Consider the following 72,089-nt stretch of genomic DNA (forward strand, 5'->3'; position numbering starts at 1 on the left):
TTCGAACCAAGTATCATAAATTTCCCAAGGGAGCTAACTACGTACAGGTACCTATACCGAGGGTGGACGCATACAGACATTTCTTCTGGTCTAAGTCGTCCTATACTTCCTCCACTACCAATACATAGGATAAAACAGAAATTCTATTTAAATGAAATCCGTCCATTCAATCTTATTTTGAAATGATATTTTCAGGATTTCAGGAACCTTTAGATTCGCTGACACAGTTTTAAAAAAAAGAGACCTCACAACAACACTTTGGGTCAGTGGGTAGTCTAATGGTTAAAGTGTAAACCTGGCACCTGTACACCCGGATTCGACCCCACACGGTGACAGTAAGTGCGGCATGAACTCGGCCTCCCCCTAGAGTACTGGTAACATAGGAACAGCCACTCACTCATTCACTGATGACAATGCACAATAGCCTACAGGTTGCCAATATAGGAACAGTTTCTGCGAGGTGTTTAATATTTATTGAAAAAAGCCTTAAACAGCAATGAAATATTTCACTTCATCAAAGTAACACGACTGTTTAATGAAGGTGACAAGGGAACACAGAAATTTACTTCATCTGAAAACACATTAAATCGCTTCAATGCAATCTGAAACGATAAAAGTTGAAATTCGTAGAACATATGAGTGTAGTGAATTTGAAAAAAACACTTTCCTTTGATCTTTCCTCCTTGGATTAGCTACCCCGTCAACAAATGATTATGAATGATTTGGCTCATCCTGTCTGGCGTTTAATGTTGATTCTGTCATGTACTGCATGAATTTCGTGTTTTGAAGCTGAGAGTTACTATCTAGATCCTGTATCCTGCTCCTACAGTAGCGTCCAGCGCAATGTTTGAAATGAACCAGCACTCAAACGTCCAGGAAACCAAACTATCAAATCAAATGAAATTCAACAATAACTAACAGCATTTATCACAGAACTAAGTTTGTAATATAAAACAAGCATCAGTTATTGTAAAGCTGATTCTGTTGTTAACATCTCAGTTCTGCCCCGAGCTGTTATTCTATAATAAATAATCTTAACTTAACAAGTAAACGTTCAAAGACTCACAGTTTGTCTAAATGTCCCAGAGATTCTCATTCACCCTGGCACACGAACTACATCAGTCGAACATTGTTCTTAACACAAATATCCGATTTAATCTTGACCAACCCACACAAGTATTCTATTTGGAACATATTTACAACTCTCAAATGAGTATTTTAAGATGGAGCTCACAGAGAGTTCCGGAGATATAGTTACATCCATTGAACAACAGGAGGTCATCCATAGACTGTAGTCATCCAGTAACCGTTTCTGAGAAAATATATCCTGGCACTGTTCTAGGCTTGTGTTTTCTCGTAACATTCAAATTTGGTCATAAATATTTGATACAGTTCAAAATATTCTCCAAACTGCAATCAGAAACACTGTCAACAGTTCTAGACTCTGGTAACAAGGTTATTACACGAAGACATGTATATAAATCACAGAATAGAATATATCGAAGAGATACATGTATCTCATAACTTCTGATCCAACTCCAGTGCTGAAATATTCGAGAGGGCATCTCCGTCTCGAGCCAGAACCTTCTCCACTTTCGTAAGTCGTTGTTTAAGTCTTTGCTGAGTGCTGTTGAAGTCTGCTAGCAAGCGGGCAAACCGCGTCTGGAGAGTATCCAGCCCAGAGTCTATTCTCTCCATCTTCTGTTCTGCAGTTTCCTGTTTCTCTTCTTCCTTTCTCATGGCATCCTCATCCAGAAGGTTGTCCTTCTTTAGGATCTGTCGTCCACATTCTATTAACTTCCTCTTAGCTTCCGGGTACTCACCTAGAGCATCCCACAAGTCGTCCTTAGAGAGACAGAAGAGGTCACTGTAGCCTAGACTACGTACATTGGCTGTCCTTCTGTTGCCTGTTTTGTTGCCAGCAATGTTCAATATACTGACTTCACCGAAGACACTTCCTTCGCTTAACGTTGCAAACACCGTGTGGCCATCGTCTCCCACAACGCTTAGCTTACCCCTTTTGACAATGTACATTTCCCGGCCAATGTCACCCTTCCGACAGATGTAATCCCCGGGGCTAAACACCTGAAGTTTGAGCTTCAACACAAGCTCCACAAGAAGTCCGGGTTCACAGTCCTGAAAAATGCTGACACGCTTTAGTGTTTCCAAATGCACATGAATTGCCATCTCGGCTTTCAGTTTGTCTGGCAATGCTGCTAGTACCTCCTCCTCATTCAGTGATTGCTTGTTTGTCCATAGATAATCAAACCACTTAATGACTCTCTCCTCGAGTTCCTTGCTGACTTTTCGGAACTCCATGTACTGTTTGACTCCGTCCATTTTTTGCTGGAACTCTGAACGAGCGGCGTTCATGTTTGTGATCATACTACCAACATTTCCCACAATGGTGGCGAAGATTAACACACCGATCAAGAAATCCACCACCACAAACAGATACTCTCCATCTCTCTCTGGTTGAGGAGTTTCTCCTATTGTTGTCAAGGTCAAGGTTGACCAGTAAAAACTGTATATATACTTCCGACTGAGCGGCTTGTACTTTGGGTCACTTACGTTTCCGTACACCCAGCCGTCTGAACCGTAACCAATAAGCCCACTTATTGCAAAATATATACATGCATTCCAATGGATAATTATCAATATATACAACACAAGATGGAATATTCGGAACATATTGGTAAAGCTCGTTCTTGTCTCAGTTCGGTCGAAGAATTCCAGAAGCCGTTTCACTCTGAGGAGGCGATTAAATCGGATCTCCGGTGTATTCAGTCCTGTGAGGAAATAAAACAGGTCTGTGGGTAGGACACTCACAACGTCTAGGATAAATGTCCGCGTTTTCATGTAGTTTTTCCTGAGTTTGACAGGGTCGGTTACCATTAGGCCTTGTTCCAAGTAACCTGAAATGACACAATACAATTACAAATATATTCCAAGTAAAAGATCGGGGCACTGGTGTGTTTACCCGGAGTCCACTAGTTACCTCGGATGTTAGATTCGGCCTTAGTTTGAACCTTGGTTTTTCTGCACCATGCTTCCCCTTACTAAGGTTACCAGAGTGCTAATCGTCTATAAGGGATATCATTACTCACCCGCTGAAGATACTGCAGTGTAATATTTTTACGGCATTATATTTTTACGGCAATATTGCACTAGTGTAATACCGCTTGACGTATGACGTCAAAATGGTTCAAAGTTGTGACGTCACAATGCTAATGCCGATGTCGCAGTTTTACTAGACCTTGCTTGACTCGCGGAGAGCTGAGAGTCCTCACACTGTAGGGAATTTCGCGGCTTTCGCTCGTTTGATACCAAATCATTAACTCGTTTATTAAAAACGGTATTACACGGAAGGTCGCTTTGTATCCTCTATATATTTACCATTTCACTTCGTCAACATAGCTCACCTGTTCTGAATTGCACCCACATGTCCAGGAGATAAAAGAAGTCACTGAGATAGTCCAACGTGAGCCACAGAGACTGGAACCGCTCCTGGAGCTCCCAGAACACCGCCCGGGCGATGATGAAGACGAGGTTGTATGTGACTGCCACGGAGATGAAGAACAGCCAGCGGTAGTAGAACCCCTCGGACGGGTCCACGTAGAAGTGTTTCCAGTACCTGCACCAGCAAAAAAACAGTGAATGAGTGAGTGGGTGACTTCGTGACTGGGTGAGTGGGTGCCTGGGTGAGTGAGTGTGTGAGTGTGTGAGTGAGTGCGTGGATGGGTGAGTGAGTGAGTGAGTGGGTGAGTGAGTGTGTGAGTGAGTGCGTGGATAAGTGAGTGAGTGAGTAGGTGAGTGAGTGTGTGAGTGAGTGGATGGGTAAGTGAGTGAGTGGATGAGTGAGTGAGCGGGTGACTATGTGAGTGAGTGTGTGAGTGAGTGGATGGGTAAGTGAGTGAGTGAGTGGGTGAGGGGATGAGTGAGTGAGTGGATGGGTGAGTGAGTGGGTGAGTGAGTCAGTGGATGGGTAAGTGAGTGAGTGACAGGGTGAGGGGATAAGTGAGAGGTGGAATGGGTGAGTGGGTGGGTGAGTGGGTGAGTGGGTGGGTGAGTGAGTCAGTGGATGGGTTAGTGACTGAATGGGTGAGGGGATGGGTGAGTGAGTGACTGACTGGGTGAGTGAGTGTGTAAGTGAGTCAGTGGATGGGTAAGTGAGTGTGTGACTGGGTGAGGGGATGAGTGACTGAATGGGTGTGTGAGTGGATGGGTGAGTGGGTGACTGGATGAGTGAGTCATTCTTACTGGACCACCTTCATATTACTGAAGTTCATTCATAGCATTTTCACCACATATTTGCCTTTAATTCCCCCAGGAATATATTTCGGCAGATATTCGAGATCGTTCATTCTCTGTTGTTGACATTTTGAATTCCGTTTGTGCAACTTCATACAGACGCTTGTCATTTCCTAAGATTGCACAATAATACAGTCATCTGTTGTGGACAAAATTGTGTTGAATAAAGGAAATATACATGGCGACCTTCCTCTGATTCACCCTGGTGTGTGCACAAGGAAGAAACTCTACCGCTCCATCCAACACCACTGTAATTTGTTTCTTTGTAGGGGGGTTATAAATATTCATATTCATACAATAGGGTTGTCACCAAAACTAATTCCACCGCCATGTATAGAATATAAAATGTTATTTGATACATCTCCAATGTGTAGATAACGCTTCCCTCTGAATAACCGATTAATGACTTTCTAATTTTACAATATGGCGGGACGGACTTCTGTGCATGTTTGACAACTGTCATGTGTGTTGATAATTTTGATCACACAAATGTCTGTGGTTATATATCGATAACGGTCGTGGTGTGGTAATTATCTGCATACATGGCTAAAGGCATATAGTTACACTTCTCATTCAATTTGGAATATGAATGAACGCCTCATTCGACAATGTTCCAGCTATATAGCGACATTCTGTAAATAATCGATTCTGGACTAGACAATTCAGTGATCAACATAGCATCTATAGAACTGGGATACGATGACATGTGTCATGCATGTCTGCGAGCCTGACCACCAGATCCCATTTCTTGCCTATTACTACAGGCATAGATTACTGATAGCCAAATAATATACACTCATGTTTGACGTGTGCTATTTGATGCATTGAGACAGGCACATAGTGGTGCTTTGGACCTTACAAGCACAACAGGAGAGGGTCCGGGATTTGGGAGAAGGATAGGGGATACACATAATACCTGAAATGGCACACATTTCGGACAGTATTCTGGCTTGCATCATATAGCTTAAGGCGCATGAATACACTACAGCTTCCTATTGATGCAATAAAAATCTTATTATCCCTTAAGACTTTCCTTAAATTGATAATTGAAACTTGGAGGCGAACAGCTTCCAAACGGAAAACATTTGCCATACATGGAATGTAAACAATTGCTCAGTAGATCGAAAACAGTTGTCTGCGTTTGCCGAACTGGTTTGAAGGTGAGCGTCATTCAACAGCGCTCTGCAAGGGACATAACAATATGGGGTTAATTTGAAAAAAATGTTCAACGTTTCATTAATTCATTTGAACGTTTTAATTTCATATTGTAGCCTAATTCATACCTACTTTGAAAATAAATTATAAGGTAGCTTCCCAATTAATAGTCTTATGAGAAAAACATTATTTATTTTAAGAGAAGTGTGGTGTTACATAGTGCCTTTACATTAGCACTGTTTCGGTGTTGTTTTTTTTTGTTTTAGATAACGTTGTGGTAATAATAATATCTTTAAAAATTATAACTTGAGTTATTACTTGAAGAGTTACGGGAGCCCTACGAGAGAGTAATGGGGTGTTACGGGAGTGTTACATGGGTGTAACGACAGTGTTATATGGGTGTTAAGAAAGTGTCACAGCGATGTTACGGGAGAGTTACATGGGTGTAACGACAGTGTTATATGGGTGTTAAGAAAGTGTCACAGCGATGTTACGGGAGTGTTACATGGGTGTAACGACAGTGTTATATGGGTGTTAAGAAAGCGATCACAGCGATGTTACGGGAGAGTTACATGACGTTATGGGATTGTTACGTGGGCGAAGATTCTGTTACACGGATGTTACAGGAATGTTAAATGGGTGTTACGGGAGTGTTACAGGGATGTTACGGGCGTGTTACATAGGTTTTAGGCAGCGTTATGGGGGTGACGTAGGCTGTTCGGGGACGATACTGGTGTTACGGGAGTATTTTGGGGATCATACGGGCGTTACGTGAGCGTCATGGGGATGTTACACGAATGTTACGGACAGTTACATGGGTATTACGGGAGTGTTACGGGACTGTTGAGAGGGTGTGTGGGGAGAGTTGTGGGGGTGTTAGAGGTCTGCTCCTAGCCTGTAAATAATCTAACCATGCAGAAAGCCAGAATTAAAAACCCATTGATCTTCCAACTGTTGATCCAGAAGCCCGGAATAATATTATGTTTGCTTCCTATGTAGTTATTCACATGGCCCGTGCCACATTCATCCAGCGAGTGTTTAACCTTCACTGACAATATTGTGGCAACAAGCCGCTGTTGAAAGCATGATGCACTGATAGATCGACGTTAGGACAATGTTATGCCAATAAATATTTGCACTGCAGGATCCTTTCCTCTTATTGACTCAAGCGACGAAGGAAACATCCCTCCTTAAAACAGACATATAGATGCATAGGGCCCCACATAACCTGAACAAAATTATTACAAATTATTTCAAGTGGAAAGGCACATCTGAGCAATGGCCGGCCATTGAACTTGTGGCTCTATTTAAGAGTAGGTCTGTCACTGAAAGGCCGTGTAGATTTAGAGGAATAACAAACAGAAAGTAATTTTCTCACTTGAGCAAGCGCACGTCAATAGTGAGGTTAGACCTTTCGCGCCGCCATGACACTATAGTTAGACGAAGGAAGACCAAGCGGAAGAGGTTCGTGACCATAGACCTAAGCGAAACACTATCCTTGCTATCCCATGCTTAGACAAACAGAGTCTGTGCTATGGTTAAACTGCGTCGATACTAGATGAAGGAAATGATAAGTAAACAATGCCAACCATAGGATTCAGCCCCCTAGAACGGCTGTGGCCATAGAGAACCATTTGGATGTGACGAGAGAAGGATTTTTCAACTGGGTTACGACTTGAGTAGCACCCTATTTTACTTGGCGTCCTGTTGGCTGGGCTTACATCAAGCTTAGTCCCGTCTGGGGAATAATTGGTCACTTATCATCTAACCAGAATAAGATTAGCGCAAGTGTTCGGGGTTTAGATCGGCTCCCTTCTAACTTCCGATGTGAGGCAATCAATGGACACGCAGGCTCGGCCAAACCAAGGCTTGATTAAAGCTTGAAGATGTAGCGGCGATGGTGTTCTTCATGTCCTGTAGAGCCCTTTGCTTTCTGTGCCGTAATTTACTTAAGTAGACTTGCATTCAATCTGTAGGTGAACCCCAGTCGAGTGGTTTTTGCTGGTTGAACTAAGCTGTTCTTGAGTCTACATGTCAGCTTGCAGCACTCAGTGTTTCCAGTTCGGCCAAGTTCAAGGATTGTTTCTGTTACAAACTCTGAAACGATCTGAATTCACATGAATAATTTTGCGTATAATGTCAAAGTTTGAAATACCTCATTTATTCTGTTTTTAACCCTTAATTCTGCTTATCTACGCATGTGCACTTAAGTTGTCTTAGCTGAAATTATTTCTTTGGCGTTTAAGAGTAACTAAAGAATTGTTATGGCAGCAACCGACGTTATGTATATTCTATGACAGTAGCAAATTGAAGGGGATTTTTACATACACTTTTATTACCACTTCAACAATAACGTATCCAGATACAAAAGTGAGTGAGTGAGTGGGTGAGTGTGAAAGAGTATGGGTTTACGTCGCTTTTAGCAACGTCGATCAGCAATATAACGGCGACACTAGAAATGGGCTTCACATAGTGTCCATGTGGGGAATCGAACCCGGGTCTTTGGCGTGACGAGTGAACGCTTTATCCACTAGGCTAACCCCATCGCCCCTCTATATGCAATAAACAAGGAACTGGTATCCATAAAATTGTATCCTTTCTTACAAATTCGAAAGGTCGTTTTGGGTAACCGAAACTGTGGTGTCACGCCGGGATACCAAACTCCATCTTCCTGGTAACTTGAAGAAAATGGCACTGTGCAAATACTTCAAGAGTTTGTGTTAAATCGGGTTTCAGGCGCTCTGATAATCTAGTTAGCAGTTCGCACAAGAAAATAATCAGGAAAATTTCAAAAACTATGTTAATCAGTGACTGGATGAACGTTGAAATCCTCACGTTTATAGAGTTTTTGGAAGCTATCGAATGCCATTCCGTATTCCTTTCTTGATAACCCATGCCATCTTTTAGACTTTCTGGCGCAATTGCAAACAAAAACGAATCATGACGTGCAGCCCCCGCAGAAGTTGGACAGTGAGATGGGCTCGAGGTTAGCGAAGTGAAGAACGCTACCGATAAAGGGGGCATAAAACTGGTGACCTTCCATGTTGGGTAGGCGGCATGCTTTAACCTTCAACTAGTCACTGTGGTCGTTCACCGGAAAAACGGTACAATTTGGCTTCCATGACTACATCACATAACTGAACTGATGGAATGAGTAGTCTTATGAACTGAAGCCTGAACAACAGTCTGCAAATGGACGAAGAAGAAAAGGGGTAATTTTGGCTAATTTTAATTCGGTGCATGATGATATGAAGTGGGCGCTACTATGCGTAAAACGCATGTCAGAGAACGGTTACAATCACGTCTTCGGTTTTGTTACAGTCAAGCTTTGGACACTGGTTACAGTGAAGCTTTGGTATTGTTACAGTCACGCTTTGGATATTGGGTACAGAAACACCTTGGGATTTGGTTACAGTCACGCTTTGGTACTGGTTACAGTCACGCCTTGGGTACTGGTTACAGTCACGCTTCGGATACTGGTTACAGTCACGCCTTGGGTACTGGTTACAGTCACGCCTTGGGTGCTGGTTACAGTCACGCTTTGGGTACTGGTTACAGTCACGCTTCGGATACTGATTACAGTCACGCTTCGGATAATGGTTACAGTCACGCCTTGGGTGCTGGTTACAGTCACGCTTTGGGTACTGGTTACAGTCAAGCTTCGGATACTGGTTACTTTCACGCCTTGGGTACTGGATACAGTCTTACTACTCACTACTATCACTAAGACTGCTATCGCTACTATTGCTAACGGTGCTTCTACTTACTGCTGTTTGTTACAACTGTTACTACACTACTACCACCATCACTACTACTACTACTACTACTACTACTACTACTACTATTACTACCAACTACACAATTACTACTACTTACGTCTACCACTACATACTACTACTGATACAACTGATACCACTACTATGTACTACTACCACTACAACGACTACTACTATTGCTACAACTAACACATACCACATCCTCTACTTACTACTTCTTGCAACAACTACGACTACTTCTACTACTGCTACTACCGCTAGGACCCACAAAACTAGCATTTACTCGTAGTCTGTATAATGCCTTCATGGTATCTGCAGACGAAGTCTGAAATAGGCCGGAGAGGTCCAACAATGTCTCCCCTCCACTTCCTACATACACGAGCATGCACGTGGCTATCTAAGCGCAATTAACTTGAACGTTGAACCTCTCACACATCACATCTAGTCTCAAGTCATTCGCAAACCATTATGTGCCACGGAAAGATATATCACCTCGTAAAAAATGTCTGGGGCTCTTCGGAGCCGGGAGGTAAATTCACATTGTAGTACTATTGCGAGACCACATAGCGTTTGGTATCGCCATTATAGTCCAAAAGTAAAATTCCCAAAAATTGGTTTCTATTTATTGCTACAGTAAAATTTCATCCATATACACAAGTAACTGCAGAAAATATGATTTATACATATTTTCATCACAGAAAACGTCCATATGAGATATAGTAAACACATATAGACACAATCGTTTCTCATGAGCGTGCGTCGAGTCAGGGCGCTGATAAACACATTATATTGATCACGACGGGGAATTGTATAAATGATTTCTGTCCCTGACTGTCGCAAGAATTGCTGGTGTGAAAAAACGATTTATTCGCCCGTATAATATGAATGGCATATGAATACTTATGAATTAAACATGTTAACCGTCCTTGGTATACGCAGACAGAAACCATACATGGAACAATCGTCTTGAAGGAAGGTTTTGGTTTGGTTATATCATCTGACAATGCATCTTATTGGATAAGAGTTTGTTTCGGTGAGAAAATACACACATATTGACTTGTCTCATATTTGAGAACTTATATTTTTGAAATAATACGAATTTGATTTCCAGTCATGACATTTATTTATTTATTTATTTATTTATTTATTTATTTATTTATTTATTTAGTGTTTGATTTCACAACTGAAGTATTTTCTGTAATGTTTTCAGAATATATTCTTACCTAAAGTTTTGATGAATTTCTAATTTATTTTCTTAAATAAAATAAAAGGTTTGATTACATGGGTGTCCTTATTTGTTTCCAAATTGACTGATCCAACAGTATTTCAACTATATGACGCTCATTTCTCGCACCACGTCTGTGCGACGTACAGTTTAAACTCACTCACTCACTCGACGGTGTTTCGTTAAGAAGGGCTTGTGTTTTGATTTGATTCACAACATACATTTGCCACTATTCCACGCGTGAATTCAGGTGCAACTCGAAGCTTCGTACCATGACGTTATATTAAAAGGGGATTCTCGTTATCATGTATTACAGGGGCTGTGGAGAAGTCCAGTGGTTGAGGCGTTCCCTCGCCACTCTGATCATTAAGTCCCGGGTTTGAATCCCCACATGGGTACAATGAGTGAGGCCCATTTCTGGTTTTCCCCCGGCGTGATGCAGGAGAAATACTAACGCAGGGTAAATCCCAACTCATTCACTCACTCGTGAGTTGCACTTGGCTTGAGGTTATATGACAAGAAATGGTAGGAATGAGATGATGTATGCTGGCAAGCATGATAAAACCGGCAACAATTTGTCAGGGCTAGTACACGCAGACACACACGCACGCACGCACCTGCTATATGAGTGCAACAATCTTGAAGTGAACCCCCATTTAGTGTCCCGTGTCCCGTGTCCCGTAGAGTGATGTTAAAGTTTCATTCTTTTCACCATGACACGCAGTTTGCGTTGTTGCCTACAGCAAATATAACATCGTGTATTGTAAACACAATAAAAATGTAATCAGCCACACAATTTGGCCGACATTTTGACATTTTAGAGTTTTATAAACTAGACAATTAACCTTTATTTTGCTGGCATTTTGAAAGCTTTCCTTCCCACAAATACCTAGTATCAAAGAATAACTTAATCATTAGAATCATTCTGTCAAGGCCATCCTGTGCTGCTCAAACAAACGCATGCAGTATTTCATGAACCGAGATATCTGATAAAGCCAGCGTTCATCTGTCGCCCAAAAGCCTCTTCCGTGACAGGCACTTGCACTTGAACCCCAGCTTACGTCATTGAAATAACCTCCAACCAAAATATTTGAACTTCACTCGACTTCTGTGGCCAAGGGTCCATGAGCCACTGGGGGAACTGAAGACAGTATGGAACGACTGTCTGTAATCGCGGCCCGGGCACATAGAGACATCTTGAAGGAATTTGGTGGCAATTCTTTTGAAGATTGATCCCGAATTTGTGGTAATGAAGCTTCTAAAGCAACAGGGCTCGAGAGTAATTCAATGTTGGCAGCGCAGACATCTCGTTTCTCGCGAGATCAGGTTCCCGTCATCGATCGCCCCAGCATTTGAGCATCTATCACAATTTAAGGTGTGTACAGGCATGAGGATAAGGGAAGATAAACCATGGCAATTAACTCTAATTTTATTTCACTGGACGCTAATACAGTTTCGTCTTCTTGTCCACGAGTTTTCAGTTTTGTTGCAGCAACTGGGCAAAGAAACACTTAATGCCGGGGTAATTATCTCATTGCTGGGAGCAGAGCCGCAATGGTTGATTGTATTTGAGCTAGGCAGGATTACATTATCACATACGGTGGTAGCACACGTAATATCTGCAACGAAACGCTGGAATTTTCGTAAGGTTCCTATAAACCGTCTTCATGCACCCTCATTCTTACAGGCGCCAATTATCGTCCCCTTCATCTTCGCAAGTCCATATTGCGTGTCCTTCATGAAATTGAGGGACTGTGTAAGCAATATATCAGATCTCAACAATTTCTTCGATCCGTGATAGTGCAGGCTGCTTTAAGAATTTATTTAAACCGTGAGAGACGATCAGTTGCGAAATACCATGGAGGTCACTGGAAGAAATTTACTCCGGTGTTTGGAAGCACTAGGCGATCCGATTTCAGCCAATCAAATGATGGCCCCTTGCTAGACGCCGCCATTTTGATCAAGAGATCTTGTGAGAAGCAGAGTCATGGATAGCAAGTAGACCTTGTTCGCTTTCATAGGCGATGAGAGATTTATTTAAAAGCCTCTACAAACCTGTCATTAGGTACCATGAAAGGTCACACGCTGCTAGTCTTTATAGCAACAGTTTTTGATCGATTTCTTCGGTGTCGATGTCTCGAGTTAAGGGCCACCGTTTCCTTTTGTAGGTATAATGTGTCGACAAGGGATTTCAAATGTCAACGATATATGCATATGTAGACTTTAACCACATTATCTCCTCGTGTGATGTGTACTCGTAATTTGTATGTTGAGTCCCTGTTGGGGGAGGCGTTTCTAACAGCTCCACGTATAGGTATCAGATTCCAGGCCATTTGATTCGGCCTGTGAACAGAGGCCACGCCACAGATGTGAGTAGTTGTTAGCCAAGTTTGATTGTTAACTCTAAAGTTGGGTGTACAAGCAAATCGTGTGCTAAATACTGAATCGGTACTATAAATCACAATACCGATGACAAAGTTACAAGGAATGAGTGAGTGTTGTGGGTTTGAATCCGTTTCGAGCATAATTCGATCGTGTGTGAGAAGAACTCAAAGTGATGTAGGTTATCGGACATATAGTGACCATGTATAAAGTTGTGAACATGTGTCTAGTGACCATGTGTAATGTAGTGACCATGTGTCTGTGAACATGTGGAAAATAGTGAACATGTGTAAAGTGATCGCTGAAAATATCAGCGATTGGCAAAACGGTTTCAAAAAACAGGCAGAGTTCTTGCAACACATGGTAAATTTTGGATAACACTTTGTCAGTAAAGCATGAATTCCAGTACTTTTGATAGGCTGAGTCCTATCAGGGGTGACATTGTTTTCGTAGGGAAAGGTCTGCATCATCAACATCCCTGCATCATCAACATGCATCTATAGTGGACTGACTTTGTTTATGTCTCGAACTTACCGTATATCTGAGATCTTCCTCTGTCGAACCCCAGGGTGGTGGTGCATGTCTTTGCCTCCCATGGCGAACCGCTCCAGGAACGAGTCGGGCCTCCGGGCAGGCCGGCGCCCCCCTTGTGCCCATGCTTTGATGACCTGCCAGAAACAAGATGATAGTTCAGACAGATGTCACATTGCAATAACGTGATGCCTTGGGACCCGGAAGTGTGCGCTCGTGTTAATATTTCGCTGACAAGGGGTTTCCAGTTTGAAAACACTGATATATTCGATCAATCGACTTTTGACTATCTGAAACGGATTTTAAACAAGGCAACCATTATTCGATGGATCACTAAGAAACAGCGACAACACCAGGTTTTTGCGAAAAAAAAAATATTATTGCGTGGACCGTCCTGAACGTAATCCTTTCTTTGCACTATATATAATTGTATTGTGTAACATTGTCTCCAGATAATCCTGCAGTTCAAAACTCATTTAGTTCTTATGCATTTTATATATCGTCAACTAATTATTGGAAAAATGGAATTCTTGAAATCACGCAATGTTTTGCGATCATGTGTTGCTTGTTTGGGAACGTTTCAACGGTAACGAGGTCCTCAACCGGGTACCTAACATAAGGGATTGGTACATGATGCATCATCTAGGTAACCACACATATTCCAGACAAAAGACGATCACTTTATTCAAAATGAAATACTTTAAAAACTGTTCCTGAGTCATATATTTTGAAAAATGCTTACGTACATGAACTTATACAACATCACTATCACTTTAAACGAACCACAACCTGAACTGATTCCTCAAAAGTTGTGTATGCTGCAACCCATCTCACCGACTATCTCAGTATTCTAGGTATTTCTCATCAACTATTCATATTCACTGACCATTGGTGACCCAGTCACAGTAAATATAAAGAAAGTGAAATCTAGAGAAAAACGAATTTGGATTGTCTGCCGAAACGTAATCCACGTGGAGAGAATAAGTATAGATCATATAAATCATATGGATCACCGAAGCCCAGATAACACCAGGTGTTCATGTGAAGGTAAACACGTGGTGCGTCAATTACTCACAACATGGATAATCTGCGTAACAAGGAACTAATGTTTTCCTCACAGGGCGTATCGGGATCAATTCAAGGAACATCTGTGTATGTTTAACATAAGCACTGCGGGTAAGAGTTAGATAAAGCTGAACCCCCCATACAAGCGTTCGGTTAAACTCTGATTATATATAATTATACAGTGAACTATATGTTTCTAATGAACCTGCACGAAAACAGCTCTGGAATATCGCAAACCATTAACTATGGAATCTAGGTTAATGAACACAATAGGCTAATATATCACACAAATATTGATGGGTTAAGGAAGGTACAGGCATTGTTAACAACTGAACTATATTCTGTGTGGGATCAGAGTTAATGCTTGTAAACCATGAAAATCAAGGCACCATTCTGCTTTGGAAAACCTAAACATACTCTCGCTGACAAAACGGTCAGCTCGACAGCTTGCATATCTCAGCCATTACAAGTGACCTCGGGCCAGTTGGTCCGTGTTTTTATTTCTTAATCAACTGGACTGGGAGACAAACCTTGCCCCTGGTGTTTTCCTCTTTAAACAGTTGTGAGCATGTCAATAATCAGTTGAATTGACGACAACCAGAACCAGCTAACCTAATTAGAGGAAGGAGAAACGTAGAAATGGTTGAGTCTGGCGCCTATCATCGCCTACCGCGTGATCGGGGACACCAATCGGAGTGTGTTACGACTGGAGGTGAAAGCTTGGACAAGAAAATCACCAGGGGTGGGGATGTTGCTGTGATAATTACTTCCTACAATTAGGTACTGAAGCTTACCTTCGCTCGTATTTAATTGTTGATTTGGAGAGGTGGGTTAGCATAGTGGTTAAAGCGTTCGCTCATCAAGTAGAAGACTCGGGTTCCCCCATAAAGGTACAATGTGTGAAGCCGTTTCTGGAATAATGCTAAAAGCGGCGTAAAACCAAACTGATTGTTGATTTGATTGATTGTGGTTTGGTTTGTGTTTGACACCGCACTCGTACCGCACTGTATAATCCTCTAATCTGATACTGTTTGTGTGTACGCTTGAAATACACCTGGTTTCTCATCTCATGGACACGTTAGCTAGGAAATGCACCCCAACATGCAGGTTCCTGTCGTTGGAGTGGACTAGATCAAGGGTCGGTTAACCATAATGTGGAAATAACTGTTTGCAATATTGTCTTATGATTTTCTTTGCCATTGGGTTTAAATGAGCGTGTTATTGACCTACATAACGCAGTGGCTGGACTTCGTGACTCTTCTATCTAAAGACGCTAAAAGGTGGTACTTGTTCTCCCGCCTGGCGATCGACAATAAGGTGGTAAAAGAAGTCGTTAGAACAATAAAGTGGTAAAAGAAGTCGGTTAGAACAATAAAGTGGTAAAAGAAGTCGGTTGGGACAATAAAGTGGTAAAAGTAGTCAGTTAGAACAATAAAGTGGTAAAAGTAGTCGGTTGGGACAATAAAGTGGTAAAAGTAGTCAGTTAGGACTATATGGTGGTTATTTAAATGGCAACAGGGTGTCTGAGGGTGTTAGTACGTCAAAACGATTAATAGTTGCTAAAACGGCTTAGTGAAAATCAGTGATGACTCCAGGTGTTCGAGAAAGAGTAAGAAAAGTAAGACTTTTTTGTACTGCAGTAAGTAACCTCAGTTGCTCGTTAACAAGTATGAATAAATACATATTACGTACCACAGCTATTAATTCTCACATAAATACGCAGATTAACATATGTGGTCGTTCCTATTTCGATTTTGTAGAATCATTAACCTGTGGGTCACACAGTTCTGCATTGAAAGTCGACTTGTGTTTGCCTATGAACTTTGTGGTCAGGTAAACAAGGACAATATTGATCACAAGATAACCCAGTCTACAATATGAACTAATATATCGTAAAGTTTGCAAAAGAAAATTCGATTTGACAGAGACTTTGTTGAGACGCTTATAGACTGAAGAAAGACGTATAAATGTCACAAACATAAGACACTAAAGAGATATTCTTAAAATATACACTCACCAAAATAACCGTTTTGTGTTAGTGTCAGTTAACGTATAATCAAACTTATATATTATATCATATATAATTACCACTGTCCATTTGTTTACTTAGCAGCGCAATATGAGCACCTTGTGTTACATGTGGGCTAAAACTGTAGCAATTAAGCAGATTGGGACTCGATGGGACTCAACCCAAAATGTCCTGCATATTACTGAGAAACTGGAATCCCAAATATAACATGATACATCTGACCACTTTCTAAAAGGTATTGTATATTGCCAGCTTCGGCCATGGGTGATCTAGACTACCACATGTCAGACTTCATTTTTTTGTGGAAACCGTGGTTGATGGTGCGTTAGATAGCTGAAGCTTTGTGCTACGATTAGGTGCGTTATTTTCCATCTGAGTGTGGATTCAAATCCCGGATGGGACTCAACCCCAAAAGAACTAGAATCTGTACTTTGTTAAGAGACTGTAAGCCCCAGTATAACATATGTTCTATCTAACCACTTTTAGTAACATGGGCGCCGTGTGTTCTAGAAAATAAAATCAATATCAAAGTACAGAACGATTTGTTTAACTCATTGTTTCCATCCATTTTGTAAGCATGCATTGCAATACAGAAGGTTGAGATAATTTGCACGAGCTGATCACGCGATGTACGTCATGCGCGTGTGAAACACGTGTCTCATTTCCCATTTTATGATCGATATTCTGTACGCCAGTTTTGGGTCTGTAATGTCAAATTGTCACGTATTCCCCAGCGGGAGTTTTAATCGGTTCTGCAGAATTCCTGCAATGTCAGTTTGTACAATAGAGACATACGCCTCCGTGTGACCTGCTGACCTGAAGAAGAAGAAGAAGAAGAAGAAGAAGAAGAGGTATTTCACAAGAACTTTACGCCGCACTCAGTAATATTCAAGCTCGGCGCTCCGTAAATAATGATGTCTGGAATAGACTGCGCAGTTGGGAACAAAGCCTGACCAGAGTCAGCGAGCCTGACCACCCGATGCCATCGGTCGCCTCTTACGACAAGCATAGAGGCCTTTTGTAGCAAGCATGGGTTGCTGAAGACCTATTCTACCCCGATCAGCGGTAATGGAGAAAGAACTTGTAATGATTGGTGAATAATGTGTCTATGCACTGAATTATGACCTGCAATGAGTTACGAGATACTTTCACGTTCAGAATACCACATCATTAAGTGTGCCAATAGCACGTCATGTTGATGGGTTGAATGGACTTATGATTAGTAGTAAAATGTACACAATGAAATCATCTATAAACGTTGTTAAGTGATTTAAGAAATCCATTGCGAGGTGACAGCACTTGCTGTATCATGATAGGCCAGATAACGGATTCGTCCCAACATCTCTATCCCCCGTGCCTCACATCCCAGGTCTAGATTCTCCAAGTACCTGATACACTATCCTATCAGGCAGACACCCGTCAACTCCGATAATGCTTTCTCTCATATAACAGTTTAATCACTGCCGATGCCGCTAAACCGGAAACGTGTCCGTGACCATTAAGATTTAGCCTCGATTTGAGTGATTTCTTCAGTTTGCGAGCCGAATCTCCATTTGTAGCCGGGGCAAAGCGTTGGGACTCTCGACATGTCACATTCGCGATGTTCGATTACTGTTAATATGAAAGTTGAACGGCAGAATCCCACCAGCGAGGCGGTCTAAATGCTGTTAACCGGAAGTACTCCCGCAGCCATTTTGTTTCTATGGTTTTGAAATGACTCTCCTTTGGTTGTCAATATTCAGCCAACCTAGCGGCAACGCCTGCATATCATATTTATGGAAAAGCGAAAGATGATATCTGCGGTATTAATCACGAATTGGGTTTGATTCGCGTAAATACACAGAGATATTGTTGCCTTGTTCCGTCCATTTTGTTGCAAACATAAACATACTGGATTGATATTCAGTTGCCCGGATACTGATAAACAGTCGGAAGTTAAGACATGACACCGCTACTCGGATAAAAGATAACTGATATTAGTTATTACCCATTAAGAGTAATCCCGATAATGACCACAGTGCCCAGAGAGATTTCACAGGTGGATGTCCACGTATTTCTAAACAGGTAGGTTAAGTAGTGACGTGAGCTACTGACGAGACGGCAGGCTGCTATCTACATCATGCCATTGACACCCTTGTCCTTCCACTTGAGGATATTATGCACCTAACATACATCACTGGGTGAAATCGACATCCAGTTAAGGAAACTATAATACGAGATTTAGGTTAGCAACCGTGTGAATGGCTGGGGCCTTAAGACATCCTGTTGTGACCAGGTCTAATGTGATTTAATTATCGTTCTCTGATACTATGACTTCCTTAGAGCAAACAGTTCAGGGGCGTTATTGCGAATTAGACAACAGTCAACTGATTTATTGATTTAATAGTGATATTTCTAATTGGTGAATATGAGAATATTTTCAATATAACATTTTATCTGTGACGTCTAGTCGGCCTGTATGTGGTAAAGTTATTACAGTAGTAATTTCATTTATTACTTCTTGGTTATAGTGTATACAGTGAATATTCCTGCTGTATGACCGCGGTCTGTAAATAAACGAGTCTCGAGTCTGGATAAGACAGTCCTGTGACTGACTTCATGAACATCGCACTACACAAATGAGATACGATGACATTCATCAAAGAAGTCAGCAAGTATGACCACCATCCTGTTAGTCGCCTCTTCGGCAAGCATGGGTTACTGAAGACCAATTCTTTATGTATGTGGAGGATTTAGATTTGGTCTCTTTTATTATCAGGAATGACAATACTATCTGTGAACAAACATATACAGTTTATCCATGATGCTGAACCATGCAGTTGGTAGAACCGTTATTACTCTTATGACCGGATATGTATTATATGCTGAACAGAAGTCTTGAGATCATGTGTTCTGACAATGATGCAGACACATGCTGACAATGACGCAGACACGTGCTAACAATGATGTCGACACGTGCTGGAGACAAAACCTCGGTGTGATTCCCCAAGGACTTATAATTCAGAGCAGGCATAATTCACACGGCTTCCGCTTTATCGGTTGTTGATCTGGGAATTTTGGAGTTGCCATTTGTATTGGAATTCCCACAAGGATAGAGTTTATCGAGCTCACAGATATGCACGATTCTGCTCTCGAAAATACGTAAAACTCGCGGGTTTTCAATCAGTTAATGTGCAGACTGGTTTCATAAACCGTTCAGGGAAATGGTTCGTGTGAAATGCATATTGTTTACTGACTTACAACACGGAAATCATCTGGCTCGGAGTGTGATGTTATGTGTAAGTTTCTGGCACCCACAGTCACCCTTCGGGGCGTGTGTAATTTGTGCAGCGTCTGTGACACCTACGGATTTGAAGTGTCCTTTAGCTTTCTGTCGCCAAATGCAGGCAGAATAATATACCAGGTTTAGATTGTTTGAGTGAATGACTTTAGCTCTACGTCGCCTACAGCAATATTTCAGCTATATATATATTCATCACCACAAGGGCAGGACAGATTTTCAGGGATGATCCATTCATTTTCACTGCAGCTTTGTTCCTTTTGCACCAGAAGGAATTTGTTTCTGAGGATAGACAAGACTGGGTGTTTTTTGCACTGACGTAGTTTATATTTTGCTTTTTACGTTATTATTTTCGCATACATTTAGAATCTATGTTCATCCACGTGAACATAGAACAGAAACATTATCTTCCCGTCAGTGGAATCGGTGGTGATTGGTAATAATTTCTTGTAGTATTTACATGGTTAATATAGTCAAGGTAAACCGTGCCAATATTTACAAACTGTTCCCTTGATATGTACAAAGAGATTTGTTGAGGTATCTCCCTTGTCGTTACACTGTGATCGGGTGAAATCACTATATCAGTATGGCTTGGCACTGAAATGGAGCTGCATTAGCCATCTGTAGGTCCAACACAGGACTCTATCACCAAATGGCTTCACGCAGTTTTGTAATTTTCTACAAGCTACCCTTCCCAGATCACCACCAACTAGATCACTGGCCACACGTGTAAGTGTCTCCAAAGTCAACATGGCAAAATGAATTAGCAGTCACAGATCTGAAACAGCCAGTACTGAAAACATATTTTTAAAATACGGAGCCTTGTTTACTCGTGAAACCTCGACTGTTGACCCACAGCTACCAACACAAGCACTTTCCTGTATCCAAACACCATTCCATTTCCAGTAGGTCACTGATAGCCCACGCCTGTCACTCAATCAGATCCACCATGGTTTCTCTTAAATAAACACCAATTGACTGACAGCTCTGATAGCCGCGCCAACATATGGTCCCTGGCTCGTTTCTGTGAGGAAGTCAGCTTCCTTTAGTACAGATCTGTTAGTTCGGATATGACCGCATGGCGTGTATGTGCGTCAATGTAATGGTATCAATCAAGCACTCAATGTAATAATTTGTAATATACGACAGAACAATTATGTAATAGCCATTAATTATTGGGGTAGTGGTGGTAGTCTAATTGCTGAAGTGCACTCATCACGCTAGGGAACTGGGTTTGAGTTCCCGCGTTGGTACGATATGTGAAGTCTATTTCTGGTGTCCCTCGCAGTGATACTGGCCGCGGCGGCATATAACCCACCCACCCACTATAACGTCAGGAACTGCATCATGTTATATGTGCGTCAAGGTTGTTGTGCCACTCTCTGCATCACCCACACCAACGCACCATTTGGATTCTTATGACAGAAAGTCTGTACTATACAGTTTTAGTTATGTTAATGTCCATTTTCATAAGTGTCCATGTAACAAAAATCAACAATGGCTGCTCAAGACGAGTTCTAGCCTGCAGCTTCAAGAGTGAATGCAAAAACAAAGGTGTGCTAAAGTAAATCCACTCATATCACTTCGCTATGCACTACGAAGTTAGTGAACCTGACCACCCGATTACGTCAGGTTCCTCTTTCAACACTGGCTGCTGAGGACCAGGGCCTTCTTTCACAGAGCACGAAGGTGATCGTAAGTCGCTAAGGTAACTTTAGTGCAGTGTTAAAGAATGAGAATTAAGGTTAACCTTAGTACAGGTGTCTTCGTGAAAGGACCGCCTGTTCTAACTTGCATCTAAAATGAATCTGTTTTGAATCTATTTCTGGTGTCCTCTCTCGCGTTGTTGCTGTTGGTATATTATTCCATTATTGCCAAAAGCGGCCTGACACCATACCCGCTTCCTCATTCACTCACTCAATGAATCTTCTAGATACAGAATATAAAAACAAGGTGCGCTATAGTTAATCTTCCCATACTGTTCGACTTTCCTCTATTACATAAACACGTAATTTGTATTTGGTAGAGAAATACTCTAAATGATTATTTTAAAGACATAAAACCGTAATTTCACTCCAGTAAGTAGTATAAGTCAACATTAGCGAACTGTCATTTTCAGCCTATGACTGCAAAGATCAGCGTGGTGAGATAAGAGGGGTTTAACGTCGACTTTGTGACTGTTGGAAGATCGATACTTTAATACGTGGCTCAGTGGGATTAGGAGAGCACACACTTATCCTCCATGTGTGTACCCATATATCACACTGACCACCTTTGTTGGTTAGTTAATGATGGACATTTCTCTCTGTCAGTCTCATTATATTTCAAAGACCGTATTAAGGTCAAGTAAGTTATCTCCAGCTGTTGGTGTTGGAACATATAACAATGCATCTTACACTGACAGGCTTTGTTTTATTGTAGCAAAATAGGAAACGTTGAAGACGAATTGCATGTTGCAAGTAATTCGTTCAAATGTCTATACGACTGATGTACAACCTAAGCAAGTGTGAGCGGCACTTACAGGTTTACAAGCACGACCTGCTTACCTATTTGGTGTAGAGTGAGTGAGTGAGTGTGTAGTTTTACGCTGCACTCAGCAGTACTCCAGCTATACGGCGGCGGTTTGTAAGTAATCGAATCTGGACCAGACACATGTCATCGGTTCCCAATTGAGCAGGTCGATGCTCATGCTGTTGGCCACTGGATTCTCTGGTCTAGACTCGTTTATTTACATTCCGCCGACATACAGCTGGTATATTGCTGAGTGCCACGTAAACAAAATTTACTCGCGCACACCATGTGCTCCACTTGCTGTTTCTGTAGGGCGTATTATTGAGTGAGTGAGTGAGTTGGGTTTATTGCCGCTATATTCCAGCTATATCACAGCTTGTGAGCGTAACGTGGGAAGAAGGTCCAAAGTGATTCATATCTGTATACCCCAGTGAAAAAAATACCGCGCGCTGGAATGACACACCAACAAAACATAAGAAAAACCAACCGGAATTTCAACAGACAATCATAGATTCCTAACCTGACCAAGGTACGCAACTCAACAAATCACGGCGCCTTGGGCGACTGGGTCATCATGTATTAGAAGAAATAAAGTGCTAAGGCGTCCACACATAACAGCAGCACGCCTGTCCATCATGACCAGATGACAGTATGTGTCATGAAAAGAAATGTCAGTGCATGGTATAAGTGATCATTGGTCAGTTCCACTGGGGTCGAGTAACATATTAACCCAGTCAATCCAGTCTACTGCCCCAGTGACCCACTTCGATGGAAATACAACCGACAGATATCATTAATATTACTTGGAGTTCTGAACGCCTTAAAGTCACAGTTAGAATCTCGCACTGATTGCGCCTAGCCGTTGTGTTATTATGGCAAGGAAGGAACCGTCGGGGCCAAGTTCGATATGTTTCTTTTGATTGTAATCAGTTCTCTGGTTTTAGTCCGTGGATGTGTAGGTAGTGAATTTGTGTTTGAGATCAACATTTTCAAACGAATGTTAGTTCAACATTTACAGTTTAATTACGTCTGTTAATGAATACAAATAACGAACTGCATTCTTTCGAGAATTTATATTTTTGTCTCCGATGAGAGGCATATGTAATTCTAATTTTTGAGTTCTAATTTAAAAAAATAATAAATAAGCATCTCAGCTGTTTAATCAGGCAATAAGTTTTCGTTTGAACTTGTAATAATATTGTCAGCATGATTATCACTACCACCATCCTTATCGTAAATGCGTCATCATCATCGTCATCATCGACATCATCACTATCACCATCATCATCATCATCATCATCATCACCATCATCATAAAACACATTTTCATTCTCATAATACGGTGATTGTCATAACCAACATAATCAGCTGTATCATAAGCTTGCGAGTGCCTTGACTCAGTAAACATGTTCACTTGTTTGGCTTGTTTCCTATCTATTCCCTAGGTAGAAGGTATGGTGGACGTTTGCCATGATCAATATGAGAGTGAACCTTCCCTCCTCTCAGGAACGTCTCGTTTAAGGCGTCTGTCCCCTCAAGCTAGGAGAACTAGTGTCAAAGAGGACAAAAAACCCTCCTGATTTTGGGATTGATTTGCTGGAAGAATAATGGCAGTGGAAATGTCAAAGGAATGATTATCCTCAATTGAAGCTCTTAGAAGTTTCATTCCGAGACGAGTTCGCTGTGACACAGGCGATCATGCTTAGCAATGCCTGCTGCGTCTCCCCCTACCCCTGTACACCCTGGTGCCAATGTCATTGACTTCCACTTGCATTATAGAACAGCTGTCCTTGTATAACGAAGCCAGTTACGACGAAGAAATATTACTCCACGTGGGCTTTCATGTTGATGATAGAGAAGGCGTGAAATTTAATTTATCTAAAAATCAATACCAATTTTTTAAAAATATGATGGCTGTTTGTGTCAAAGTTCGGCGCGGTGATAGTTTCTCAGAGATTTAAGGCATACGAGTGATGGCAACATGCTTAATTTAGCGTGGAAGGGGGACATAACTTTCGGATCAGGGAAATCAAAGACATTTTGTATGATTATTGAAAGAAATATTATTCTAATCAGCTTGTGGTTTGCATTGGTAGAATCATTATGGGATTTACACGTGGGACTATGTGCGTTTACGCTCTTTATGTACATTATACATTATACAAGATCTAGAAGGAAAGCTTTGATGTAGACATATACATATATTTCACGTGTCATTTGTTTCTCTGTGGAGTAACATCTAACCATTCATGTCCATTTGACAATCTCGTTGTTTTTAGAACTCGTGTTGCATTGTACAGAAATGAAATCATTGTACCACAATTTACGAGTCCAGTGAATATAATGAATACACACATACCTATTAATCATCTGGATGTAAAGAGTATATTTCAATGCAGAACGTCAATGCAAAAGAAACACACATCTTTGATTTGGTCCAAAGCACATTGTGGTCGTCGTTACAGCAAATTATAAACTGGTTCGGGGTAAGCAAAAATAAAATTAATTGAAATATATATATATCGAGCGCCATAACCACTAAGCTACCCTACCGCCTCAACATCAGACTTAGGCGCGCTCTTGTATCTCTAACAGGAAACATTTTCATGTACCCATGGGGGGAATCGAACCTCGGTCTTAGGCGTGACGAGAGAGCGCATTTACCACTGCACTATCCCATCGCCTCCCTCCTTGATTCACATGCGAATATATTAACCTGGATACTCCATACAAACTAGCTCCGAGTTCCTGCCTCCTTCGTTGTAGAGACACAAGCTATAGCCTACCTCGTCACTGCTGTATTAGACAAGCACAAACAGTAACGACCAGAAGCCCATCAACGCAACGACAAGCCAATATTCTGCTTCCTCTCCTATTTTACTGAAGCTTGCTCAGTCGTGGATTTGAGGGCGATCGCCGGGATCAGCACAGATCCTCTCATGATTAAGCTAGTTTCTATTAGAGGTGATCTAGCACAGCCGACCTGGAGTCTGCAAGTGGGTCACAAGCACCATGATGTGACGATGAAGAATAGTCACTGCAATAAACAGTGACGCAGCCAAATTGGATTTTTTGTTGGTAAGGTTTAAATGTAACCGAAGATGAAAGTTTGTTTTTTAGGTTCGGGTAATTATGCCCTGTGCCAAATTACAGTTTCTGAGAAGAAATTCCTGATTAGAATTTGAATGAAGGCAGCTGCATGTTAAAGGTCAGTGTTTGTGTGTATTTGAATGTGGTTTGGGTTTTTGTTTCTTTTTGTTCTTTGATATTTGAATTAATAATAAGTTATACAGAAAGTGGATTTGGCATCAGCTGCTTGCCAGAAGGATCAATCAGAAACGACACATTCCATTTCATTCTGATCAGTTGTTTGAAGTACGGTTTTTTTGAATGAATAAAACTATGCTCTTGACAATTTGACCATGACATTGAAGAATGCCTGCCTCTCTTTGGTTAGATGAAGTATCAAATTAGACATTAGATACCTCTAATTCAAGCCTGTTCAAATGACAGCCACGCGTATGGATACATAGCCTGCCCACGACTCAGAAACATGGCGTCCGATAACTCAGAACTACATGTTCCTAACCAGAACATTATCAGATAGTTTGGTGACGTCTTCGACGGCCAAGACCGTCATCATGACTAGTTTGGTTACGACACCGTGACTAGTTGGGTTACGGCACCGTGACAACTGCAATTCCGTGACAATCAACTGATACTTCATCGTTTATTCATTCTGTGGTTACTTCTGTAATCAGCTATAACACCTCAGGGCGTAACCACAAGTAACTAATCCAGTGTTGTCAAAAACAACGTATTCTCACAACTATGAACACTTCACATTATGACAACTGCTTCCACTGTGTACACGTCTACAGAAAGGCTTCTGGTGGTTTTCTGGTTAAACCGTTTGCTAAAACCGGCGTAAATTTAGACTCACTCACTCACTGTGACTACTGAGCGCACGGAGGTTGAATGAGTCGCTTTTAGCGGTATACCAGCAATATCATTGTGGGAAATGGGTTTCACGCATTGCACCCATGTGGGAATCAAACCCAGGGCTTTGGCGCGATGGGCGAACGCTTTTACCACTAGGCTACTTCACTTTCAGTTTGGCCATTATCGGCAATTTTTCAGTCACATAGCGACGATGTCTGTACGTATACATATGACTATTACTGAAAGATAAAAACCTTTCAAATTGGCTTACCCAAAACGTTTATATTGCACGCTATGTTAGTTCACCGACAAACGGCCTCAAAAAGACACTTTACATCTGTGTGGGGTAGAGTTTCTTCAGCCGAGGTTTGAGAGCGAACAATCGTCTATTATCTGTCCAGTGGATTCACACGATGGTTTTCATACCATGACTTATACGTAATAGAAACATATTTGCGCAAACATTCCCGATCGTGAGATAAACGGTTCCATGACATTACTTCGTTGTACAGAATAACTGATAAAACTTTCAGATACAAACGAAAACATTATCCTTGTTCAAATAGGGGAGAATAAATGGAAAACCTGAAATGTGAATTCAGTGTGGTTGTAATTGCAGAGATATTTCAACATATTCGATAAATATACATTAAAACATTGACGATATGGGTTAAGTGACAGTTTAGGACAGTTGATCCAGTTGCAGTCATGCTCGGCTTTTGGTGTGAGCGGTTGTTAGGGTTGGATGCAGGGTGGTGGGAGTTTTTTGTGAGGTTTGTCGGCGCTACCTGTGACGGAGGTCGGGGTTACCTGTGAGGGAGGTTGACCTGTGAGGAAGATCGGGGTTATCTGTGACGGAGGTCGGGGTTACCCGTGAGGGAGGTTTGGGTAACCTCTGAGGGAAGTCGGGGTTACCTGTGAGGGAGGTTTGGGTTACCTGTGAGGAAGATCGGGGTTACCTGTGAGGGAGGTCGGGGTTACCTGTGTAGGTTGTGTGGGATCACAACATTCCTTTGAGATATTCGAAGATTGCTGAGGGGATTTTGTAGTGAGTTTGCTTTCAGGATGCTGGGAACTTGCTGCGGGGTGTATAAGAGGATGAATTATAAGAAAAACTGTTTCTTCAACAATACTACCAGAGTGTTTTAACAGTTGAATCTATTTCCGTACCCATAACAGTGTGAACATAAGTTACTGACTCTCTTTAAAAAGTATGCTGTTTTCAAGATCTCCCAAAGCCTGACTTCATTACAATCCTGATCAGGCACATTTCAAAGGTATTATCACACTAATCTATACACAGAATTCCTGCATTGTGTGAGTTTCTATTAATTGTTTCTGTGAATTTTGTTCAAATACAGGTCGCACATTTTCACAGAGGGAAGTTTCTCAGGGTGAGTTGATCATTAATCTTACAGTGTATTAAAGTGCATGAAATCTCTATTAATGGTGAAACTACTTTTTTGAGCCCAATTTAAATAATACTCTGTATAATTCAAATAAGGCATGGAAGATTTAAAGTGATCCATTCCCAAAAATATTCTTTGCTTTTTTCCCTTGCGCCTGAATTTGTCTCAGGGGCTAATTGTTATCTGACAATGGTGCTTTGTTTCCAAAAAAGAGTTTGTTGTCAGAAGGTTCCTGGTATTCCCCTAATAGCTCCTGGTATTTTCTCAAATGGTCAATGCTATTATCCTAATGGTTCCTGGTATTTACCAAAATTATTCCTGGTATTACCTTAATGGTTCATGGTATTTAACAAAATGGTTCCTGGTTACTGGTACTACCTAATGGTTCCTGGTATTTAACAAAATGGTTCCTGGTATTCACCCAAATGATTCCTGGTATTACCCTAATGGGTCAGGGTATATATCAAAATGGTTCCTGGTTACTGGTATTACTCTAATGGTTCCGGGCTTTTAACAAAATGGTTCCTGGTATTTACCCAAATGGTTCCTGGTATTACCCTAATGATAAATGGTATTTACCCTAACGGGTCCTGGTTCCTAATTTTGCCTCAGATTACCATAATAAGTCCTGGCATTATCCCAGTGGCTCGTGGTTTTGCTCTAATGTGTTACCTAATGGCTCCTGATATTTACCCTAATTGTTCCAGGAATTCACTCTAGTGGTTCCTAGTATTACCCTCATGGAAATACGATAATATACCCCTGATGGTCGAGGATGAGATAGGTCAAGTGTTTGCATTGTAAATGACTGTTACACAGTGATGACTGAGTGTTAGGACGCGGAACAGTACAATAAAGAAGAAACAGTTTCAAATATAACTCTTCATGGAAAACCCATCAATAGCGAGGAACATGAAGTTAGAAACGGATTCGGGATTCGGGATTCGGCATTCGAATCCCGAATCTGAAAAAAATATCCCGAATCCCGAATCTGAAAAAAATATCCCGAATCCGTTTCTAACTTCATGTTCCTTCAATAGCGTACAGGGTTTGCGTCACGTCCAAGGCATCAGTGGTTAAAACATGCAAGAATTCAATGCAAATAAGTGTGAGGTGTTTCGAAACATTTTGGCTTAATGTGAAAATAACATCGTCAATAGGAAATCCATATACATTGTCTTTCGTTGGTTTTCCAAGAAAAAAATAAACGAGTCATGATTCTTCTTCCTTTTCTTTCACGAATCTCGTAATGCCGGATTGTTATAGCCGTTTAGCTACAACATTTGTGTAAGATTTATTTATTTTCTTCAGAATATTATATCATTTTGTCGATGATATCTAAATTCATGCCCCTATACATTAACTTTATCGATAGCCAGTCAGTTTCATGAAACGACTAGTGATGGAAAGTTGGGCCGCTAATGATGGGAAATTCATTAAATATTCATAAACATCCGTTCGAGCTAGGGTCTATGAAATGAAGAGGCACCGAATGAATACCTGTGAGCTTTTGAAATCGTTTCTGCAGAATAACAAATCTATGGAACACTTCACAAAATAATCGATGAAGAAAGAGATCACAGGCTGTTTCAGGAGCCATCTACAGGTGCTATAATAGCTTGCAGTGCAAATATGAAAATATAGAACATTGATAACGTCTTACTTTCCATCACAATAGCATGAGTGTATTGCATGATATGAAGACAGAACTGGGACATACAGCTTGGGAGTTCCTAAATCCAATGTTTCCGTTCTAAAGTACAAGTATTGATCTTCGGCATACAAGCATCCGACAACATACTCATTCAATTGAAAATTTGTACGTTTGGCCTGAACATTTGAATCGAGTATTATAACTGTTAATGAACTCTAAACAGTAATTGAAAATAATGAAAAAAGCCATTATGATTAAACGATTTCAGATAGACCTCGGCTCAATTCTTCATGCATGCATCATACTCGTTCCAGGGTGACGTGGATTGTGTGAACATAGCCTCAATGAGGGATCTGAATGGAACTTATCGAGGATTTACTTCACACAATCCGGGCCCTGGAGTCTATTCTACGGGAAGTGAAGTAAGGCAGCATTCCAACTTACGTTGTATCTCACCTGTAGCGTACGGACGATCCTCCCCATGGCGGAGTTACGGTATTTTTCCTCCGCCGCCGCTTTTTGCTCAATGCGGAGGATCTCCGAACATGCGTCGTCTTCAGTCCGGACGGAGGGCTGGGGACTGAGTCCGCCATTCTCTATCACCTCCAGTTCTTCCTCAAACGATCTCTTCCCTGTCAGCTTATCTTGGGAGCGGCTCGTGGACGCCATCTTGACGTGGCCTTCAGGCTACGATTGGTCATCTGCAAAGGGGACATAACTGTCAGAGACACATATACATACGTTTATACATATACATACATGTCTAATGGCTTCGCCTCACAACGCTGTATTAAATTTCACATCCGTGTCAAGGAAAATGATGTCAAATGGAAGACCGACATATTCACACAGCCTGTGGGACACCCTCTCCCCACATGCTATTTTGAAAGTAATTTACAAATTATGTGACCTTGACCCCTTTCTATTAAAGCTGGCACCAACAACGGCACCTTGTCGCGTTTATCAAGAACTGTATACCACATGTGTCCCTTGTACCCAACAGTGTAGGACATTGATAAAACACAATGGATCAAATGGAGGTGTTGGACTGCCTAACGGAACAATTATTTGCGTGTATGTTTAAACCCGGAGTTAGGTCACGCCACCTAACGGACGACAGTTTCCTGACGCTAATTCAGTGTGAACAAACTGACTTCGCACTGTTATCTACAGTTTTGTTGTGTGTTAATGATTAAGTGAGGCAAGTGCTAAGTTGTAATTGTTAAACATGTGTGGAGGTTTTGAAGTTAAAACTAACATAGTCATTACTAAACGTGAATCAGTAAATTGTGTATCTTTTTACGTTTAAACTCTCATACACGCAAAACATACCAATGTCAAAACTAAAATATAAATCAGAAATTTAATTATACGGAAAATGCGTCATTTAAAAACTCATAACCACACGTTGTGTATGCCGAGTGTGCGTACAGAGACTTAAATTCTGTTACATCCCTAAATCTGCCAATACATAATGTGAACGACATCCATGATAGCTCCCAGCTCTGTACCACCTACAGTAACTGAGGGACAGACCCACACTGAGATTCAGCTCGAAACTTCTCCACCCACATTCATCGTTTGGTATTTACCTCGGAAGTGAACTACTGTTTCAAGTTATTGTCTAAGTTCACATCAATAGAATTCAGATCGGAAATGAGCGAATTCGCATTGAATATGTGCATTAAAAACATGTCATTGTCCTTTTGACTAAGTTACACTTACAAGTGTTCTTCTAACCAAATGAGTAAAGAAAGTATGTAGACATGCTTTCATGGTGCCTGCATATCAGACAAGCAAGAAAAGATTAAACAATGCTGATGTGTTTAACACGAGTGTAACAAAGTTTTTTTTCGATCGTAATATTGAGAATGTGTCTTGTGCCCTATCAGTTTGAAAATATTTGAAAAAAAAATCAAATTTGCATTTTCTGACATCTTATTAAAGATCTTATTATCATATTATGTTTATATTTATATTTATATTTTGAACTTTGATATTTGAAGTTTTAGGTTAAGGAAAGCCTTATAGATAACGCCACTATTGTAGGTTGGTTTCATCTGTCTTTTAACTCTGCACTCAGTAATATTCATGCTATATGGCGGCGATCATTAAATATTCGAGTTTGGACCAGGCAATCCAGTGATAACAGCATGAGCATCGATCTATAATTGGGAACCCATGACATATATCAACCAAGTCAATGAGCCATACCACCTGGTCCCGTAAGGACGTCCGAAGGCCAGTATTCTAACCCGGAACTTGTCACAATCCTTACTAAAGATATTATATTATATTTATATTATATTAATATTTATATTTATACTTTGAAGTAATATGTCCAGGAAAGTCACTAGATATAGATATAGATATAGATAACGCCACTATTGTAGGTTGTTACAATTGTCTTTTAACCCCGCACTCAGTAACATTCAAGCTATATTGCGGCAGTCTGTAAATCGAATCTGAGGCAGACAATCACGTCATCAACATCACTAGCATCGATCTGCAATTGGGAACCGATGACATGCGTCGTCCAAGTCAGCGAGTCTGACTACCCGATCCCGCCAGCTACCTCTTGCCACAAGCATGGATTACTGAAGAATTATTCTAACCCAGATCTTCCCAAGTCCCATTTGATAACAATCTATAGTTTTCTAATGTACAATTATCACGCGATAAATCATAACAACTACAAATTCAAAGAAGCATAAAATCATCGATACCGTTCACACCGTTTTCTTGATCGAGCTTTTCGTTTCGATGTGTTCTCAAACCAAACCATCTTGACCTGGACCATCTTTTATTGAATCCCCCAAACAAACAATCATTCTTTTTACTTTGGAAATCTCCACAAATATAGGCTAACAGTGCTGGAGGCAAGCCATTCCGCCTGTTGTCAGGTTAATGTACACAGTGTGATCGACGTAGGAAGATGACATTACAGGGAGCATCAACTCTTTGCATTCTCAGACACTTGATTTGTACTTCCAGAATTATATCCCTTATACATGTAAGGATCTGCTGATGTCGTGTTCGAATTCCATATGCATCTATAATGAGTTTAGTTTGTGGGCTGTGGGGGTTTCATTAGGACGAAGAAAATTCCAGCAAAACTGAACAAAAACCCCTAAACAAACAACAATTAGAAAGTAGAAAAAAGAACGCCCATGGCAAATGGGACTCTCCCCACTTGCTATCTCTCAAGGGTCTCCTTTGTTACATTTTTCTCGTAACTGATTGTTGTGGGAAACCAGTCGTTCCTCACCGGTGCTGATTTGATCGGTGTTCATAGTAACTAGCACCGGATTGCCTCAATATTCAATTAATTACATTCCTCCATGATTCAGATTAAACGATGAAGCTGTTCAGTACTCCGGTTCGGGTTATTTACATCTGCGATATTTATACATCCGATCTAGTTCAAAGTGCAGTCTGAGACTCGTAACAATGGCAGGTGAAACTGACACATTGGTAGATGAAAATGACATATGTAGTTGTGATATGAACATAATATTAATCATTTCGGGATACTGAGATTTAATTCGTTGAGAAGAATCAGGCGAGTGTCACCGAGCTTTGGTTTCAGAGTATATTTTGTTGCTTCCAGGGATGCAACACAGGTATCTCGCGTGTCTTTCATGGTCACTCATAGTCTCACATAGTCTCGCATAGTCTCGTACACTCTCGAGTTGGGGTCACTTGGTCAGCCAGAAACTGAAGTCATCGTCATGGATACGATATACTTATCATTATATGTAAAAAAAACCCCGATATCATATTATATAACGAAGGTATTACTAATGAGGGGTTTGCTTGCTTGTTGTTTTACGTCACCTTAAGCCAAATTCCATGTATATGGCGGCGGTCTGTAAATAATCGAGTTTAGACCAGACAATCCAGTGATCAACATGAGCATCAATCTACGCGGTTGGGATACGATGACGTGTATCAACCAAGTCAACGAGCCTGATCCGATGCCAATAGTCGTCTCTCACGACAAGCATGGGTTACTAAATGTTAGTTCTAACCAGCGTCTTTACCCATGATAGGTAAATGATCTTTACATGGATGACACAATCACTTCATAAACGAGCACGTTTAACTATTTGTCAATGATTCATAAAATAAGAACAATTATTGTCAGAATGTATTGTGCTCGTTCGACCTTGGCGTCTATATCATAAACTTGTGTCTAATAGACATATTTTTCACAATCATGACAATTTCAAAATTTCATAGTTTTCCGTTGAAGGTTTATGGTTCAGAATCGCACTATACATTTAGTTATTATATATATATATATAAGATATGTTTGAAATCGATCAATACCGAGCCATATCCTCTTTGAAAGTAGTTTGGAGCCATACTTACGACAAGAGCCGACTGATGTATGGAAAACTGAAACATGCTTCACATTAACCCTAGCCTTGACGTCACAGAGTGTGTTGGCGGGTGGCTTCAATTTACAGCATACACGCACCTGTACTACTAAAATGTCACCATAAAACCCACAACTATGAAAGCAAACGGTGGGCAGTGTAAGCTAAAAGTACTCCACGAATGAAAGGTCGACTGTGTGCCCTGCCCTTATGAAAATAAACGTAGATTGAAATGCAAAGCGTTTATTCGTCGCCATGTTGTCAGGTAAGCCCCACACAACTCGTACATCAAAGTCAATGTAAATATACATTATGCGACGCAGTATTGCCGTAAGACGACGTCGGTGAAACGTCTGTTGTTGACGGGTTCGTCAGGAGATGTTATTTCCACTTGTACACAAGATATATTACGATGCAGCGACCAATATATGTAAGGTAAGATTACACACAAAGGAGGAAGACACGTGATGTCGAGACTATAATAATCCATACATAAGACATTTGTTACTGGAAATACGTTTTACCCATAGATTTTCTCGAATCTGTTTATATTTGGCATCGTCATTTAATAACTAGAAACTAAAACACTAGGTATTTAAGTGAACCAAGAGAATGGGTAAGCGGGAGAAATATTTAACTAGAGGTTGACATAATGAACATAAAGACCAGGTCACACGTTGTTATTATTAGTGTATGAAATAAGACCTGCCCGATCGCATGAGACATACTGAGCTTTTGACAAACGGCCTAACTTTAAAGCTGGCCAGCCTGGTGTAGTAAAATTATGGTCCATACGTCTGAGTAAATTCACCGTATCTTACAATTTGTTTTTTTCAAACTTGGCGTTACATTAAGACTTGACAATCGCTGCTTGAACACCGAAGGATCGTACGCAAGCTCTAAGTACTGCATTGATAATAATTATTAACTAAAACAGCGACGCCTATCGACACGGGGAGTTCTGAAGCACTGCGTTCATCACTGTGCATTGTAACTAAAATCTGAGTTTTTTCTTGGAATTTTCTGGTCTGGTTAAATACGTTTTAGGCTGGTATCGTTTTGAAGTTACCAGCCCTGATATATGTCTGTTTTCTTGGCTTATTTCACACATTGGTATTATGACAGACACATGTAAGATGAACCCTACTCTATCCTGGAATTACTGTGAGTCCCAGTTTGGCACTTGATCCTGGGAGTTTGCTGGTCTACAGTCCTGCCCTATAACCAACCACATGCAACCATTGGTCATACCATTGACATTTGACTTAGTTATTGCTTCTGTTTACCTAGCAGTGAATAGGTACCTGGTGGGATGAAATGACTGTTAATCTTCTACAACCTGAGGGGTGTAGTGTACACACATCGCTGTATAATGTTAGGGTTTGGAGTATGCACTTTGTGTAGGTTATGAACGTTACTGCAATTTATGTACACTTATTGTTATATTTTTCACGCTCGGCTCAAGCTGTAGTGAATGTTTGAATATTCTCATGACAGGCGTGCGGGCATCCACATTGTCTTGACGTTTAAATGGTATTTTAGTGACAGGTATCTTCGCAAACTCCAGGGCAAACGCCAGGAGGCAAAGCAACGTCCACACACATCTTATAATTCACATCTAGACGAATCGAAGAACTGTCAGTACGAATAACGTGTCAGGAGATATGTTAACTGGTCTAACATATTCATGATTCTATATCCAGATGAAGGAACCCAGCTTTACCGAAGAATGGAAGTATTAGCAACATAACTGATATCGAACCGTAAATCTGGATGTATTGATAGTCATAAGTAAAGCCGTCAGTTAAGGTCTGGATCAAGGTCGGTCTCCAGCCATCAACGCTTGCAGTTAGATACCAATGACTCATCTTTATGACGCATGTCATTGTGTTCTAACTGTGTAGATTCTTGACCATAATGCAAATCACCGGATTGTCTGGTCAAGACTCCATTATTCACACAGAGTGGTTGAGTCTTTACCAATATTCCAGATATGGGCTTAATATGTTGTATCCATATGGAGAAATTAACCCAGGTCTTCAGCGTGATGAGCGAACGCTGTAACCGCTAGGTTACCCACCCCACCGCCTGTGAACACCTCACATGCAAGGGATGATTCTGTTGTTTTTAGATCGATGTGCAGATTGTTTAACCACTAGTATACCACCACACTGAACCAGACGAGGTAGCAGTGACTGACCATACGGTTGTCGTTTACTCAAGGAGACTCCATAAATGATGCTTCATCTGTATCAGAGAATACCTACCGGTACTCTTCTTTCATGTTCCCTTCACCCACTTGATTCAGTACGTCGACCATACACGGACAGTTTGTGCCTTGAATAAATATCTGCTGCTAATAACTCCGATCTTCTGAACAGACATGTGCCATTAACAAGCTGGAGACTGTCCCAGCACTTCTTTCCATAGTGGCATACAAGAGTCCATTATGTCTGCCAGAATCTGACTGTTTTAAAAATAGAGCGCCCACGGTTAGTCTGTATCTGTGAAAAGCTTCGCAAATATTCGTGTAGTTTCACTGTAGATTTTCTACATGTAACTGACGAAACGTACTGTTTCAGTGTCAGTTAAAGAAATCCAAGAAACGAAAAACGTGTAAATAGCCTTTGCAAAAAGCCGTGTCCATTGTAGGATTTCGACCAAATCATTAGTTTGCATAAATATATCAGAGGTGGTACAAGGTTCGCAAGGCTAAACATATGCAAAGGCGAGTCATATTTGCATCTGCCTGAAAACACAGTGAATGAGTGAGTGACAATTTAAGCCTCTTTTAGCAACATTCCAGCAATCTCACTACGGCGGACACAAGAAAGGGGCTTCATACATTGTACCCATGCAACACGCCAAATGAAGAATTACATCGGATATTATACACATCATATCATTGTAAATAAGTTGACAGTAGCAATGACACACTGCCTCCTAAATTCATCATGCGGAAGTCTCGATTCTACAACGATTTGCGCTACACTTGATGTGATTAGTCTTTACAATAGACATGCTAAATGTATTCTAAGAGACGGAAGAAAGAAGAGAGTGAGTGAGTGTAGTTTTACGCCGCACTCAGTAATATTTCACCTATATGGCGGGGGTCTATAAATAATCGAGTCTGGACCAGACAATCCAATGATCAAGAGAGAGAGGAAATATCTGAGCAAATGGGAACCGTTGACATGTGTCAACCAAGTCAGCGAGCCTGACCACCCGATCCTGTTAATCGCCTCTTACGACAAGCCTAGTCGCCTTTTATGGCAAACATGGGCTGCTGAAGGTCTATTCTACCCCGGAACCTTCACGTGCCAGAAAGAAGAGAAATATTGTCAAATGATAATCTGATCGGAGGAAATGCGAATGACCATTAGTGGATGGAAATCATGAACTATTCGAAACTTGGGAATTTGTGGGTTGTCCTTGAGTCGACATTAGTCGTAAAAGTGCAGATGATCTTATCACCAGGACAATTACTTGTGACAATTTTGCTATCATATGGAATCAATCGACCGTTACATCCTGCTTACATTGGGGATCAACTTTACACTATTCTGCCATCACCGGGAACCATCTTTTACAGAATCCTGCTATCATCAGGAACCATGTTCTATACGTTCCTGCTATCATCGGGAACATGCTTGTACACTATCCTCCTACCACCTAGAACCATCTTTTACACTATCCTGTTGATATCGGAAAGCGTCCTTCACATTATCCTACTACCACCGGAAACCATCCTTTACAGTATCCTGCAATCACCTGGAATCATCCTTTACACTATTCTGTATCCACCTGGAACCATCCTTTACACTATTTTGCCACCACCGGAAACCATCTTTTATAATATTCTACCATCACTGGGAACTCTTTTTATACTATCATATTGTCATCCGGAACCATCCTTTTTACACTATCTTACCATCACCGGGAACCATCTTTTACAATATCCCACTAACACCAGGAACCATGTTTGATACTGTACTTCAGTTACGGGGACTTTAAACCGTCTTGTTTACAATTCTGTTAGCATCGGGAACCTAATTTAACTTCTGCTCCCAGAGACAGACCTCAAACCTTATCCTTCTAACATCAATAGCAAATGTATAACTCATCCCGCTAACAATGCGGATACACTTGTATTGAGACCACCAGGGGTTGTCTATCTGCACCATACCCAGCAACAAGTTGGCATCCCCACAACCCAGCTCTCAATGGTGCCATTCCAGTCGACATCGACATAAATCAGCCAGCATTGACGACCAAGTACTGTCTACCTTACTGGAATTAAGCCCTAAAGGGTTTAAGAGATAACTACACCTAACCAGAACCAAACTGAGCCCCAGACGTTGATGGGACCGGAGCCAATACGTATGAGTTTCAATAAATGTGGAAGGAAAATTCATCAATTTTCTCATCTAACGTCACCCTAGATTTGACACTGAAGATAGATGATTATTCTTCTAACGAGCCTAAAGCTCCTGCGTTGTCCTAATCCAGCAAGCACCAGCCATAACACAGAGGAATCAATGTCCGGCGATGTTATCCTGCGTCATGTCGACCACCATGTTGCCATTCCTGTCTCGATTGGACTGTCACGCTTTCCACTAATTTGCTTTCAAAACCAGGACATATCATTTTGCGTTGCTATGGAAACAGAAAGTAATGACATGTACACAAATTCAAGACTTGTTTGTGATTAAGTATTGACCTGGCTGTCCTTTGATTACATACCGCGATGGACGTCCACTAATTGCATGATCATGGTGCTTTATGTTCTTGTATCATGTTCAATTTCAGTAAGATGACGAAGCGTTTACCCAGCAGGGTGTCGCCACTGTAAGAATACTGTACGTGTTTTACAAATGGATCCTTCTTTGCACTTACGTCTTACTTTCATAAAGCTGTAGGTCTCGACACGTTGATGGTAGCCTTCTACTAAGTAATACATATAACATGTCAAATATTACACATGACCGCCACGGAATAATCAGGCTCGATTATCAACCCAAACTGATTCCAAGGAAATGAAAGGCAAAATATGGTTGGAAGTTGCATTAATGCATGACAGTCAGCGTTAGTGCCAGAGAACCATCAATCTCGACAACCTGCCGAAACAGACCTCCAAATGGTAGTTTCAACGCGCAAAAGAAGAACCACAGAGTCTGTGTTTAATGTCCCAAATGGTAGGTCACTTGGGGATAAAGGTCAAACTGAACAGGTACAATGGCTATAAGCGTAATGCCGGACTGAAGATCACGCTTACAGACAAAACTGAACCTAAGTCGTATTGACATGCCAAAATAGGATAAGTAACATTTGACAAAAAAAAAAAACCCTCTCTCCCAACCCCCCTCCAAAAAAAAAACAAAAAAACAAAAAAAACAAAAAACCAAAAAAACCAAAAAAACCCAAAAAACCAAAACAAAACAAAAACCAAAAACCAAAACAAAACAAAAAAAACCCAAAAAAACAAAACAAACAAACCCAGTAATCAAAGAAACGTGAAACAGCCTCGACAACAGAGCAACTTCTGAGAGAAGAAAATGAACACTTGAATTTTCCTTTGTTCCAAGAGCTTTGACGTTGATGGGATTTTTGACGTGGAAGTCGTTGCACACTTTATCTCCAAGGGCCGCTTGACAGGTGCTTGTTATGGTCGCGGCAAACATCTAGTTCTCGACAAAGTAAACACATGTTCACAGCATGAGAATACTTATCATGGCGCTCTAAACCATTATTAGAGCTTGAGAAAAGTTGTGAAAAATCGATTGCTCGTTGAAATGTTATCGTTGCAACATGATACGTTGTATGGGATTGATTTCTAGTGGCGAGTGTGGAAACACAAGCTACACTTGATACTGGCTATTTCTGTAAGGATGGAACTAAAGAACTGCGGTGGTCGCTTTAAAATGTGTCGTCATATTGCGAGTGTCAGCTTAATGTGTCAAAACCAAAGTGACACCGATACCAGTAACTCAGAGATGTGGAGAAACTCCACACGAACATGGTGCTGACAGATTCAAGTCAACAATGTGGTTATGTCTTTACTCTGAGATGTGTCGAAACTCACAAGCATAGCTCTAGTGCCAATAAACCAGAGTAAAAAATAAGGTTATTTTCTTACTGAGAAATGTTGAGAAACTCACAAGCATGGCTCGAGTTAGCAATGTGAATATTTCTTTACTCAGAGATGTGTAGTAACTCGCAAGCATGGCTAGGGTTCTGGCAGACCTAAGTCAACAATGTGGGTAAACTTGACTCTCACAATTTAGACGAACCAACAGTTATTTCAACACTGCTCTGTATATCGAAGATTGAATTTTATCCTGGACCTTTTCTCTAATTGACAACACCATGATTTGGTATTGTTTTACGTCGCAGTCAGCAGCATGTCTACAATATTACCGTGGGGCATCACAACTTGGGGTTCAGATATGGACCCTCTGTCGTATTGATGCTGACTGCAATTATGGGAGATTAACCTGCTGAATGTCTTTCAGAGTGGTATAGTTTATTTGTATAATGTAAAAACTAAAACAGTTCAAAACAAAATTGCAATTTGGAATATATTTATTTTGCCCCAGCCAGTCAGATTCAGAGTCTGGGGGAGAATCTGCCCAAAGCAGGCAGCTTGTCTCGCTACTCATTTGTACTGGATATCAAAGTTCATACACAGAAAGATATACTGTAAACCAGGAAATTTTTGCCAGCGATACATTAATGCGAAAATTGCGATGTTTATTGTGTCGCACTAATAAATCGTCGCCTTTCTTTAAAGCTGCTTTCTAATGTCGTGAGTGAGTGAGTGCTTTCTCATGTCGACGATCAATAGTTTTGCTGATTCAAACAACAAACAAAATGTATGGTTCTCGTAAACGTGCTTCGTAAACGGGTCCATATCATCAAGTTGTCAAAGAGCAGAGTAACGATGTTTCGGGGAGATAATTAATCAAAGTGAATAAGCTGAAAAATACAATCAACAACAGTACTCGTAAAATTAGTCACATGAACATAACAATTTAGTACTTCCATCTTTATTGAGCGATTGTGTGCCCTAATTCAAGTGACATCTCGGCTTTCGTCACCTCGAGCTTGACGCTCAGACACGATGTTTAATGATAAAAAATGTGCATAAAGCATTTTTGTCACAGGTCATAACCTAGCACGATACATGCACTAAGGTCCATACTGTATATATAGGTGGTGGCGTGTTGTGTAACACGTTCAGAATAGCATAATTTTACCCAAAACTTTCGTCTGAATCTATGTTTACAAGAACATTATCCATTGCTGTTGTCTGATTGACTGCCTTGGGTCACGTGTTTGATTTTGACCGTTCACGATCCTTATAGCAGACTGTGGCAACCAAGCGTCATTGGAAACTAGTTTTTATCCAATAAGATTGCTTCTTACAAATCGGAATATACTCTTGGCAAGGTTGATGTTCAGAGCTTTCGAAAGATAAAGGCCATCAAACGAATCGCCTCATATGTTATTTGTACAGAGCTTCGAAAACGGAGGTATTTGCCCGTGTTGTATCCCGTTACCGAACGGAAAGGCATTTATATTGGGGAAATGACGACCATAGATATTATTTGAGAAATCTTTTAATAACAATTTTCCGATTACGCGAAAATGTTCAATTGTTCGATCGCAAAATGTTATCGACGCAAAAATTTCCTGGTTTAGAGTATCACTTGGTTCAACAACGATACCATCATTATCACTCTCGTATGAGTGGATGGGCATAGTTATGCTTCAGCATGCACCACGAACACAAAGGATATACTGAGAGAAAAATAAGGGATCACATGAAAGCACATGTGTAGATGCCAATGTTGCCAATGGACCGTAAAAATATCACTCATATATCAAAGAAACATCAGTTTTTATCTTTCTAAATTATGTACTGTACAATCAATAGCATCTTTCTTTGCAGTCATGGGTTGACAATCACATAAGCAATCAAACCTTCCCATTACTCGATCTTCCCGTCTATAGGAAGATATCAATGGTTCCATTGGAGGAGTGATGGTGAATTATCACATACATTATTCATACAATCAACGAATCTTTCTCAGGGTTTATAAAACCCGCTGACCCCTGCACGTTAACGCCAACGACTCGATAACTTTGACGCTGTTTAAATTGGATGGCAATTGGATTTTCTGCAACGGGAATGCGGTCAAAACCGTTGAATTTGAATCATGTGTCGGGGCAGAGGCGTGAACCTTTAGGTCGTTGCTTTGTGTTGGGGTAAAAACGTGAAAACGTCCAAATGAATGTCTGGTCCTGACGTCATATTGTGGAAGGCTGGATACTAGAATTGGTTCTGTTTGTATTTTGGAGTTAACGCCGTAACATGTATCTATATCACAGAGTATACGCATGTTTGACGAGACAATTGAGTCATACACCCCATTAGTATCGATTAACGCAATTTGGATGCAATGACATGCACCGACCAAGACCCCGAGCCTGACCTTCTAATCGAGTTAGTCTCCTGTCACCACAAGCAGATGGTGCTGAAGGCTGGCCCTAACCCGGACTGTGGTATCAGATGTTGGTCTTTATCTGGACAAAAGGCACGGTACATACCATCATTTGAAGATTAATAGACTCGTGTCTGTGAGCTGTTTCTCTAACGCCGCGCTCAGATTTTTTTCCACGCAGATTGTTTTTGTGTGGCTGCGGTCAGTAAATAGTCGAGACAATCCATTGATCAACAGCATGAGCAACAATCTATGCAGTTGGAATAGGGTGGCATGTGTCAACCAAGTCAGTGAGTCTGACCGGCATCCTATTAGTAACTGCATACACAAGAATGGGTTGCTGAAGACCACTTATAATGGGTCTTAGGACAGGCAAGTTTAGTTGGAGACCAGTTCTAACTCGGATCTTCACAGGTCCTCGAACAGGCATGGGTATCTGAAGACCGATTCTGTCTCGAATCGTTACGGGTCTTACGACGAGCATGAGCAGTTAAAGATCGTTTCTAGGCCGAACCTTCACGGGTCTCTTGCATGAGCACTGAGCCTCATGTTCCGTGCATTACTGTGTCTCAATACAGTTATTACTTCATTATCTCGGAGTTTCATGGCTGTGTTGAATAAAAAATCTGACGCTAAGAAACACGTAGCTACCTTTGTCTGAGCGCTTCGTGACTCAGACAGGCTACACACATACATATTCAACATTAACGCTAATCCTTTCCGCGATGTAACAATGTAATGTAATTGATTGTTTACAGATTGCATGGAACGACTGCATCAACTTTGCATGAATAGCTAACAAAACCAGCACGTAATAAGTTGACCAAACGATGCAGAATGAAGTAATGAAGCCAATTAAAAACTTACCTATAAATAATTTATTGTCATCAGATATAATGAGAAGGTCAACATGTAAGAGAACTGAAAAAAATCCCGTAGTAAGAGGCGACTAACGGCATCAGGTGGTCAGACTCGCTGACCTGGTTGACACATGTCATCGGTTCCCATCTGCGCAGATCGATGCTCATACTGTTGATCACTGGATTGTCTGGTCCAGACTCGATTATTTACAGACCCCCGTCATATAGGTGAAATATTGCTGAGTGTGGCGTAAAAGTAAACTCACTCACTCCAACCTCGGTTGTAGTTCGTCTGTCCAGTGTAATTATGCTTTCAGCTCGGTCCTCCCCAAAAATCCATCAAATTTCGTCTCTAGTTTACAGCACGTTCGGAGAAAACTGGAAAGATAATGTTTCTCCTAAAGTGATAAGGAGAGTGTTTGTTCCGGAATGTACCGAACAGCCTCGTTCTGGCCCGGATATCACCGACGATAATGTACACGCGGAATGTCTGGTTCCTCGTCACGAGCTGTTTGCCAATCGGGATATAGGTGTTTCGAACCGTGGTGCGATCTGTGCTAGATGAGGTAAAATGGGTGTTTTCGTGTACACAGCTATATAATCGTTTGTTCGAATCGTGAACTCATTGTAGGATTCCATCGAAGTAAAGCTTTAATCAAAGACCTAGATGTACCTGGAATGTGAATGTTGCTTAACGTCTTTGGCATAAGTACTCCTAGTAAAAAGCATATTCTGAAATATATAGTCTGAACAAGCAAACCGGAGACTGAAAGCATGAACACAGATTTTAGAGTTCCTCCCTAGGCATATTTAGGAGGGCGCAGCGCCCTGCCATTTTTATTTTGCGGACTGCCCTTTTCGCCTCAATCTCAGCCGGTTTTTTTTTCAGATGTGCTTGATTTTACTACGACCAGTGTGTATTTTCCGCATTTTACCAAGAGCGGAGTTCTCTTCCTTTCTTGAGAAGTCGCGATAATGTTTTTATAATGATTAGGAAACTCTCATGTATATAATGTCTTGAAATGTTTTTTTTTCAAATACTACTCTTAAACTGAAAACTGCGAAGAGTAAGCAATGAACTTTAGAACTGAAATTATAAGACGATTTGACTTCATATATATTTTGTTATTTTTTCAACAATCCTCACCCACATGCCCTTTTAGATCATGAAGTTCCCTTTTCCATGAATTTACCCTGCCCTTTCTGAACCCTAGGGAGAATCGGCGATTTGCGAAAATGGGGTACGGCTACACACTGTCGGTAGAGCTAACCGATTCAGGAATGTGTGTTGGTGTTGTTGCTGGTTGTTGTTTAAGGCTGCACTCCGCAATATTCCAGCTGTATGTCGGCGGTCTGTAAATAATCGAATCTGGACCAGACAATCTAGTGATCAACAACATAAACATCGATCTACGCGATGACATGGAATAAGGAACGGGGTGCAGGGCAACATTTCTGGAAATTCACACATTAGGATAACCACGGACCTTCGGACAGGTACTTCGGACCTGTTACGCTCTCAACATCCACTTGGACAGAAGCAAGAGGTGGTGAGGATCTATTTTGACCCGGAATCGCATGTGAGAGACGACAAATTCATTTGGATGGTAAAAGTGATGTCAATGACACATATAGCTTCACCGTTTCATTAACGTTAGGATCCGGGTTAGAACTGCTCTTCAGCAATCCTTGCTTGTCGTAAAAGGAGACTGCACTAGCCTACATCTGCTCCACCTTGCACAAACCAAATGAGTTTGCTCATTGCTGTGCACCGCTTACTTCGCGCAAACCCGTTCTCTGCGGTCCAACGTATCCTTGTCTGCCAGGGATGCTCATGCTGTTGATCATGGGATTGTCTCGTTCAGATTTGATTGTTTACAGATCGAGTCTGGACCAGACAATACAGTGTTCAACAGTATGAGCATCGATCTGCACAATTGGGAACATGTGTCAACCAAGTCATCGATCCTGACCACCCGATCCTGTTAGTCGCCCCATACGACAAGCATAATCGCCTTCCATGACAAGCATGGGTTCCTGAAGGCCTATTCTACCCCGGGACCTTCACGGGCCACAACAGTGGGATACTGCTTAACTGTGCAGTGCGCACATAGCCATCATTCCATGTGAATGACTCGGTGATTCGTTAATTCGGTGATTTAACTGGGAATATTTCCGTTTCCTTCAGAATGTGACAGTTTGCATTACTGTGTAATATAAAACGCCAACAAAAACGAATCACCAGTCTTGATTATCCACCCACACAGTAGTGAAATTCAAAACAACGGTAAAAATAGGGGATAAATGAAATACCAGTAATGACACCAGGTGTCTTCCTTATCAGCGTGCCCTGTCGTACTGTCTGTTTCTCACACAGCATGAGGAAGTAAATGTGATTGAGTCAGTAAACAAAGACACGTAGAATTAGTCCACACGATATGACATAAACAAAACGCAAGATCCATGGAATTAATCCTTCACAACGGATATAACCTATCAACATGGATGTTTTAATGTAGTGTCTGTGGAAGACGTTAAACATATACGTACATGGATCACTTATTCTTGTTTACAGAGTTAAGTGCATCCCATTCTCCTGTCAGGTGTTCATTATGTAAAATATCATGCTGGGAAGAAAAACACATGTTGCTAGTTGGTACTACAACAAATACAAATTTGACACTTAAATCCAAAACTGTGGTAACACAGGTTCGTAATTAATCATACACGATATGAAATGCTTCGACATCAGCGCTCACGAACCTGTCGATCACGTGGAGAGACACGGGGGTTGTTAGACTGGTTACAACGTCATCTGGTGGCTGGTCAGTCGACCATGGGGTGTGGGGTACACCTAGGGGGTCACTCTTTTACTGAAGGGTGATTACGAAATAATACGTCGATGACTTTTCTTGATTCAGTTAGTGTCATTTTTCTCTGGTGGTGGCAAGCGTGGACACACAAAGGACAAAAGATTTCCCATCATACGCGCTTACCTGTAACACCTGTCATACCTAATTCGGTGATTGTTCAGTTGGATGCTTGTAGCCTACTCTTCACTTCCCTATATGGGTTTTTCACCGGTATGCAGTCGGACACCATGGCGTTGAACACCATCGTGTCGAACAGCGATGTGTCGAGCACCGTTGTGTCGAACACCGTTGTCTCTAACATCGATGTGTCGAGCTGACTCTTGTCTTGAAGTAACCCAGTCGGTGGCTGCATATCCCGTATTTAGTCAACATATTGTGGTTGTGTCCAACTTCGCATAACACGAAGTATTTATGTAGGTCCTATCAACTTCGATACAATGGTGTTTACCTGCTCGTAATACAAAGACACACCGTTATTCGTACCTGCTTAATTAGTTCATGTCGTCCGATAAATATATTTTTAAATTTAAATTTGCATATCGCATTTTAAATTTACAAATGCTCAAAAGCATGACGATCATGATGTATCACATGTAATACCCCAATCAATAAATTACTCTCACAGTTTTAAGCTACCAACCTCAGCACCCTGTGAGGAAGGTTCACAGAGCCATTCTACTGGGTTCCCATTCGCAGCTGGATGAAGAGAGTCATATTTCGATCAAAGTCACTTGAATAAGAGACACCACATACACTATATCAACATGGGCTACACGGCGTTGGCAGAACCGAACCCCAAGAAACTTAAAGGCTTCAAACTCGGACACCCATCCAACTCCACTCCGCAACCAACACACACAAGACATAGGAACCCGTTTCATCACAGGTTAATTCAAACAGAGGGGACTGGATATAATGACTTATTGTCCGAGCGGTCACCAGCCTCACAAGGTTACATAACATCGTTTTCCTCACCTGCCGAACACCTGCCACCATTCCCATTAGACTGGGAGTCATAAAGACTTTCACAGGTTCACATATTGTCTGAATCGTGCAATGGATTCTGCTTTTGACAGATTTCTAAACATTTTGAACATTTTGTCCCTCTTTGATCTGCACAATTTGGTTGTTACTAATTAAAAACAATGAATAATAGGACCTTGTCATCCCTTGTGCGAAACGGGTTTAGGATTTTTCATCATTGCCAATTCGGATTGTGTTGCTATAGAGTATTCAGAGTACATCTTGGTACATAACATAAAACAAATGCACATCATTACACGTTCTGATATTGACCATTTGCAACGAATGCGGAAACACTGACTGTCTGTATATGCTGCAAGCATAAGTTAATCCTTGAGGGGATTCCATGTCAAAATATGCCTTCGACTTAAATGGGGATCGGTTGGTCTGGATCTTTTAATTGCAAATGCTATCAACCACTGGTCACACTTTGATGGATTATGCATGGACCAGATTGATATCACTGAGCGATAACCGAGTGGCGTTAGCAAGAGATAAAGAAATGAACAGAACATTGCATTTAGGACTCAGCCTTACTCCAAAACAAGAAACATTAACGCTGAGTGAGTGAGTAACTAATTTTAAAAACCGAGCTGTATACCTTTGCAACTTATGGGAGAAACAATGCAGGAATCACGTTTCTATAGCTACTGTTCACGTTTTTGAAGAATCTATAAAACACACTGATTTTGTCACGTGACTAATGAAATAACTTGCCAATGAGAAATATGCAAAGAATATATTTTTGTATGTATAACTTTTGTAAGGGCGGGTGCGAAAAATTACATTTACTTAAAACGGAAAAAGTAGGGCATCGAAATATAACTTTTGCAGAAGCATCAATGCACACGGCTTGGAAATTTAACGGATCACCGACGTCTGTCCAAATTAACAGTCACAACCTCTTGTCGATGATTCGGCACCTTTTCGCCGGAAACCGACCACAAACCCACCCCACCAATCAGTGACTAATACGTGAAATTATTCAAAACACTGGGCGGTGCATGACTAGGGAGCATACAAGGTCAATCAAGCTAGGAGGTACGGCAGTCGTAGCGCTACGAATGGCTAAGACCTATCAACTGGTTCATGTAATATATACAGAGGGAAACAAATAAGGGAACACCATTTCACGGCAGCGTTCCTTTATTCTTAGATATCCTGCCACAGCCCTATTCAAAGCGGGTGATGAATACTGGAAAATATTAAAGGAACACCTGAATTTACTTGTGTTGCTTTATATGTTTTTCTCAGTATATATCACAACAATGTCACCAGAATCTCCGTCTGAACATCTGGCCTCATCACTAATTTTCAGAGATGCATTGACAATACTTTTCACACTCTGTTGTCTTGTGTTCCGTCTAACACTTAAAGCTGGTTATTCTCCGACGATAACGTTCCTAAATTACGTTTACGCGCTAATCCATCGCGTCATATTTATATACCGGCAAATGTAAAGCCATTGTCACGTTACTTCATCTATTGTATAAGAGGCAGAACAAAGCCTACATGTGTGAACCAATCCATTCATTTATTGAATCATGCACACTATACTTTGTGTGAGTCAATCCCGTTCCATTTGAACGTTTCCTTCCGATCAACTCTCTGCAGGATGAAAATCAGACACAAAAAGTTTACACAATCTAAACAACCCGGGAAAATTCCATCGACAGATGTGGCGCTTTGTTCTACAACAATACAATCCCCCGTACATCAGTTGATACTACTTACTCGGAAACAAGCTGGTGGGCGTTAAAAATACTCGTGTGTTTTTCATGTCTACAACATATATAAAAGGACTGGAACAAACATACAACCCTGCTCCACTCCAAACTATTCCGACCCCAGCCCCGGCTCTGGCACTGACCTTCTCCAACACAGAGATAAAGGCATTCAGTTTGTCATGGATCGTCAGTTGCCAGATCGATTTGTAATTTCCCCGTTTTAGCCTTGAATCATGTCAAATCTCCGAAACATTAACAACGAAGACGATTTACTACGGATTAACGGACTGTTTATATGAACAATCAACACCCAAAGACTTGCTGCTTGTTATTACAGAAATGAAAATAATTGTTTTGAGGTAGAGGTAGAGGTTAACGTCCTAATATTCGTTAGTATGAATTTAAATTATGAAATTAAATTATTATCAATGAAGTACCTGTTTCTAATGAAAGATAATTAACTTGAATGATATATGAGATATGTCATAATAAAGATAAAATATATTAACAAATCATTATAATTAGGATTAAAAAATGACACATCAAACTGGATGCGTATTGCCATCACAAGATACAATTAACTACGAATACAAATGTCACGATACAAGGTGATGTCCACATTATTCACAGACCGCTACCATACTGCTGTTGTATTGCGCACTCACTCAGTCTTACTCACCAAGCACAAGTGACAAATATATACAGAAGCTTGCCATATGAACACAGATTAGAGCATATGGTACAAGTCTAAACAGCGAAATATTCCAGATTATCTCAAACAAGAAAGTAAAGACACGCTGTAACGAACTGAAACTTCATCCCTAACAAGTTATGAAATGGAATTAGCAGTGTGTGAGTTTAGTTTTATGCCGCACTCAGCAATATTCCAGCAATATGGCGGCGGTCTGTATATAATCGAATCAAAGAATAAACTGATCAACAGCATGAACATCGATCTACCCAATTGGGATGCATCGACATGTGTTAACCAAGTCAGCGAGCCTGACCACCCGATCCCGTTGGTCGTCTCTTACGACGATTGTTTACATATCCACGCCACATAACTGGAATAGTGCTGAGTATGGCGTTAAACAACAACCTAACCAACCGAAGTTAAACGATAATCCGATATGCTTCATTGCTCTCGGATTATCCTCTCAATAAGTGGTTGCTCGACTGAACTTGAAAATATGTAATTAAATCAACATTTCTCTCACTAATATGAAGACGGAAAATATTAATGAGCTGGTCATTGCAGCACACACGCCAATCCTGACTGGCTTCCAAATACAGCATGCCATCTCTGATTTTGGGGGACCCATTTATAATTTTTCAGTGCCAAAGGATTTCCTCGGAAATCGGAAAGGTTTACTTACAGGTGGTGAAGTTGTATTTTTTAAATTCATCTTGTACGAAACACAGTAATGGGTAAACTTGAACGACGGAGAGGTGGACTTCAGAGCAGTATGTAATGTCTGTAAAAACGTTCATTTATTGACTTTGTATATAGCGAGTATCACCTACCAACCGTCACAAACCCGCAGCCGTTACTAACAACAAAGGGTATTAATAATACAACTATCGACATTGTCGTTATTATCTCATGGTTCACTAATTACAACCCCATCGAATGATCCGAACCACCAGCTAACATTGCAATGTAATGAGAGAGAGAGAGAGTCAATGTTACAACATTGCCGAGTCACGAAATCTGATAATTTTCCCTGATAAACCAATTACGTCACATAGATAGAAAATTCTAAACGGTTGCCATGGCGATTCAAACAAAATGGCGACTTTAGTTAGTGACAACAGTAGCTGTAACGAGCGGCTATTGATCTAGGAGACAGTGTAGAGAAGAAATGGATCACGGACAATAGTTGTCAATATCACGTGTGGGAGCGATGTCTATAGGTACAGGCGGATACACAGACTAATTCATTTCATGAGTGTTAAATGGATTTCATGCCACAGAACTAAATATACCAATTCATGCGTTGTGACTGGGATAGCGTTTACACCATGTTTAGGACGCGAGAGCTACAAAGGATGTTAAAGGGTATAGTTTTAACAGCAGAACGTGGAATGTTACTTGTTAATGAATCGTGCGATACATTATCAAATGAACGTGAGTTGTTAAAACGTAGGCCTGAATACAAATGAATGTTCAGATTTAGATCTGACGGAACTGCCATAACGAAAATAATCAGTTTCCCGTGCGTTATATTTACGGAGATGTCCAAACTAATATACTACACTCTCCGACAAAAGAATGTATACCACTACGTTTCATCATGGGTTAAAAGTGACACAAAAAGGAAATATTTATTCAATGATGGTTTCGATACTGGTATCTTAGGTGTGTTTCGGTTTTCAAGTTTGCAGCAGACTGCTTTGATAAAGTTTACAAATTTTGGGTAACATTCAATCTTGAGTGACAGTTTAGTAATCTTAATTTCTGACATATCTGACAACGTACAGCAATCGAGAAGAGAATTTCAACATATGTATTATGAGGAACAAGACGTTTCACGGTATGTCCTTCCTCGTCAACGCCATCAACGGCAACAGCGTCAGATAACTGCTGGCTTCCATTGTTTAGCCTGCATCTTCTTTGCCACTACGTTTGTTGTTCCTTGTTACATATATAACCCTCTGTCCCATGCCATTCATTTCCCCGATGAAGAGGTAAGGATATACTTCCAAACGTTGTGTCCCTTATAACAAAGAAGATGGCATCCATAAGATCTCTCTTCCTTAAGCCTATGACTTCAAAATGCCATTCAAAAACCTGATACAGCAATAATCTCTTCAAAGTGATCATCCCAGAGGTGCACGTGCCTACCCTAAAAGTGCCTCATCAGTAATAAGTGATGGGAAATACAAGTTTTTTTCAGTAATTTTCAATTGCATAGCAGAAATGTACGATTTTTCCAGCCTTCTATAACAACCAATCAGAAACAATCCCGGGTGTCATGAGGTAGTTCATTCGCATATTGGAATTTCACGATCTTTGCCAATAAGGTTACCTCATGATGTACTCCGGAAATAATTGTTGCGCTTGAGTACAGGAAGTGCAGTAACTGGAGAAAGTTCCGTGGATCGTTGCATATTGTTTTAGATTAAAAGTTTGACTTGTAAGCAATTTCTAAAAATAATTTGGAATTTTTTGACACTTAGAAAATCGTAGTATTACTAAATACTACAGTAATGCCGAAATTAGAATCTAAAAATAGTAATAATTAAGGAGAAAGCGTTAGGGTAGGCACGTCTGTTATACAGTTTACTCATGTATATGTTTATGCATTGGCAATTATATTTAATGTGAGGCATAAATAGTAATTTAGAGTCAATGGTATCATGGCACTTAGGGGTCCACTGAGGAATCGAAATACTCATACCAACATGCAGGAAACTACTGGCTACTGTTATGCATGTTGACCAGCAAGTGACCAAAAACATCAAATGACACAGCATTCTCTAAAGTTCATAAATTCTTATAAACGTCAACATCAGAGAATACTCTCCGTTATCTACTGAAACAGATTCCAGTTGCGCAACAGGCCACCCTCACCCCCCATGCAGTGTAGTCTGTCTCATAGTCTCTGAACTACACTATTTTCAGTACACCCTAGCGCTCCATGCACTGTAGTCGGTCTCACAGTCCCTGAACTACATTATTTTCATTACACCCTAGCCCTGCATGCAGTGTAGTCTGTCTCACAGTCCCTAAACCACATTATTGTCCCTACTGCCTAGCTTTCCCTGCATTACTAAAGCCCTAAGTGAAGCAAGGCTAGAATCCCTCAGGTTCGGGTTCTGTATTGCCCATCTGACTGGGACTCCTATCCAGTTTACATGGGTTTATCTGTAACAATCAAAATAATATGTGTTTACAGACTAACCGTTAGTATCCACAAATAGCACCACCACTGACTTACTGTGCGCGAAAATAATTTTTATTGAATGTTAATATTTTGTTTTCTGCTCTCTTACTGCGAAGAAACATGCATTTTGAAAATGAGTGAGTGAGTTAAGTTTACGCCCCACTCAGCAACGAGTAAGCTTAATGGCGACAGTCTGTAAATAGACAATCCAGTGATCAACAGCATGAGCATCGATGTATGCAGCTGATAACCACCTGAGCCTGACCACCCCACCCCGTTAGTCGCCTTCTTACTGAAGATCAATTCTAAGCCTGGTCGCATTTTGAAAATGGCCCTGAGAACTTACGTTTATAAAAAAAAACCCAAACAAAAAAAAAACAAAAAAAAACAACAACTGTTCGTTGCATTCAAATTTCAGCTTTTGTAACCCATCTACTCTAAAGTGTTCTATACGTAACTCCTCTTGAAACAGATACATGAATGTTCCGCTTCATTAAAATTACAAAAATGGCAAAATTTAAAGCCAGTAACAAATTCCTCTTGCAAAGAGTAATTCATTGCCTTGATACAAAGACCGGTATGAGAAGTGTACTGTTAATTCGTCACGTCACAAGTTGCATACTCCAGCTGATGCATTTTATATCAATATCTCAACACTGGTCATAACGACATTAGGACAACGTCGTTATTAAATGTCATATCTCTTATGTAACATGCCCATACGTAGATGGACGAGAGTGTTTACATAAAAGTGGGGCACAGTTAAGTGTAACTAGGATATAGAAACATGCACACAATATACTTGGAATTAGCTTGGAGATATATTTGACCTATACAGAAATGAGTTTTGCCCTCTAATCCTGCTACACTGAGATGGAAAAAAGTGGAAAACGAAAAAAGATACAACGGTTGAGTTTTTTTCCAAGCAAACCATGTAAATTAGGTGAAATCGGGTGATACTTAACCGTAAGGAATTTGAACGTATTTAAATGTGTGACATCAAATGACACAGGATTCTTTAAAGTTCATAAATAGTCATAAACGTCAATGTCAGATAAGACCCATCTCCATTATCCACTGAAACAGATATCACTGGCCTAACAGGCAAAACACTGGTGAAAACTGAGTGAATGGAAAAAATTTGTGGTGGAAATTTAAATGAACAGTGTTTTTCAAAAGGTATTTTATCATTTATTCTACATTTGCACGAATAAAGAGAAATATTCTTAAAGTTTAAAAAATATTGTACGTTTAAAAAATATGTTATGAATAAAAAGATAATGTATGTCTAACAAGAGGTGCTTTTGTGTATATCGTTTGAGTCGTGTTTAGAGGTTCAAGATACCAAAGTCTTCTACTGCTAAAATTATTGAGGATTTCGTGAAGAAGGTCAATGTTGACAGCTGAAGTCCAAAGTATTAACAGTATTGCCAGTATATAAACGACTTTTACAGTCGGTACCTATTTAGACTTGGCAGTAGAATATTATCCCTCAAAATCGCAAAGTCACTGTCTATGATGAAAGAATTAATACATGTTTATCAGTTGTAATGACGTCATTTTGACATCACATCCGGCATCAACATGTCGCGATTTCCCGCCAACAGTTCATAACAACTGACACGGTAAAAATTCATTTGTTGGTGAAACATATAGGAATCACACACATGGAGAAATAAGCAAACCCATACAGCTAACAGCATCGCGTTGGTAGATACGCTGTATACATGTACATTTGTAAACTTGTATCCACGTTGTAGTAGATGGACATTGAAAACATTTACCCTCATAAACTCGATTAAGGGGAGAAGGGTTTCCGATTAATGTTTGGGATGATCTTTTAACTAAGGTAATTTGTGTATTTAGCAACACAAGAACACACGCGAAAGACTGGAACAATATTGGAGAGGCGTTCAAAAGTGCCACTTCGTGTTCAAAAGGGCATGCTACTTGTTGTTGCATATTTCTGTTGTATAAAACCTTTCAAGCACTTAGATGTTTATGATGCTAATATCTCGATTGAGACAGTTTTAAAAATACTATATCTCATTTGTTTTGGAATTTTATAGCAGCTTTCAGTATACACCATCAGTACTATCATCAAGGCAACTATAAGGGCAAGATTAAACAAAAGGCAATTACCTTATAATGCCTTCAAACATGGGAACATTTGATAACGGTGTGCCAGATGAGAAATAATTCCTATTTTCATATTTTAGAATGAATGGCAGTCATTTTGTTGACAAGAATAGAATTTATTTGGACACAAATTTGAATAAACATGAAATTTGGCTTGTCAAGTTTTTAATTTACATAAATTTCATTCTTTATATGTATTTGATTACATTAGTGTTATATATTATGGTTGAACCTAGATAAACTAACATCACAAATGTTTAAACATGAATATACTTTTTTAAAATGTACAAGCAAAATTTGGGTCTTTGCAGACAAAGAATACATCACATTATATCTTATTTCTTACAGAAGCTATCGAAAGCAGGTATAGAAGCATTTAGTAAAGTATATGGTGGTCGTACACGTCCTCAATGGATTAGGGTCAAAATGTCCACCTTCGATTTCTGCTTACAACGTATTATCATAAGAACAGTTCGTGTACAGTTTGGAGCTTATAGACATAAACATCGATTACATGGTGGAAAACAGAAAATCGTTACTAGGTAACCAAACAACACTGGATGCATGGGCTTGGAGTGAATTTGACCAAAGATTCTATGACATTTGAAGGAGACTTCTTTCCGCGTCTAATATGGCCATAGGCTGATAACTCGGTCAACAATCGTCTTGACATTATGAGTCTTGTTACGTTTAAAGGGACGTCCCGCGAAGATGATGAAATGCATGAATCCTTCACGGTTATTAACGATATTCAACGATCGTTAACAACTGTTGAGAATTTTTCACAACTGTTAAGAAAAGAAAGGAGAAACGCGGTTTTATATTTATCACAGGCAGTTTCTAAATGAATTAGCATAAACAGCTGATTATCAGGATGGAGAAACAGGGTGTTATTTTTCCTAGCAAATGTGTCATTTAGGAGATCGAAACATTTCGGTAATACTACAGATTTCAACGAAATGGTTCCTGGCCAACCATTGACAACCTGTTGATTCGCAGAATATCTGAAACAGCCTTCATTTAAGCATCACTAGTGAACACATCACAATCGAAATCCCGTGTCTATGCAAGAGCATGTCTATACTATTTACTGAATCTACACATCTTTACAGAAAAGAATGTGAGTAAATATTTACCTTGCTTCGAACACATTCTCATGGTAAAGTATCCTCTATGTAAATTTCCTAAAGTTTGATTTCAGCATGAAGCTATCCATAAAATCCACAATAATCCTGGAGAATTCTCATCCGTTATATTATTGAGCTGTCCTGAAGAAACATATTGGCGATATGAATCCCGTCCCGATGTCGTCTGCTATCACCCGCGACTCTGTGACCAAACTACGCCTGTGTGCCTCCGCGCTTACTCTCTCTAATGAGTCCGTCCTTTTCACTGTATAACCGTGCTCGGATCGATGACATCGTTGGAAGATGGCTCTTGTAAACAAACGTATCTAAGTCGGACTTCAACTGATGGCTCGCGCCACTATTATATTGATTCCGCCCCCTCGGTAATCTCCGCAGATTCCGGAAATGGCCGAACCCGTTGATGTCAAGACAGAAGTGGACTTCTGTCACCCATGAGGGAAGATGCTTTGTATAAACAGATTAGATTATTTGAAAATAGGTTATAATTATTCAATAGGGTGTCCATGTACTTCTAAGATCTCTGACAAAGACAAGATGCTTTCACTCATGATGCTTACATCTTGGGTGAGTAACCCGTGGTTAACGGAACGCTTATTAATATGTATGAAGACCAGCAGTACATATTACTGAACATAACTCCGGTTTGACCATTGAGCTGCTAAAATGGATGCTTATCCGCCGGTTTATGGTCGTAAATAGGACATTGGCCCCAGTAGGAAAGGTTGTTTTGGAAATCTGACGATAAACTTACGCATATACAATATATATAAGAGGAAGGTTAATGTGTGTTGAATATATGGGAGCCATTTGAAGGAGAGTAGCTTAAGCCATGTGGGATTTATTTGAAAATAACAATTCGGCAATGAGAAAAATCCATAAATACAACAGTCCACGATTAGCATGCTTATAATAATTGCAGTCATAAATGTCACATAATTGACAATATATAGTTTTAATATCATCATCATCACCATCATCGTCATCGTTGTCGTCATCGTAATCATCAATATCACCGTCGTTATCGTCGTCGTCAACGTCGTCATCACCATCATTATCATCATCGTCGTCATCAACGTCGTCATCATCATCATCATCATCATCATCATCATCATCATCATTGTCCACGTCGCAGTTGTAGTCGTAGTCACTGTTAATGTCGCAGTAAGCCCCATGACAATGACAAAACATATTAATATCTGAAACAACATTACATATTTAATGGATTTATGGCATATATACATATCAACGACTAAAAATATCACGTAGTCATTCATCTGCGTCTAATATTATTTTCCTAGTCAAGGCTGAGTAAATATAACATCGTCGTAGAACGATAACCATTTAACCCAACCTATCCAACATTGATCGTAACGCAAGCGCCGAATAAATGCATTTATTTTAGGTTACATATATCTACTTTGCAGATCGGGTCACACCAGCGCCCAATGATGTGAAGTGATTTAAGTGTTGACTTGTTTCTCGAACATTCGTTTGTTAAGCGACACATCCCATTCGGGGCTTATTTACAATGACTATTGCAATAGAGACATGCGGTAATGCAATTGACATGACAACCGCGGTGTGTAAGCTAGGGCTTCACCTGTCATTTAGCAGTATTGATCGTTGTACATAGCATGAAGAGATCGCACCAGGAACCATTATCACTTTACCTTGGGTTTACCGGCCCTTGAACGGGAATCAGGGATCGAAGGGTCAAACGTCATTATTGGTCGTACACCTGTTTAGGGCTGGTGTGGGTGGGTTTACAAGCACAGGTGGTGAATAGCATGTTACCAAATCAATAGCATGTTACCAAATCTAAAGGATTTGATGAATAGGAACTCGACGTTGAGACATGTCAAACCTGCAAGGTGAGATGTGTTCTTACTGAAATTTCCACAGGTGCAGAATCTGTTTACCAGGGTTTAGAAAATACTGTTGAAGGAACGATAAAGGACAGAAGATGACCTTTAACAACCAATTGGCCGCGAGTTAGCAAACACTCTTCAATGCTATCTGTTTCATTAACCAGCCAAGGGTTATCAAATACGACTCGGATTAATTAGAGACTTGATTTGGTCCTTTTTTGGAAGTCAACGTTATTCTGCAAAATAGGCCGAGACTGACTAGACACTGAAGGTCAACAGCGGTCCTGAGGCGAAACTGGGTGACCTACAGATATTAACGTTAATGTAACCACCTCTACGATCTCAGATACTACTACTACTACTACTACTACTACTACTACTACTACTACTACTACTACTACTACTACTACAGCTGCCGCTGCTGCTACTGCTACTATTACTACTACTGTTACTGCTACTACTACTATTGTTACTACAACTACAGCTGCTGCTGCTACTACTACTACACTACTGCTGCTACTACTACTACAGCTGCTGCTACTATTACTACTACTGTTGCTGTTGCTGCTACTACTACTACTGCTACTACTGTTACTACTGCTACAGCAATTACCATAAATTACCATGAATTAGAATTCAACGTCCTCTACACACCACTTTTTCTAATATTACTACCATCCCCGTCACACTAAAATTAACCATTGTCTGCTGAGAGAGAGAGAGAGAGAGAGAGAGAGAGAGAGAGAGAGAACATGCCAGAACACACACGACGCTAAGACATGGTCGCACCAAACATACACGCACGCACGCACGCACGCACGCACTTTATTCAATAAAAAATGCCCTCGAACACAACGACCCAACTGTAGCATCACAACTTCCCCTCATCTGCACTTCTTGCACTCCACACTCTTCACATCACACAGGAGTTTAACACGCGCACGTGATGATAATGTCCAATAAAAATGGGTTGCTCAACCGAGAACGCCTACGTTGTCTACATTCGTTGCGTATGTGCTGACTGAACACCCAGCAACATCACCGTGAACGACATTGAGGTGTATTTCAGCCCGGTGTCTCTTGATGGCCGTATAATACGTAACAACCAATTCCCTGTAGAATTAGATGTTTCAGCAAACTAAAAATGGATCGGTCCTAGCCAGACAAAAGGAAGCTGTTTATTCATCCCAAACACAATGACAACTTTGCGTGAAGCTGAGACATATTTCCGATGACCGAAGAGTTCCGAGTATTGACGAATTTTTCCGTACAAATCCCCGGATGGAATATCGGAATTGGGTAAGCCCCTATCTGGCAGCACGCCCCTTGAACCGACAGCAATCCCGTTAATCAATAGTGTGAGCTTAAGATGTTGCGTAACAATGTCCTGACTTCTACAAGCAATGTCAGCTAGCTGACCTATCTGAGGTTTTTGTTAGGAAATTTAGATTTTGAATTTGATCAATCAAAACTGAATTTGATTTGTTACTGAAAAAGGTGTTCGCTTGTGACATGTAACAATATTCTTTGTGTCAAGGTCGGTTCAACCTTTTGTTGAGTTTTCAAATGTGTTTTTGCCATAGATTTTGCGATGCGTGGTGGTGTGCTGGGTCGGTGTGTGTGTGTGTGCGTGCGTGCGTGTGCGTCTGCGGACGCGTGCATATAAATATACATTTGAAGCATACAAAACTTCCTTAAAATGGTATCATCACGTCACAACATTCTACCCGGTATTTCAAACAGAAAAATCTTCAAGAGGCGCCATGTATAATATCCTTTAAAACTCTGAATTCAAGTATGAAGCCTATCTGAATTTATTACATCATAACAATCGGAGGGCGTTGCTTAATTTCAGAGCCTCAAACCATTATCTTCCAATTGATATAGGACGATGGATTAAACCCCCAGGAATGAAAGATTATTATGCACTCTCGAGCTCTGTAATACCAACGATACTGGAGATGTATTTCGCTTTTTGTTTATCTGCTCTAGTTTGACCCAAGAAAGAAAGAAAATATATTCACAGCTATATCTGTAGAAACCCAAATATGTACACAATGAACCAGCTATTTCGCTCAAACAAACAAGGAACAATCAGGAAATTAGCAATATTCTGCAAAATAATAATGTCTCATTGTAGGCAATGACACCACAAAAGATATCCGATAACACATGAGTGTAAAATTGTTTATCAACTGGTTAAATGTATCTACATACGGCTCATGTCTGAAATCAAGCGCGCGATATGTATATATGACTATTTTATGTTTTACAACTGTATTTAAGTAATACATTGTGAAGTAATCTTGTACCTCCAATGCCACAGACCGCGGGCAGAGTGTAAATGTTCAGTTCAGTTCATTTCAGACACACAACGAGCACCAGATCCTCACTAATCTGTTTGAAGTGAAGCATGGATTATTGAAATCCAACGCATTCTAGGATTCGCTACAGAGGCATTAAGCTATTTAGCTTGTTTTAAACTTTTAGTTAAAAAATTAATTCAAACCTTGTTAAATTATGTTGAAATATTTGAAACAATTTAAAACAAATGTCTTTGGTGTTTAACGTCATGCTATGCAGTTTTCTAGCTGTTGGTGTAGACATTACTTTCTAGCGATTGACATCGTTGGCATCGATCTAAGCAATTGAGACGACATGCATCAAGCGAGTCGTCGACACTGACCACCTGGTCCCGTCGCCTCTTAACAAGAGCTTGGTTTCTGAAGCGTTATTGTAACGGATCTTCACGCAGTGATAGTTTATGTACCGAACGAACATTATCCTTCATTAAATATTCTAAAGACATGTCTTTATCATATTTGCTGCCTCAAACCTTCATTGGAAACGACTGCGTCAACAGACCTTATTTTATCAAGGCAGTGAGCAGGCATTTTGACTCTGGAATAATTAATTCGAACCTGTCTTGGATGTTGGCTGATATTTGTTTTCTCATCTTTCCCCCTTGTTCAACAAGCTAACGTCGAACTCTACCCGGGAGCGGGCAAGGCAGATAAGCCCTAATATTGACTATAGGAATTATAGCCATCGTTTGAAAATTAGTTTTCGATCCATGCGACAGGAAAATAGTCTTTTATCCCATTAAATTGAACACTTAATGGACATGAGAAAATTGCAATTCCAAGACGGAGATTTTCTTTTGCGATCTGGAAATCCTGTGCTTTTTCCAAGTGGATCTGTTTGTAGCGGACATCGTCCGGTTGTTGTACATTGATATCCTCAGTTCTCTACCTTTGATCATGCTGGATTCAGTATTTCAATCGAGAATCTTGACCAGTCTTCAAAGTGAAACTGCTTGTGTTTTTTCAAGCAATCAGAATTTTTATGGCCCGTGAAGATGAATCTCTTTTAGAGTTGACTGGTAGTTAGCTTACTATGAAAGAGGGCTGTAACGAATTGGTACGTTTGGGAATGTGATGCAGCACAGACTGGTCGTCGTCAATGGTGATGTCACGTTTGAAAATACTGCCATGGAAACATGAACGAAAATCAAAATAAATTTTGAGAAAAATGCATGTCCGTATATACGATATTGCATAGGGCTGTTCGCATCATATTTTTTACCGTCTAGGGTCAGCTTCGTCGCGTTATAGAAACGGGTCACTAAATTATCTTCATGCATTGCACAAAATCAGTACAACAGCGTGATGAAAATTGTGGTACGCATTACTAAAACAACCTCCATCTGACGACACCTATTGGAGCCTTGCAAATCAAGCTTATCGATTACAGAATGCACGTAGCAAACCAGATGACATGTCCAGTGTCACGTAGTGTCTTGCACGATTTGCGATATCAAGGTCTAAATCGAGGTGATGTCTACCTCTGTCTGATCGTGCTGCCAGTGCGTCAAGTGCATCCATGTCCCCTGTTTGGAAATCTGCCACGAAGGCCTGAAGTACATAAATGTCAACCACAGTGCATTACTCGAAACTACTGATTTCTGTTATAAAACAAAGTCGTACTACTCGACACTTCTGCATGAATTGTGTTATAACCGTAGTTCCAATACTCGAAACTACTGTTTGACTTGTGTTATAAACCGTAGTTCCAATACTCGAAACTACTGTTTGACTTGTGTTATGAAAACGCAGGTGCATTATTCGAAACTACTGTTTGACTTGTGTTATGAAAACGCAGGTGCATTATTCGAAACTACTATTTGATTTGTGTTATCAACACGAAGGTGCCTTACTCGAAACTAGTGTCTGATTTGTGTTATCAAACGTAAGTGTATTACTCGAAACTACTGTCTGGTCTCTGTTATCAAAAACCTAGGCGCATTACTAGGGACCACTCTCTTATTTTTGCTATCAACGGTTATCATAAATTGATGCCCGCTGCTCTCTCTTTTCTGCTGTCAACGTCTAAAGACGATCTATTCACAATACTCTCTCCTTTCTGCTGTCAACGTCTAAAGACGATCTATTCACAATACTCTCTCTTTTCTGCTGTCAACGTCTAAAGACGATCTATTCACAATACTATCTCTTTTCTGTTGTCAACGTCTAAAGAGGATCTATTAATACCACTCATTTCTGCTGTCAACGTCTAAAGACGATCTATTAATACCACTCTCTCACTTCTGCTATCAACGTCTAAAGAGCATCTATTAATGTCACTCTCTCATTTCTGTTGTCAACGTCTAAAGAGGGATCTATTAATACCGCTCTTTCATTTCTGCTGTTAGTGTCTTAAGTGGACTGATGCCCACCCCTCTCTCAAATCTGCTATCAACGGTTAAAGTGGATTGATGCCAATCACTATTATATTTTTGCACTGAAAGTCTAAAGAGCATCGATGACTACAAATGAATGATCAGTCTGTCAAAATCTAAGTATTTTGATGTCTACGAGATCAATCATTACAATATCAGTTAGTTGACAAGAAACTCACAAAATTCATGTCCTACTCTCAAACCATAATTGTCAATAAACATCGTTGCAGACAGGCTCACATCACAAACGAATCAAATTGTGATTCACGTTCTTTACGAATGTTACTGATCTAAAACGGCACGATGCCGCCATGATATAAAAAGTCCCCGTTATGTCGTGCTTGCTGCTCTCATATCCTGTCTGTAAAGAGGAAATGAAGATGAAAGGTGACGTCATGGAACAGTAGGACATATGCCAGTCCTGTGCGGAAGTCGCTTGCAGTCGCCGTCGCTGAGGTTCATATTAAGCAGATATGGCCTGACTGTCTGCCACCGTCAGTGTGCGTGATGAAGACAAGATGACTGTGATTGGGGATGCTTGGATATCATGTTGTAGATTTCTCAATGCAACACATGTCGTGATTAACTTTGATCGACGTATCTTGCATGCTCAGATCTTGGACAAAAATCATAGAATTTGCACAGCTCTAATCATTGAGCGCTAGATCTTATTTGAAAACTTTGTGTGAGAACAAAACTGCATTTGAGCTAACGGTACCACGCTGCAGTTTAATACTGGTACCCTACATCGCCACAGTATAGTGACTCCAAGACGACCAGTCCTTATTGTAACCCTTTGATACCGTTAGGCAGGGCAATAACAAGTGTCATCATGGGTGTGGGTGTGGATGGGGTGTGGATATGGGTTTGGGTATGGTGTGGGTATGAGTGTGGGTGCGAGTGTGGGTGTGGATGGGTGTGAAAGGGTGTGGATGTGGATTTGGGAGTGGATGGTGGTGACAAAAGTGGGGTTGGTGGTTTGAAATATTTGTTTCTAATTCGCTAAAATCCTTCTGAATATTCCATTAACTAGCAATAACGTTACACTTATATATTATCTTTATGAAATATTCTGCTCATATGTCCACCCTATGCATTGACCCAACATTAGCCTCAGGCAGTTTGTACTAACAATCAAGAATGGCTGTGCAATCATCTTACGTCGTCCCATTCTTGAAGCCAAACCTTCACTACCAACGTCACTTCAAACATGACCAGGTAATGATACAAAATTGCCTGTATCTTGAGAGGCCTCGGACGTATACTGAACCCATTCACTGGCCTAGTTCTTTACAAATCCAAGTCAGATAATTGTCAAGACCATGCGCTGAGGAACGCAGGCGATGACGTCATTATGTGACGTCGATGTCAGATGCCTGACAAACCCAGATACATTCAGCTTACGTCATAACATTAAAGCATTGATAATCAGAACAAAAACGAGTTTCTAGACTGTGAATATGACACAGGTTTTGTCCAATGCACACTCACTCATCCTTTTATCCCTTCACTTTAGCTTTTTGGTGGATATATCAATTTCGATTTGTAGCATTTTTTGTACTTTTGAAATACTGACTAACGGGAATGTCGTTTCATGAAATTACCAGACACATTTCAGTAGGATGAAAAGGTAGGATGGCTAAAGACAGTTTCTTTAGTCCATAGTTTCTGTTGGAAATCCCTGTGGGATTCTGGTTAGACATGGCACCCAGCCACATGACGTCACAGTGCTTCATTGTTGGGGAAAACTACATGACATCATCTTATTCATATGACGTTACATAATTTTATTACAGTGGACTGCCTTTAGTGTGGTGTCTCTGTACGGTCGATATTTCATTCTGCTTTTTGTAGATTTTACCTTTCAATATGTAACAGCTGTCCGTTTCTCTGGATGAATGCAGAAGACTTGAATTCAATATTATTCACACGGGACCATAATCCAAAATTATGTTTAGCTTGATGGTTATTCTACAAATAAGACAGAAACAAAATGCACTGAACTAAGAAAGAGGACGAACAGTTTCAGCGCTGAATTGTAGTTCCACAATCCTTTTGAATAAAACGTCACGACTTTTCCAATCGTTATTATTAATTATGCATGCTTACAGAGAGAGAAACAACAGTATCATTAGCGGAAATTCAGATATAAGACATGCTTGTGTCAACTGAGCTCCGGTAAAGACACACGGCGAGGGAGGTTTCATTGTCTTAGAACGTCAATCAACATTATCCAGCCGATAATTGTCTCGCATCTCAAGCTCTTGTAAAATGAGCGCTCCCCTGCGGCCATTTTACGTCACTTACAGCTCTTACCAGTGCTAAGGCGGTGCGAGGCGAAAGATTATGGCGGTCGAGTCAAGTTTTGAGGAGATAAGAGGCCTTTGATTGGCACAAGACAAGGACACAACAGCAATATCAGCCAAAGAACATCCTATTAACGGCTTTAGTCAATATTCACTGGTTGAAAGAAAAACCGTCTCTTGAGGCGGAAGTAAAAATGTGTGTCAGGATGAAGGATTGAACTGCGCATGCTCGAAGTAAATGCTTTGTTTGACGCTTGACACAATTGTTTCTACATTATCGAGAAAACCGAAACAAGAGGAACCAGACAATGTGTAGACATCATTAATGCTGGTCCGTTCAAGTGCATTGCTGCAAGGCTTATTGACACTCAGGTATATCGACCACGTCGGTAATATGTAACAATCTCCTTTACAACCAATGGTTTAGAGTGGTAGCCTAGTGGCTAAAGCGTTCCCTCGTCACACTAGAGACCCGGGTTCAGTTGCCCACGAGGGTACAATGTTTCAAGCCAATTCCAGGTGCGGGGATAGCACTGTGAAATTGCTGACAACAAGGTAAAACCTTACTCACTAATTCCAGTGTACCACAACCTACATGATTCCAATATTGAAAAAACAGAAAGATCGACTTATTCCACTGTACGTCGTTGTTTTCTGTAGGTAAATCACTCCTAGGTATGACATTCTTGAAAAAATAAGCATCAAAGACTTCCTAACAACAACACCAGCATCCAGGCCATAGGATATGTTGCCTGTCAGACCATGTTCCTCAGAGATTCCGCGTTAACCAACCCCTAGTGTTATAAGAAGCTAATGAATCAAGTGTCAACAGACGCAGTAGGCCAATCTGGATTACAACAACTGGCTGGTCTTCCTGGTCTCCTCCATCACTGCTACAGATGAGTGACATCAACTCAAATCAAGGGTTGCGGGAATAAAACCTGCCACCTAACACTTAGGCTAATCAAGAAGCAGGTAGCAAACCCCCGCCTCACAGCTGTAATACTTTATCAAGCTGTTGAAGCGCATTAATCAGCTTTCAAATAAGCTGTGCGTGGCACTTATGAGCTCCATCAGATATGTAGGCTGTGAACCAATGACCACCCCAACTTAGAGGAATAAACCCACCTTATTAGGTTAAGGAACGAGTGAAAGCAATGAGAGTAGGAAACTTTGGGGGTGTAAGGTAGGGTGACGTTGTACACGCGGACGCTGTCTCAGAAAACAAATTAAGCGGAACAGGATTGGGAATGTTGATTTCAGCGGCAGGCACTAACAAGCTGTTTCACTTACTGGGTTGTCTGCCGTCGTCACTTGTGGGAGTGCAAATGGTTCAAGAAGTTACTGCGTCTGTTGCTAGTCTGTTGGGTGACCAAAACTGTCAAAACATTTGGTGATGGTATTGTGTGTTCACAGTGGTTGCATGCTGTGTTCAAGGTGATGGTATCATAATTTTAAGGTTATGGTGTGTGTTTAAGGTGATGATATGCTGTGTTCAAGGTGATGGTACCATAGGTTCGAGGTGATGATATGCTGTGTTCAAGGTGATGGTACCATAGGTTTAAGGTGATGATATGCTGTGTTCAAGGTGATGGTACCATAGGTTTAAGGTGATGGTATGCTGTGTTCAAGGTGATGGTACCATAGGTTCGAGGTGATGGTATGCTGTGTTCAAGGTGATGGTATCATAGGTTTAAGGTTATGGTATGGTAAGATGTGAGTGAGTGAGTGAAAGTAGTTTTTGCACCGCTTTCAGCAGCATTATTTCAGCCAAAGTCACGGTGGTGGTGGTGAGTACATCAGAAATGGGCGACACACACTGCAATACTGTGGGGAATAGAACCTATGTCTTTGACGTGTAGAACGATTGCATTAAGCACTCGGCTACCCAACCACCCCCGGCAGTATGATGTGTTCAGGGTGACCATAATGACAAATTTCCGCAAATCATATTATCCTTTGTCCGATATGATCAAATAGAAATAATCATAATAATTTTGTATCAAATAAAGACACCCACCACAAGCATGTGCGTCCCATTACGTGCCCTCCCAAATCAGCAAGATATAGTTCTACTTAGAACAACTTTCATATTTTACAAAATAACATCGGGGGATGTTCTTAGTGAAACTGTATGTGCTGAAGGACGACCCAAGGCAGTGTCACAGTGCTAACCATCACCGCCCTACATCTTCCCAGCAATCAGTGGCGCACACGTAAATCAAATAACCCATCTAATTCCTTCAAAACATTTCTTTCCAGGAAACTAACACTCGATCTAACAAGTGTCTGTAACCTTCTTTTAATCAAGTACCCGCCTCTAATGCAAACTGGAAAACCATAATGACACGAATGGGATAACCCCCAAACACACCTTAGACCGAGAAAATTTGAATTCTTTGTTTCAGAAAATCAAACGACGAAGCAGAAGAAATGAGAAAATTACATCAGCAACTGAAGCTCAGGAAAGCGACAACAGCGAAAAGAACAATTTGCTTCGATTCATCAACTCCTAGACTCTTCATGGGCTTGGCTTTCCTTCCTGTAGCTTTGGCGTCCTTCGGGACTTTCTGCCCTAATATAATTTGAGTTGAGCGGTAATTGTATTGGCCAAGCGAGATCCTTAGAGAGTGTCTTTAACCCAATATTTTCCCTAGTAATAGTTCTCAAGAAAAAGAATATAGCGATACCGGATGCTTGAAAACAGCTTTTCACAAGACACTGGTTGGGAGCTGACGTTTGTTTATATGTCACAAGGGTCGATATATTGTTTTGAACTGAATCATTTTATTCTAAGCTGTAAAATGTGAATATGGGGTGATTTGGACGCGTCTTCGAGGAACTGGTCCCTAAGGGCTGGCGTGTTCCTAATTGAATTTGTTCCATTTTCAAAGCTGTTGCTTTTGAAATATTGTTCCAAATGGCCAACAGCTGACAGTCTGAATACAGTTCAAACTGTCCGTTGTTAAGAACACCGCTGAGAGATATTGAAGGTGTTTTCCTGTTTATGTACTGAATCTATGTTTTGAAGGGAATTACCGAAGTGCTAATTCATATTTCACTAAAACAACAATTTTCAGTTTCCCTTGGGGTTGGCTGACGAACTATAATGGATTTTATTTAAATGTATTCGTATTTCGTCAATAACGCGACGTTTGCTTTATCAAATTGTGATTCAATGGATTCACTCTTAATGTAACAGCACTCAACCACGTATTTGTCAACAAACAAACCTTTACTTGTACATGCAGGTTGTGTGAGTGGCGGAGCTACCGATGGCGCAGGACAGGACATTCTTAGCTTCCAGCGAACACCTGCTGTCAGCAATGATTTCAATGGATTCGTTCATACATTTTTATCACTTTTTGCCTTTTATGCCAAATGGAATAATTTCGACAGAAAATCAAGACGTTAACGTTAAATGAAAAAAAAATCCCCAATTCTGTAAAGGTTATTCTTTACCATATTCCTCAATTTCAACCGGTAAAGATCCGGGTTAGAACTGGACACCACTGTTCAAAGCGATCTTAACCTTTGGGTGACCCTAACTCCCATACTTTAACATAGACTTCGGGTAGTCTTAGCGCTAAGATTCTTTTGTACAATGTCACACAGATCCATCCTGAACAATGGTTACTCATCTTGTGGAGGCGACTGACTGGACAAGACATCACTGTCTGCCAGGCTAGCTTACTTAGCTGACAAATGTCATCCTATCCCATTTGCTTAGATCGATGGTCATGCTGTTGATCACTGGGTTGTTTGGTCCATACTCGATTATATACAGACCGCCGTCATATAGCTGGAATATAGCCGAGTTCGTACTGCGTACACTCAAACAACAACAAAAAACAAACAAATCCTCAATGTCAGTGTCCTTAGCACCATAAGTCACACAACTATCCTCGACTGGAATAAACTCGCAGTGTCTGACCTGAAACTTGGCTTCGCGGAAAAAAACTGTGACATATGGGTTTTCTTCCATCCTGTCGACCACAATATGAACTAATAATTTTGTCCATGAAAAGGCGAAATCAGTCAATTCATAAATATTCATGACACTACTTTTTATGATAGTGATTACTGTCTAAGTATAGCTGTGTAATTATAGATTGATCAGAATCATCAGCCCCCAAGGTGTCTTGCGGACTGACTATATCAGCAAAATGAGGTCTACTGCTATTTTGGCGTCGTGTGTTTAAGGGGTTGAAGGTTCGCACAGGGGTTAAACGTTTGGTTAATCGGAAAATTTCTGTTTGACTTTCTGGTAGTTAAGACCGTCTGAATTTTATACGCGCTTCTCATCTCAAACCTAAACCAGAGTGAAAATGTAGATATGTATGTATGTATGTATGTATATATATATACAATAACATTGGAGGGATAGACTGACACTGTTATTATTTCACGTCGAAAGAAATATTCAACGACAGCGGAAAACAAGATGAGGAACACACAAAAGATACGGTGGGCCTAACCCCTAGATGCCCTCAACATTGATGTTGCTGATTGGTGTTAAATCGTATTAATTCTACAGTTCAAATATTGACATGGAGATTATACTAATGACCAGTATGATTAAGCTGCTGTGTATGAACGTTCTTCAAGATTACTACAAAAGATTCAGGTTAGAATTGATCTTCACAGCCCATTCCAGTCGTAAGATGCGACTAACGGGATCGGGTAGTGAGGCTCACTGAATTCTTTGATGTATATTACCGTATCTCAGTTGTGTAGATCGATGCTCATGGTGTCAGTCACTGGATCGTCTGATCTGGGCTCGATTATTTGCAGACTGCTATCACATAGCTGAAATATCGGTAACCCGTAAAAGTGCGGGTTAGAATATTGGCCTTCAGTAAGCCATGCTTGTAAGAGTCGACTAACGGGATTGGGTGGGCAGGCTCGCTGACAAGTCATCGGTTCCAAATTGCTCAGATCGATGCTCTTGTTGTTGGTCACTGGAATGTCTGGTCCAGACTCGATTATTTACAGACATCTGGAATATTCTTGAATGTGGCGTAACACTAAACTCACTCACTGGAATATTGGTGAGAGAGGCGATAAACAACGAACAAAATACACTAGACCACTAGACATAAACGTGGGACAGGATATTTACGCCTCAGTGCACATAATGTAATTATCTTAAGGTAGTAACAACTCGTGGGACAGCAGATATAGGTTAGGCCCTGGTTGAAGATCGAACCCGGGTCTACAAGTGCCAATCGGGTTATATATAAAAGACCTGATTACATTTTTCAAATTACATCACATCAGTCAGTTCAAGTTTAAAGACACCCGCAGGCAATACCCAAGCGAAGATAAACCTAGGATCTTAATGGTTTTGAATCTGCGATTCGAACACACGATCGAAGTTATCGAAGGGAGATAAGTCTGTACAGCGTCGTAGACAAATGGGGACGACTGTGTCCGTCACTATTGAAACCCTCTGTCGCAAGATATAAGAACTGATCCCTTCGTGTTCATTCAAATACTTTGATCAAAGGAAATGAAAAATGTGCCATGAAGCCTCCATGCCTGTCAGTCTACGGTTCTGTCATAATCTTCCGTGGGAAAGCGCAACTCTGCTGTGATTGTGTTAATTCCCTTATGCTATTTCCCTACAGCCTAGTACTTATACTAATAGGGGACGCGTCCCTTAGACAGAAGCGAGTAAGTAAGCGAATAAGGGTGTAGATACTATAATTAGGGAGTACTGTAATCAAATAATTGCCCTCAGCGATACCGAATACAGGGTTATGGATGGCTGTAATGAAATAAATCCCCTCTAAATAATTGAGGATAAGTCATGGTTTGATCGGGTATCAAATATGTCAGTTTTCATGCAGTAACTAATTCGACTTCCTGTGGAATGAGGCCAAATGGTCAAACATAGACGTGGGGTCGTAGGCAAAGCGTCTTGCTGACCGTAGCCCTTGCGTAGGTCGTACGTCTTAAGGTAAATCTTGCTGGAAGGTCGCGAGGAGGATCTGCTCCTGGAGTCCTCCAATGACAGGCTTCTAAAGCGATAACCCTCCTCTCCCCTCTGTATTCTGTAGTGTGTAAAATGACGGAAATGTTCAGTCATTTTATATAAGAATAAACAGCTGTCGAGCCACGCCACGAGGTGATGCGATGAATAGTTAGACGGATATCTTGGAGAATATTACATAATCTTTTGATATTTTCTCAGCCATCACCCAATGATTTCGCTGTAGCACTGCTGTTATAGTGCCGCTCTGCCATCTGTGTCTATTAATACATTCTGCAATCTGTATCTATAGTGCCACCCTGCCCTCTGTGTGTTAATACTTCTGCAGTCTGTATCTATAGTGCCACTCTGCCCTCTGTGTCTATTAATACATTCTGCAATCTGTATCTATAGTGCCACCCTGCCCTCTGTGTGTTAATACTTCTGCAGTCTGTATCTATAGTGCCACCCTGCCCTCTGTGTCTATTAATACATTCTGTAATCTGTATCTATAGTGCCACCCTGCCCTCTGTGTCTATTAATACATTCTGTAATCTGTATCTATAGTGCCACCCTGCCCTCTGTGTCTATTAATACATTCTGTAATCTGTATCTAGAGAGCCGCTCTGCAGTCTGTATCTATAGTGCTGCTCTGTCCCCATCATCTATACTGCCGCTCTGCAGTCTGTATCTATAGTGCTGCTCTGTCCCCCATCATCAATACTGCCGCTCTGCAGTCTGTATCTATAGTGCTGTTCTGTCCCCATCATCTATACTGCCGCTCTGCAGTCTGTATCTATAGTGCTGCTCTGTCCCCACCATCTATACTGCCGCTCTGCAGTCTGTATCTATAGTGCTGCTCTGTCCCCATCATCTATACTGCCGCTCTGCAGTCTGTATCTATAGTGCTGCTCTGTCCCCATCATCAATACTGCCACTGTGCATTCTGTATCTATAGTGCTGCTCTGTGCCCACAATCTATACTGCCGCTCTGCCCTCTATATCGAGAACGCCGCTCTATCCCCTCCCCGTGTCGTTGTATGAGACAGGAGAGTGCCTTCTTATCCGCGGGCATCATGTATTGATTCTGTTGTGCTTCTATGAAATGGAAAAGGGTCAATAGAGATTGCTCAATTTAATCCAAAAAATGACAGTGAGTTGTATCACTGAGCCCGCATAGGGCTTGCACGATAGCCACATTTTGCCTTTGGTGGCACAATTGAAAAATCAATTTACCACTACTAAAAGGGAGGAAACATCTTAAAATTCCGAATCTTGTCATTACATCTAATCTGCAACCTCTACTGACGGTATTGATTTAAAAGCAATACCAATGTCATTACTAAAGATACCTCTGTCAGGACACTGCTACCATCATGCTGCTGTGACG

The 72,089-nt window shown here is 40.7% G+C and overlaps 1 protein-coding gene across 1 annotated transcript; it reads right to left on the minus strand.

Moving 5' to 3' along the window:
* Positions 1 to 1,518: 1,518 nt before the first annotated feature.
* LOC137272619 (cyclic nucleotide-gated channel alpha-3-like) lies at positions 1,519 to 29,939 on the minus strand. The gene is made up of 4 exons (XM_067805013.1): positions 29,715 to 29,939; positions 13,384 to 13,517; positions 3,423 to 3,634; positions 1,519 to 2,915 (listed from the first exon to the last, which is right to left on the minus strand). The coding sequence occupies exons 1-4, from the start codon at positions 29,937 to 29,939 to the stop codon at positions 1,519 to 1,521; spliced, it is 1,968 nt and encodes a 655-aa protein (XP_067661114.1).
* Positions 29,940 to 72,089: the final 42,150 nt, after the last annotated feature.

Source organism: Haliotis asinina, chromosome 2 (genome assembly GCF_037392515.1).
Source record: "Haliotis asinina isolate JCU_RB_2024 chromosome 2, JCU_Hal_asi_v2, whole genome shotgun sequence".
Taxonomy (NCBI): Eukaryota; Metazoa; Mollusca; class Gastropoda; order Lepetellida; family Haliotidae; genus Haliotis; species Haliotis asinina.

Excerpts from the sequence above, each read along its gene's own strand:
- LOC137272619 (XM_067805013.1), bottom strand. The coding sequence starts at position 29,939 with ATGGCGTCCACGAGCCGCTCCCAAGATAAGCTGACAGGGAAGAGATCG. Across the intron at positions 13,518-29,714 it reads CGCTACAGGTGAGATACAAC|GTCATCAAAGCATGGGCACA; the intron begins GTAAGTTGGAAT and ends TGTTTCTGGCAG. Across the intron at positions 3,635-13,383 it reads AGGAAGATCTCAGATATACG|GTACTGGAAACACTTCTACG; the intron begins GTAAGTTCGAGA and ends TTGCTGGTGCAG.